This window comes from Gobio gobio (genome assembly GCF_949357685.1).
Source record: "Gobio gobio genome assembly, chromosome: 21".
NCBI lineage: Eukaryota > Metazoa > Chordata > Actinopteri > Cypriniformes > Gobionidae > Gobio > Gobio gobio.
In genome coordinates, this window is record NC_137117.1 from 2,946,598 (window position 1) to 3,018,686 (window position 72,089).

Here is a 72,089-nt window from a genome sequence, read left to right on the forward strand (position 1 = left end):
TAACTCTCCAAGGATCTACAAAGCACTTATGTTCAAAGCACTAAGGATCTAACTGGGAGGCCTTATGAGAGGGCTGCGGCCGTCTGATCAGACTCATGCTCACAAGCGACCCTCAGGGAAGGGAGCACCGAGCCTGACCTGGTAGGTAAACCAAGCTGTAGGCTAAATACTATAGGTTCCCTTTTGTTGGGAACTCGCCTTCAGGGCGGCCTGGTGAGGCCTACTACCTGATAGCAAGTATTCTATCTGGCTGAGCATCCAGACTCAGGAACTCGCCTTCAGGGAGGCCTGGTGAGGCCTATACTACCTGAAAGCAATTCATGCCGGCTGCCAGAGCATCCATACTCTGGAACTCGCCTTCAGGGAGGCCTGCACTGAAAAAAATGCTTTTCTTACTTAGTATTTTTGTCTTGTTTTCAGTCCAAATATCTAAAAAATCTTACATTAAGAAGCATTTACTAGACAAACAAAAAATTTTCTTATTTTGGGGGGAAAATAACTCAAAATTAAGGGAGTTTTTGCTTAAAACAAGCAAAATAATCTGCCAGTGGGGTAAGCAAAATAATCTTAACAAGAAACTCACTTAATTTTGAGTTATTTCCCCCCCAAAAAGGGGAAAACTTTTGCAAGTCTAGTAAATGCTTCTTAATGTAAGATTTTGTAGATATTTGGACTGAAAACAAGACAAAAATACTAAGTAAGAAAAGCATTTTTTGCAGTGTGGTGAGGCCTACCTGATAGCAAGCCTTCAGGGAGGCCTGGTGAAGCCTACTACCTGCCAGCAATACATGCTAACTGTCAAGTGACTGAGTTCACCCTTAGGGAGGCCTGGTGAGGCCTACTACCTGATAGCCAGTCAGGCTAGTTGTCCAGATGCCATACATCGGAACTCGCCTTCAGGGAGGCCTGGTGAGGCCTACTACCTGATAGCAAGTCATGCTAGCTACTAGAGTATCCAAACTCTGTAACTCGCCTTCAGGGAGGCCTGGTGAAGCCTACTACCTAATAGCAAGCCTCAAGGGAGGCCTAGTGAGGCCTTTTACCTGATAGCAAGCCTTCAGGGAGGCCTGGTGAGGCCTACTACCTGCTAGCAATACATGCTAACTGTCAAAGTGACTGAGACCTGGAACTCACCTCCTGAGAGGCCTGGTAAGGCCTGCTATCTGATAGCAGGTTAAAACTGGCTAGCCATCATCCCTAGTGTAGCCTAGGCCAGCTACCGAGGCTGGTGAGGACCAGCCTCTAATATTCCTTAAATCTATACTCTTAAACACATAATCCCCCTAACCCTATACAGGGAGCAGAGATCTGCAGAAACCTTTTCTGTTCTCCTTTTTAATGAAAAGGAGACCTACCAGCTCAACCTGCGGCGTGCAGAATGAAGACTCACCAATTCAGTTTTATAAACATGAGGTCTACCACACTTACAGACGTGAAGAAGATGCTCTCACTGATCAAGCCAAGACAGGCCGTAGGATATCTTTCCACTCATCATGGGCCTAGCCCCAGGCCTGATGTAAGAAGTGCCTGGGGAAACGATGAAGAAGAACGACGAGGGTCAGGTTTTCAGTTCACCCTCAGGGAGGAGATCCATCACCGACGCTAACTGCGCTTGTGATGGATCCCATCCCTCAAATCCTTCTTCTTCCGGGAGTCCCGCCTCTTTTGCAACCTACTCCTCCTCTGAGAGGGCGCACGAGAGGCGATACTGGCACTCTGGCCCTGTCTCCAGCCCTCGGATTGTGACGGGCCAGGCCCTCCCGCCCGCAGGTTTTATACGCTTCCGAGAGTGCCTTCACCTCCCCAAACTTTCCCACCACCGGCCCAACGGGGGTGGCGGAAAAGTTTGGAAGGCGAAACTCGTTATAAAAAGCTCAAATCTCAAAATTGACCAGTGAATAAACATTGTCTGTAGCATCTTGCCTTAACTCATTTACCTATTGTGATTTTAATTACTGCTTCTTTCTGTTTTGTATGATTTCTAAAGCACAGTAAAAATAGTCAGAACCTTTTTTTTACAATGGTTTGAAGGATTGACGAAGGACTAAAGAAACTTTATCAGCATGATGGTGTAAAGCCTATACTAGCTAGAGCGATAGAGAGAGTGGCTTTAGAAAAGAGAAAGAGCATGTCTATGAGCAGAGCCCCGGGCAGTAGTACAGTATATCTCTGGGACACTAGGTGGCTCTGTGTTCAAACTTTCAGGACATACTGACAATGAATCCTACCAAATTTTGTGATATGTCAAAGTGTTTAAAAAAGTCTGTAATGACGCATTCGGCATGACCCAATGAATCTGCAGACACAAAGCTTAATTTTCTGATAAACATTTCAAAAGTTATGAACAAAAATAGCAATTTTTTGGATCTCTTGGTCCACTACAGTAATTTTTTTTAGTTCTAAGAATTTTATTTCTATGACAAAGGGTTTAAAAGTTACAACCATTTGAAAAGTTAATTTTTGAGCTGGTTGTGGGGCTATAGAGTTGGTCCAAAAGACCCCAAAGTTGGTCAGATTATTATTCATTACCATCACTGCAAGTGTGCCCGTTTTCATAATTTTCCTACTTATGCTGCCATAGACTCCCAAAGGGGTAAAATAATAATAAAACTAACAATTTCTATAGGGGATATAGCACCTTCGGTGCACCTCTTTTGCTGTGGCTTGTTTGGAACTATTGTCATTGGAGAAATAGAGCAAAAGCAGAATATGATCAAAGTCCCCCACCTCTGGTTTGTCCTGTAATTTTGTACATGATGGCTGATGAGACAGATGTTGACAGACCTGTGTATCATGGAGATGATGGTCAGTGTGTGAGAGCTGCTCAGTGTTTCTCCTCTTCAGCTCAGTGATTTCCTGCTGCAGCTCTTTAATGAGATCTTCAGCCTGTTTCTCTGCTGCTTTCTGCTGTTCCTCCATCATCTTCAGCTGCTCAGACTGACATCTCTCAATGGAGCGGATCAGATCAGTGAAGAGCTCAACACTGGAGGATTTCTCTTTCTCTATGTTTATCTGATGAATGGCAACAGTTAAATATATAGATTAAAGGAATTAAAGGAATACTTCACCACAAAATGAATAATACGCATCTGGTGGCCGGAGAACGCAAACCATGAAATAGGTTTTGAAATAGTTTTGAAACAATACCAAACCCTAAACAAGGAGAATCTGTGAAAATGGTGACGGCATGTACGCAAATAGTCAAGCGTGTTTGACTACGTATGTGTGCATGTGTGTTTTTATCTGTCCTGAGGGGAAGGGAAGTGAAGGAGGCCTAGCTGACACAGTCTCTGCTGAGACTCCAGGGATACGTTGTGGTCATGTCTAGGTCATGTCGCAGGTCCATCATCTGATCTGGATCCGGCTTTCTACAGTAAACCTCGGGATAAACAGAGAGACTAACATTAGCGTAGATGCCATTCTTTTGATGATGTAACGAGTACATCAGGTGTTATGGGAAATGTTCCCGGTTCCGGCTAACCTAGATAATGCAGCCTAAAACAAAAATTTAACTGATTTTAATAATATAAATTAAAAATGTTTTATGTGTATGCCATAGTAAAGAGATGTGTTTTTAGTCTAGATTTAAATCGACAGAGTGTGTCTGCTTCCCGAACAATGATAGGAAGACTGTTCCAGAGTTTAGGTGCTAAATAGGAAAAGGATCGACCACCTGCAGTTGATTTTGAATGAATAAATGAATGAATGAGGCATTTATATAGCGCTTTCATATGTACTAGTGTACACCCCAAGCACTTTACACTCATGTCATCAACTGCTATCATCAGACCACTTCTTAAAAAACCCACTTTAGACCCAGATATTACTGACAACTACAGACCCATCTCCAACCTTCCATTCCTCTCTAAGGTGCTGGAAAAAGTTGTTGCTGCACAGCTTCAGGTCCATTTAAAACAAAACAATCTGTATGAGAAATTTCAGTCTGGTTTCCGCACAGGACACAGCACAGAAACAGCTTTGGTCAGGGTCACAAACAACCTTTTGATGGCGGCAGATGCTGGTTCCCCATCCCTTCTCATCCTCCTGGACTTATCTGCAGCTTTCGATACGGTTGATCATAACATCCTCCTTCACCGCTTACATTCCACCATCGGGCTCTCTGACTCTGTCCACAACTGGTTCTCATCGTATCTCACTGGGAGAACTGAATATGTTGCGTTGGATGAAGCTACATCCCTGCAGTGGCGGCGCCAGGGGGGGGCTAGGTGGTGCTGCAGCTCCCCCTATAATAGCCATAGCACCTGCCCAGCACCCCCAAGAAATGTCTGTAATTTTTTTATATTTATATTTTAATGTCATGTTTGAATATTCTTTTTCATGTTGTTAAAATAGGAATTAAATAATAATTTAAAATTATATATATTTTAGTCTAAAATAACATGAGGCCCAAACAGGTGATCTTCTTTGGCCAATGGGCTCGGCGCCCGCAAACCTCTGACCGTAACTCATTTCAGCTTGTTTTTGATAGCGAGTTTTAGCAAAGTAAAAATAACGTTACACCAAAATGGATCGTTTTTTGCTCCCTAAACGTCCACGTTCTGAGTCACATCCTGAAACGAGAAACGAGACTGTGAAGGTGCAGACACAACACTCGTCGTCACAGAGCCTCAGGAACAAGAAAATCCTGGGGATGAACTTGAAGACGGAGAATCGGCGGCGGCGGTTTCCATTGACGATGCTAACATTACGGTTTGTGCTGCAGGGTTGCCACCCGTCCCGTAAAATACGGAATCGTCCCGTATTTACAAGCAAAATGACGCATCCCGTATCAAACCAATACGGGATGCAAATTGTCCCATATTTTACACAGGTCCACACATAGTTCAATTAACATACAGATTTTGCAGTGTGGAGAAAACTGATGGCAAATAAAGAAATCAATTTCACAATAAGTAGTACAGGAACTCATTTGTGCGTGATTGCGTTTTAGCGGCTTTGTTGCCATAGCGGCAGAGTCTCGAGAACATGCGCTGTGCAGTGTGTCTGTAAACTTGCGCGTTTTTTAAAAACATGTCGAGCTCGCGTCGCGTCCACCGTTTGAATGCAAGATCTCCAGATATAGAGCTGAATATCAAAAAGGTATCAATGGGTCTGTCCAGTAACTCATGATGAACTTCAGGCCAACTGCACACTTTATGAGAAGCATTTCAGTGTCTCAGACTGACTGACTTAAAGCAGCAGCGCTGACACACACATCCGTGCTTCTAAAGGTATAACGTTAATAGGCCTATAGTTTTTTTTAATGGATAATATATAATATAATATTCCATACATTATCAGAGATTGGCAGACAGAATTATACATTTTTTAGACAGGGTAATTAATAGATTATAGCCTTATAAATGTTATTATTAATTTATAATTTAGCTAGGCTATATTAATCATACATAATAAATAATCCTGTCATATAAAGTTTATGACATTTAAAAAATATTTAGATAAAAATGGGACAAATAATTATATGATAATATAGTCATAATTTAAGCAAATTAATAAAAAATAAACATTTTTGAAATTCAAAAAAGTGATTAGTGGTTCAGAATGACTACTTAAAGGGACAGTTCACCCAAAAATGAAAATTCTGTCATCATTTACTCACCCTCAAGTTGTTCCAAACATGTATACATTTCTTTGTTATATTGAACACACAGGAAGATTACTATGGAAGTCAATGGTGCCCCCAAAGCAGCCTGGTTACAAACTTTCTTCTAAATATCTTCTTTTGTGTTCAGCAGAACAAAGAAACTCATACAGGTTTGGACATCATGAGGGCGAGTAAATGATTTTTCAATTTTTTAATTTTCCAGAATTGTTTGTGCACCAAATAGGCTCTAAAGAGTTCTTTAGAAATAAATGAATGGGTGTCCCTTATTTGGCCACACTAAAGGTGGCAACCCTAGGTCAGACTAGTGTGTTGGTAACTGGCTGTGTGATTTCGTGATCTGAGCATTTTAGGCCGAAGCGTGTGTCTGTTGCTGCTCCGTTGTATTCAGGGCTCGACTGTGACATAATTGTGTGAAATAATATTTTCAGAGGTTTACATTGGCAGGCTTATGTATGTTGTATCTATAGCCCTTGCGTTGAATACTTAGGCCTATTATAATTATATATATATATATATATATATATATATATATATATATATATATATATATATATATATATATATATATATATATATATATATGCCTACAGTTGCGGAACGAATATAGTTAATGCGGGCGTGTACGCATTAATTTATACCAGGGTGGTCCAATGCGACTCCATAATGCCATAATGACGCCGCAAAATTCAAAGCACCTTCTCTTAAGTGTTGAGCATCCCCATAGCACCTGCAACAGAAAATCTCTGGAGCCGCCACTGCATCCCTGTCTCACAGCGTCACCTGCGGTGTCCCTCAAGGCTCAGTGCTCGGCCCCATCCTGTTCATCCTCTACATGCTCCCCCTTGGCCGTGTCATCAGCCGGCATGGGATTTCTTTTCACTCCTATGCTGATGACACTCAACTTTACCTTAGGACAAATTCTTCCCCCTCTGCTGACCTCACTCCATCCACTTTGATCACTTGCCTTGATGAGATAAAGGCGTAGATGAAGCAAAACTTTTTGCAGCTAAACAGCTCCAAGACCAAAGCAATCCTAGTCGGCTTCAGGTCCGGAAATCCGTTATCACCAGCATTGCTTTCTCTGATCAGGACATTGCACTTTCTACATCAGTCACCAACCTGGGGGTCAGAATGGAATTCCAGCATACTTTTGAAGCTCACATCAAACATCTGTGTAAGACCTCCTTTTTCCACCTCAGAAACATTGCCAAACTTCGTCCCTTACTAACACTGGGAGATGCGGAGAAGCTTGTCCACGCCTTTGTCTCCTCCTGGCTGGACTACTGCAATGTGCTCCTTATCGGGATCCCTGGCAAAAATCTCCAGAAGCTGCAGTGTATTCAGAACAGCGTTGCTAGGATCCTGATGAGGGTGCACAAATACGACCATAATCACCCCCATTCTCAAATCACTCCACTGGCTTCCTGTCTCGCTCAGGATTGAGCATAAGATCTCCCTCCTCACTCATCAGTGCATCCATGGTGACGCACCCACCTATCTCAAGGAACTCCTCACCACACAAACATCCACACGTAACCTCAGATCTGTTTCAACATGTCTTCTTAAAACTCCCACGACCAAACTCTGTACTATGGGAGATCGGGCTTTCTGCTCAGCAGCCCCTCGTCTGTGGAATGCTCTCCCTGACCACTTGCGGATCCCACAGACTTTTGATGTTTTTAAATGTGGTCTTAAAACCCACCTTTTTAGCAGAGCTTTTGATTAATTTGTCACTTTATTTTTCAGTTTTATTTATTCTTATTTATTTAAATCTGTAGCACTTTGAGATTTTGTTTAATGTAAAGTGCGTTACAAATAAAATGTATTATTATTATGTCAGGATCTATCCTCATGATGCGACGGCAGCCACAGAACAATGGTGCCAGAGAGGAGAGAGGGTGATAGAGCCAATTCAAATGGATGGGTATTGTTAGGAGGCCATGATTGGTAAGGACCAATGAAGGGAAATTGGCCAGGACACCGGGGTTACACCCCTATTCTTTTACGAGAAGTGCCATGGGATTTTTAATGACCACAGAGAGTCAGGACCTTGGTCGAAGGACGCAAAGGACGATTTTGTTATTCTAAGTATTATCAATTATCAATTATGTTACAAATGATCAATAATGGCCGCAATACTCAAAGATTTACATCTGGATCAGATTCAGAAAGATGATCAAAACATAGCCGTTTCCCCATAGTTTCTCAGGGCGCAGTGTCTCGTTCCCGGTTCTCAGGAAGAACGTTCTTCTTCACCTGTGTTTTGATCAGGAGATTCAGTACTCTTTCAGAAGATGACACGGAAAGCCGGAAATTTCCATCAATGGCGGGGAAAGAGTTCAAATGTGTGATTTTCAGTGTAACACAAAGTAAATGTTCATGATGCTCTTGAGGACGAGCTGTCAAAGCACTCCAATAGAACTGCATACAACTCAAGTGCAATAAACCAAGATTACAAAAAGATGGCAGAACCCTCAATCCTAATTCAACACCTTTATTAATTAGATTAAAATATTATGATGCATACAATTTTTAGATGTATTTTTTTTTTGATAGGATAGTTAGAGAGTGATCAGAAAGTGAAATGGGAGAGGGGGATTGGAAACGACAATGATAGAGGATATGAACTGGCGTTGATCGAAGCACAAATCTTTCTCAGCTCTACTGAGTGTTTGATCTCTTGAATCTTCTTCATTCTGTCCTGGGTCATCTTATGAACGTCTGTCTATCTGAACCAGCTGATTCTACATACAGAGAAAAACACAGACGCATTTATCACTGAATATATCTTTCCATCTTCTGACAGTCTTATTTAATAAAAAAAAACAAAACATGTAAAGACCATATGAATTAAAAATTATAGTTTTTAATCACTTTTAGACATGACTGAGGGTAACAAAATCAGTTTTTATCAGATGTAATGAAAGACTATTGGATTTAGCTGTTTCGACAACAAGGGGCGAGTTTTTCGAGTTGCACAACCTTTCTGAATGTTGTATTAATCTTGAGATCAGGTCTTCTGCTGAATGTTTCTGTGCAGAGTGGACAGAAGCAGGTCTGTGTGTTCGTAAAAATATTTATCTTCCAAGTGTCATGTAAATCACACACATTTCACTGTATTTGCTGCTTTTGAAATCCATGGCATGCAGCAATAGTTAAGAAAAGTGTTTGGGACTGTGTGAACGCTTGTGTGCTTCTTTCCAATTTAGTTCCAATTATGTTTGGAGTAGTATTATTTCAACTCCAAACATAAAATGATCTTATTTTGTTGGTTTTATAGGTGTTTGTATGACATAAAACATGAACAAGAAAATTACCATAAACTTACTTAAATTTCAGGGTTTTGAAGGGGAAATACACAAGTTACCCCACAAGTTAGACAAGTTTACAAGAACGATAAGAATTTAGCTGCTGAAGTGCTGTCATACCTGTGGTTGCATAGCCTGGAGTTGTTAGTTGTTAAAGTGATGCATCAATCATGACCGATTTGTTTCAGTTTTAGTCATGTAAACTGGTCTAACTTATGGGGAAACTTGTGCATTTCTCCTTAAGAAAGCTTAAATTCAAGTAAATTCATGTTCATATCCTTGTACATGTCTTACGTCATATGAACACTAATAAAGCCAACAAAATAAGATCATTTTATGTTTGGAGTTTAAATAATAGTGAGCCTGCTAATAATAATTTACTACAAGTGAAACTAGTAACCACTGTTTATATCAAAATCAAAGTACTTGATATTAATTTCCAGAGGCGGACAGTACTTAAGTATTTTTACTTTCTACTCCAGTACATTTTTCAAGTATATATTTTATCAGTGTTTTTCTTTGGAAAACTTTTATTTCATTACATTCCAAAGCTTAATTTATAATGTCATACTTTTTACTGCACTACATTTCATAAATAAAAGTTGTTTTTTTACCTTGAATACTTAATTAAATTAAAAATATAGTACTTTCTTACTTGTACTCAAGTAAAATTTTAATTACTTTTACTTGAGTAAAATGTACAATAGTAAATTTTTTATGTAATTAAGTATTAAATGATATTCAATATGAAACATAGTGCAGTAAAAAGTACAATATTATGTTTTGGAAGTAAAAGCTTTCCAAAGAAGAACACTGATAAAGTACATATACTTGAAAAATGTAATTGTTTGGAAAGTAAAAATACTTAAGTACTGTCCACCTCTGTTAATTTCTGTCCTGTTGAGAGAAAAACAACTAAATGCTTAAAATAGCATCTTAATATAAAAACTGATCATACAGCAATATTCTTTATGTATTTGAAAGACAACATGCAAAGCCAACAATTCTCTCTGTTTCTGAAGTTGTGTGACATGACAGAAGATATCAAAATTTACAGCCAGTTAAATGACATGCTCATTAACAATCTGATAGTATTCCAGAGTTTAAAACTGCTGAACAAGCTCTTAAATTTCCATCACTTACCTTTGAGTGAATGTCAGATGTGATCACTAGTTTCCGTGTGTCTGACTAAAGTTGTTTGCAGAAGCTTCCAGTTCATCAGATTTACTTATTTTCCTTCACTGGATTATTACTCTCAGCAGCTGTGATGTCATAGCTCCGCCCACTTTCTAATTCATCCATCCTGAGTGTGAAAACACTTTAACATGCTTTTAAAATCCATCCAACGTCCATCACATTAGCAAACAAAAATCTTTTAGTTGTCATACCAATCAACCCCTGGATTTCAGTTTTTTCAGTTGCCAGGACAACCACTGTAGGAATGCACACGTCACCACCCTGTAGCGCGAATCTCTGCCTATTAAATTTCAATGTTTATTTTGTCGGTCCGCCTCAGTGGAATCTGTTGGTTCATCGAGCTAAAATAATGTGAGTATTGCTTTTGCTTAAAGGTGTCATGAACTGGCTTTTTTATATACAGTATATACTGTTGTCTGAGGTCAACGTATGACGTTCGTGTGGTTTTTACATTCAAAAACATCATAATGAATAAGTAATAGGCTATTTTCTGCCCTGGTTTTGAGCCTCTCTCTTGCGTGCTCAGATTTTATGGGCGTGCCGCACTGAAGACTTGGAAGTAAACGCCCACGGCTAGGATTGGATAAGATTTACATATTTAATGAGCTTCGGCTCCCTGCGAGTACGAGTGAGGGATTGTTTTAAAGCATGTGAGATAACGGCAACCGGAATTATTCGTCCCACAGGGCTTGCAAAACGTCTTTATCAAACAAACAATGATTTATCTCTCATCCACCCGCGATTGATTGGAATGTTATTTTTTTATTACTTGGCCCGCCCGATCGGTGGATATAAAGCACGAACCGCTCACACACACACGTGCGGGTGTGCGCAAGTACGTTGCAGACTGCGTGATCAAAACTTCTGCGATTGTATTTTTCCTTCAACATTCAAGTCAAGAGAGTGAACAACGCATATCCAGAACCACAAATAAATGTAAATGTATGTTTGAGTCGGTGGGCGGGGCTACAGAATCAGGCGTTATTCTTCTTCTTCTGAGGCGGTGCTTCACCACACTCTAACTTCATAGCCTGGCACATTCTGAGATTGATCGTTTTCAGCTCTGAAACTTACAAGATATTCTTATATTACCATGACCTACACTCTTAAAAATAAGGGTGCCAGGAAGAACCAAAAAGGGGTTTTCACGGCGATGCCATAGAAGAACCATTTTTGGTTCCCTGAAGAACCGATTTGGGAAAGGTTCTTTAAAGAACCATTTTTTTCTAACCCTTTTATAGTCTAAAGAACCTTTCTACGCTATAAAGAACCTTTTGTGCAAAGGAAGGGTTCTTTGGATGTTTATGGTTCTTCATGGAACCATACACCTCGCCAAAGAACCTTTATTTTTAAGAGTGTATTATATCAAAAGCTCAAGGGAAAGTTGTTTTCTCAATTCATCACCCCTTCAAAATTTAGTCAGAACAATGTAAATAATTACGTAAACCCTGCACTTTGGTACTTTTATAAGTAAAATACTTTTTATAAGTCTTCATTGAATTTATTAAATTCATTAAGTTCATTAGTATTTAGCCTCAATAAATCTAGTGATGATTCTCTCTAATCCATGTATCATTCGTTCAGTTGTTTTTTGATTTAATATTGAAAGTGGAAAAATGAGAAAACAGGTCGTTTTTGTTTTTTTTTTTTCTCAGAATTTTTTTTTTTTGATTTCGGCTTGATTTTTAGTTTTTTGTTCAGAGGTAGAAAAATGAATAAACAGTTTAAATATTTTATTTCTACACGTGGGCGTGAATTATACACCCCTTTCTGCTGATTGGTCAGCTGAATATCAAACTATTCCGTCATCAGTTCTTCCTCAGTTACGCACAGCAGAATAGTCCTGCGCTTCTACAGCTGTACGGGTTCTTAACGCGTTTATTGCAACTACATTTCATATTTTTCTCATCAAACCACCAGACTAACGAAAGGCTCGACACAACCCGTCCCGGGGCAGAGCCTAGACATTAGAGCTTAGACAGGGCTTAGACATTAGAGCTTAGACAGGGCTTTCTTCTGTGTAGACCAGCGGTTTTAGACCAGCAAAGTGCCAGGGGGCCTGCAAAATAATTTGCTATATCCTACTGTATTCTCCGGACTGTAAAGTTACGTTTTTTTATCATGAATCAATAAACGTAATGCATTTAACGTCAAATAATCGAAATGTTGACTTTTTAAAGTAGGCGCGTCAAGTATTCGCTGTATTTTAGTTAATGTTTCTGGTGTGCGCCAGAAAGATGTTCAAGGAGACCGAGACGTGCTAAAGCAGTGCATCCTGTTTTTTTTTCTTTCTCAAAGGCATGACCGTTTGTAGTCATTTTAAATGTACACAAATAAAATAAACATTTACTGTTTTGAATAATGAAAAAATTTATGTTGTCGCCGGCGCCATTTTCGAAAGACAAGTTGCGGTCTAATATAACACCCAGGTCTTTTACTGTAGTGGATAAAGTGACAGGACATCCTTCCAAGTCAAAGTTGTATTGTGAGAATGAACTTGACTGCAATATAATATTCTAATATAAATCTGTTTTTCCATGGCAGAACTATGACCAATACAATGATGGCCATAATGAGCCTCAGAGGAAGAAGAGGGAAGGTTGCCTTCGTGAAGACCCGTCTCTACAAGATAATCTGTGGTGAGTTTGCTTTAACATAATAGTTTTGTAACGATGTTTTAAATAATTGAATATAGTAAGCAGAATAATAATTCAAAATAAATTATTTTAGTTGGATGACTCTACGGAGCATGCTCTAATATCATATATAATACTCCATTCTGGGTTCTAGACTAACTTCTCTACCGGCAGCACTGGTTGCTACCAACTCCATTTTGTTGCTCGCCCCAGCACATGATTATAAATGACCTTGCATGTTGATAAATACTACTTTATATACTTGAAACATTGGCCACAAAAGTTGATATTTGCTAAATATTTTAATAATATTAGGGGGAAACAACAACAACAACAGATCAGTATTAGCAAACGCTAACCTAAATATTAAACAACAACAACAACAGATCAGTATTAGCAAACGCTAACCTAAATATTATTTAGGTTAGCGTTTGCTAATACTGATCTGTTGTTGTTGTTGTTTCCCCCTCATCAGACGCTGTCTTGAGCTCATTTGATACAACTACAACAAAAGTAGACGAATACATGGCCAAATACTTGAAATATGCACCAGAGAGGATGGGTGGCGGTGGCAGAAAGAAGTCACAAGAAGGGAAGATTTAACCAGCCGTGTTCAATGTTTGGGCCGTGTTTCTAAAGGTTAAAGTTTGACATGTGTAAAATTATGTTGTGTGAAACGTTGGCACACTTGCAGCCATGTAATAAAGCATGTTTCTTACGTCAGTGGAATGTCTTTATTAATCTTCCTGGTCCTGATTTGACCAATTGGGTTCTTCCTTGCCGACTGCGTATCTGCAAACTTAGTATTTATGTATCCATTTCAAGGTGTTTGGTGTTACTGTTGAACACCTCAATACAGTTAAAACAGTTTTACAAAATAAACAATGGTAAAAAGCAGGACTTTATAGTAGGGCTGTCAAAAGATTAATCGCGATTAATCTCATCCAAAATAAAAGTTTGTGCTTACATAATATATGTGTGTGTACTGTGTATAATTATTATTTATATACAAAAACACACACAAGCATGTATATATTTAATAAAAATGTATTATATTTATATATAATATATTTATATTTATATATAATATAAATTATATAAATGTATATACAGTATATACATGCAAATATTTCTTAAATATATACATGAATGTGGTTGTATTTATATATATATATATATATATATATATATATATATATATACATAATAATTATACAGAGTACACACAAATTTTATTTTGGATGAGATTAATCTTTTGACAGCCCTACTTTATAGTGACATTGAAATTTCAACGTTGATTGGATTTGCAAAATCTAAACTAAAATAAATATTGATTCAATGTTGGCAAATTCACCTATGTTGAGAAAGGTGACATTGGAATGACGTTGCTATTTCAACGTTGATTAGATTTGCAAAATCTAAACAAAATTCAACGGTTATCCAACACTGGCACCTGACGTTGATTCAACAGTGAATCGACGTTAAAATGCCAGCTGGGGACATTCAATATTAACAACTGGAGAGAAAAGAGAGAGAAAATTGCTTCAGAGATTTCCTTACAAAATAACAATAGAAACACTCTGGAAAGTTCGGAAATGTAGCATATTATGTAGAATTTCACCATATAATATTACATCAAATGATGTAAAATTTCATAGTAGATTTATATCAAAAAGTACATAAAATCAAAGTATAAATGAAAGAAAAGCAAACAAATATGTGTGTTGAATAAAAATATGGAAAGTTGTAACAAATTAGCCTTTCAAAATGTAGCTGTGACAAAATGTTTTTTTCAAACAACATAAAACTCACAAATATTTCATAATATTTGATGTTTTGTCAGTGATTTTTTTTTAAAGGCCCGAATAAACAATTCCTTTTTGCACTTTTTGTACACTTTTGGTCCATCACATATTCATTCCTGTACAGTTGTAGGTGAAATCTACAACCCCAAATCAGAAAAAGTTGGGACAGTATGGAAAACTCAAAAAAAATAAAATAAAAAAAAATAAGTGATTTCTAAATTTACTTTGACTTTTGTTTCATTTTAGACAATATGAACAAAATATTTCATGTTTTGTCTGGTCAACTACATGTCATTTGTAAATATGCATCCTTTCCTGTCATTCAGACCTGCAACACAGGGCCCTAAACGTCTTTAAATGTGTTGCAGGTCTGAATGACAGGAAAGGATGCATATTTACAAATGCCATGAAGTTGACCAGACAAAACATGAAATATTTTGTGTTCATATTGTCTGCAATGAAATACAAGTCAAAGTAAATTTAGAAATCACTTCTTTTTTTTTTTTTTTTGCGTTTTCCATACTGTCCCAACTTTTTCTGATTTGGGGTTGTACTTTATTTTGGTTTGTGCAAATTATTATTATTTTTTTGGGTTTTCATTCACATATTCTAATCCATTAAAGTTGAGATTATTAGTGGGTTTGAGTTTTTACCTTTATCATTAAGGTATGGGCTTAAAAATGGATAGAGTTTGTCAGTGAAAGTCTGACCAGTGAAAGAGTAGATATGAGATCTGGACTCCACGTCATAAAAAGAGACCAGACCCTCCTCATAATCCACAAACACACCCACCTTCGCAGGTTTCACTCTCAGAGATAAAGAGACAAGTGAATTATCACAAGCTAAATATGTATCCTTATTTATCAGAATCATAGTCCAGACTCCATTATCAGGTCTCAGTGTGATCATCCCCTTCCTGTTAATGGATTCTCTGGCCACTCCTAACCTCCACCCAGTCTTTCCCTTCACCTGCACCTCATAGTAAAATCTGCCTGAACTGAATCCCTGCTTTGCCAGAACACAAGAACTCTCATCAAATCTCTTTGGGTTTTCTGGGACGTCCTGTTTAATGTCTCCATGACTGACTTGTTTTCCATCATCAGACAGGATGAGATATGGATTCGCTGTATCAGGATCCAGAGTCACATCCACTGAGAGAGATCAGACATTATCAATCAACTTTAGAACAAACATTTTCATGTCAATAAAACACATTATAAACAAAAGTATTGTAAGTGTATTGAAGAAAATGGTGTCAATCACACTGTACCTGCATAATTCTGAGCCCACTTCAACCCTGTGAACACAGATGACAATATAATGAAGAAATATTTATAGGAATATTTTCAGGTTAACAGTGAGTTCCTTTTCAAGTTATAGACCGGAAACTATAAAGCACCCGTGAAAACAAACCACACTAGCTTCTGTGCCTTCAGCAAGTGCTCTGTGTGAATCATTGTCTGTCAGACTTGGTGTTTTTGTTCATCTTTAGTTGAGACTAGGCAGGATTTTTTCACCACACACATGTATATGTGTGTATATGTATGTATGTGTTTGTGTGTGTGTGGTGCTCAGGCAGCTCTTGAGGGAGCTGGTTGTGAGCCTTGTGAGTGTCTGGCCATGATAACGCTGCCCTCACGCCGAGTGTTCTTTGAGGAGAGCGCTTCAGCTCGCATTCCCGGCGGCTCCGGTCCCTGCAGGGCACCCGCATACTCATTTATATCAACGATTGGTTGATCTTTTGCTCAGTAACAAAGCATATGGAGGTTCAACATTCTCTCATCAGTAAAGGAACCAAAGCTGGCTTCTCACTGTCAAACAGTTTCAGAAATTGTTAGGTCTTATGGCATCTGCGTCCAACGGGATACCTTTTGGCCTGCTGAGCATAAGACAGTGGCAGTGGTGGCTCAGAACCAAGGGGTTTTCCATGAGGGGATACCCGCTCCGCATGATCAAAGTCACACGGCGATGCCTTCGTGCTTTAGACATGTGGAAAGACCCTTGGTGTATGTCCCAAAGGCCGGTGTTGGGGACTCCCATTCGTTGCGTTACGCTAATGACAGAGTCTTCCCTCGTGGGCTGAGGAGCGATCATGAGTGGCTCGACTCAGGTTTTGTGGCATCAGGTTTTGTGTCCATCAGCTCTCATGGCACATAATCACCTAGAAATGATGGTGGTGTTTCAGGCTCTGAAGCACTTCCTGCTAGACCTCAAGGGCCACCATGTGCTTGTTCGGTCAGACAACACATCGGTGGTCGCTTACATAAATCATCAGGGGGGGTCTGTGGTCGTGCCCCTTATACAAGTTGGCACACCAGATCCTCCTGTGGGCCCATGGGAAACTGCTGTACATCAGGGCAGTTTACATCCCAGGGGTCCTAAACCAGGAAGCGGACATCCTGTCGAGGCAGGGGCCCAAGGCCCGGGGAATGGAGACTCCACCCCGAGGTGGTGGAGCTCTTGTAGGAAAAGTTTGGCAAAGCAATAGTAGATCTGTCTGCTTCTTTAGAGAACTCTCACTGCCCTCTGTGGTTTTCTCTGACACATCCACCTCCTCCGAGGCCACCCCTGTACTCTTTCCCCCTGATTGCTCTGCTTCCGGGAGTTCTGGAGAGAGTTCGCCGGGACGGGAGCACTGTCTACTGTTAGCAGCCCCGTACTGGCTGGCCTGAGTTGGTTCTCGGACCTAGTGTCTCTTCTGGAAGGCTCTCCTCTGGAGATTCCGACCAGGAGAGACCTTCTCTCTCAGGCGAGCAGGTTGATCCTTCTCCCCCGCCCGGAGTTGTGGAAACTGTGGGCTTGGCCTGTGAGGAGACCCAGCTCATAGATAAAAATAAAGAGTTTAGGTCTCTCAGCTGAGGTTGTTGAGACCATCCTTCACTCCAGAGCTCCATCCATAAGGAAATTGTATGCATTGTTGTGGAGATTATTCACTTCATGGTGTGGAGATCGCCAGTTGGACCCAGTTAACTGCCCGGTTGGTACAGTGCTGGAGTTCCTGCAGGATAGATTCTCAGCAGGGTTATCCCCCTCCACAATAAAGGTGTACGTGGCGGCCTTAGCTGCTTTCCACACTCCTTTGAGTGGTATTTCACTGGGGAGACACCCACTAGTGACTTTTTTCCTTCGTGGTAATTTAAGACTTAGGCCTGTTGTTTGTACAAGGGTTCCTGCCTGGAATCTGGCCACTGTGTTGCAGGGCCTTTCTTTGGCTCCCTTTGAGCCTATTGAAGAAGTGTCTGAAATGTTTCTCACACTTAAAACTATTTTACTTATTGCCATTTAATCTCTCAAAGAATTCAGTCCCTCTCTGTGGTTCCCTCGTGCTTGGAATTTGCGCCCAGCATGGTGAAGGCTTTTCTTCATCCTAGGCCGGGTTATATTCCTAAGGTTCCTACTATTTCTGTACGACCTATTGTGCTTCAGGCCTAAGAGAAACTAAATCTGCTGTGCCCGGTTAGGGCACTGGATGCTTATGTCCACAGAGCTGCCCAATGGAGGAAAGCTGAACAGTTGTTTGTTTGTTTTGGGACTCCTAGGAAAGGGTACCCTGCATCTAAGCAGATAATGAGCAAGTGGGTGGTTGAGGCCATCTCACTTGCTTATGAGGCGGCTGGTCAGCCTTCAGTTTTGGCTGTACAGGCTCACTCTACCAGGGGTATGGCTGCTTCTAAAGCTTTATTTTCGGAAGTTTCCCTTCAAGATGTGTGTGATACGGCAGGCTGGTCCTCGCCACATACATTTGTCAGGCTCTATGAACTGGATGTTGGCTCCACTCCTGGGGCACAGGTGCTATCTTAATAGTGTGCATTTCGGTTTCACACATACGGTCACTTGTTCTTATGGCGATGTGGGTATTGCGTTCTCACAGCGTTTTGATGCAGTGCGAGTTCCCCTGAAAGGGAACATCTCGTTGCGTATGTAACCTTAGTTCCCTAAAGAGGGAACGAGACTCCTGCCATACTCCCTGTGTGCCTGTGATCGACTTACTTCAGGCTTTTCAGAAGCTAGCGCGGTTTGTTTTGATGGGTGCTTTATAGTTTCTGGTCTATGACGTCACCCGCCTATGACGTTCTGTCTTTCCATTGGATTGATTCCAAACATGCTTCACAACGCAATCACGCGGAAGCATTCTCACAGCATTTCGAAGCAACGTCTTGTTTCCTCTTCAGGGAACTAAGGTTACATACGTAACCGAGACGTTTCTCTCTATTGGCAGCATCAGGGGTGTGTAAATGTTGTTCGTCCCACCGTTTGTAAAACATAATGCAGAATGTGTTTAACATAAATGGACTTATAATGGAGGTCTATGGGACAATCATACCAGAGGATTTAAAAGCAGAAATTTAAAGCTTGTATTTTTATTAAAACTGTAATTATAATTATTCTATATAAAAAAAAAAGTATTTTTGCTATACAGGTGCTGGTCATATAATTAGAATATCATCAAAAAGTTTATTTATTTCACTAATTCCTTTCAAAAAGTGAAACTTGTATATTATATTCGTTCATTACACACAGACTGATATATTTCAAACGTTTATTTCTTTTAATTTTGATGATTATAACAGACAACTAAGGAAAATCCCAAATTCAGTATCTCGGAAAATTAGAATATTGTGAAAAGGTTCAATATTGAAGACACCTGGTGCCACATTCTAATCAGCCAATTAACTCAAAACACCTGCAAAGGCCTTTAAATGGTCTCTCAGTCTAGTTCTGTAGGCTACACAATCACAGGGAAGACTGCTGACTTGAGTTGTCCAAAAGACGACCATTGACACCTTGCAAGACACAAAAGGTAATTGCAAAAGAGTCTGACTGTTCACAGAGCTGTCCAAGCACATTAATAGAGATGCGAAGGGAAGGAAAAAATGTGGTAGAAAAAAAGTGTACAATTAATAGGGAAAACCGCACCCGGAGACGATTGTGAAACAAAACCCATTCAAAAATGTGGGGGAGATTCACAAAGAGTGGACTGCAGCTGGAGTCAGTGCTTCAAGAACCACTATGCACAGACGCATGCAAGACATTGGTTTCAGCTGTCGCACTCTTGAACAACAGACAGCGTCAGAAGCATCTCGCCTGTGCTAAAGACAAAAAGGAAAAAAAGTGGTCCAAAGTTATGTTCTCTGATGAAAGTAAATTTTGCATTTCCTTTGGAAATCAGGGTCCCAAAGTCTAGAGGAAGCGAGGAGAGGCACACAATCCATGTTGCTTGAGGTCCAGTGTAAAGTTTCCACAGTCAGTGATGGTTTGGGGTGCCATGTCATCTGCTGGTGTTGGTCCACTGTGTTTTTTGAGGTCCAAGGTCAACGCACCCGCATACCAGGAAGTTTTAAAGCACTTCATGCTTCCTGCTGCTGACCAACTTTATGGAGATGCAGATTTCATTTTCCAACAGGACTTGGCACCTGCACACAGTGCCAAAGCAACCAGTACCTGGTTTAAGGAGCATGGTATCCCTGTTCTTAATTGGCCAGCAAACTCGCCTGACCTTAACTCCATAGAAAATCTATGGGGTATTGTGAAGAGGAAGATGCGATATGCCAGACCCAACAATGCAGAAGAGCTGAAGGCCTCGATCAGAGCAACCTGGGCTCTCATAACACCTGAGCAGTGCCACAGACTGATCGACTCCATGCCACGTCACATTGCTGCAGTAATTCAGGCAAAAGGAGCTGCAACTAAGTATTCAAGTACTATTGAGTTCTGTACATGTCATGTGCGTCATGTGCCTTACATGTCACTAAAGTTCACATTATACTTATTTAACTGGTTATGAGTTAAAGATCAACTTTAAGTGATTTTATAATAATATGGTAATCACCAGTACATCACAGATGCTAAAAATGAACTTTTTTTGAAAGATGTATTTTATTAGTTACTGGCAAAAATCTTATATTGATGTTCACATACCAGTTTGACTGAGTTTTTCATTTAGTGTCTCATGAGTTTCCTTCAGTTGAGTCAGAGCTCTATACAGAGAGTTCACATTCACATCAGAGTCAATCCTGATCTCAGTCCAGTTGGCGGACATCGAGTTGTTGCACATCTACAGCAGGAGAGAGAAGACAGTTAAATATACTTGTTCTCCCTCTGCTGACACACTCAGTTCAGTTCATGGATCTCTCTTCTCTAAATCAAATCAAAGGCGGCAAGTTTTACTGTTTACGAAAGTGCGAAATTCAGCTCAAAATTCAGTTTTTAATGGTGAAAGAGTTGAGGTAAGATATAAGTATAGCTAAATATTTAATACTAGTATTTGATAACTGATTTACAATAGGAATATTAACTGACCAACAGTAATATCCAGTGATGCAACCTATACTTTTTTTGTCCATTTTCGTTGTTTTGAATTGAAACTGTCATTTAAGTGATTTATGTAATTAATTGACTGTGACAAGACTAGAAGCATTTTTCCATTTTGCATTTTCAACATATTAGGTATATGAATAAAACTGAATGAGTAAATATTTTGAAAATTAAATATATTTGCAAAAAGTGACAATTGATAATTTTACAAAAAAATCTTTTTACTGTATTTTCCACCCTAAACCCATTTAAATTCTGTATTTATTTATTTTAACCTCCACCTAAACATTGTTCAAGAAGCAGCTAAAGACACACCAACCCACCCCACACCCTTAAACCAATGCACTTACACACTCTCTCGCACTCATAGTATATTGTTTAGGCAAGATGATCAATGCTACCACCAGGATACCCAGACCAATAATCATCCTGTTTGAAATCTGGACGGTTCGAGATGAAGTAAGGAAACTGGGGGTTAGAGTCTGCAAAAAAGAGAAAGAGTCAGTTCAGGGAACACTTCTCGAAGAAAGATCACAAGTTGTAGCCTAAAGTGCAAGAAGATAAATTATTTTAATAATTTTTCCTCTCACCTTTCTCAGCTCTACTGACTGTTTGATCTCTTGAATCTTCTTCATTCTGCCCTGGATCATCTGCTGAACGTCTTTCTGTGTTTGAACCACCTGATGATACATACAGAGAAAAAGACAGACACATTTATACTTTGGTTGATGGCCAGGGTGATCCGATTATGGTGGATTACCCTGACGAATCTTCCTCTGCCTGCACCCCCTCTCTCACGCTGCAAGCCGTGGAGCTCCCGGCTGAGTCCGCTTAACCATGGTGGGTGGCAATGTCCCTGTCATGTGTGTGGAGATCACAGCCCTTCTGGTGAAGGGTGCGATTGAACCGGTCCCTCCAGCCGAGATGAAGTCCGGCTTCTACCGCCCCTACTTCATTGTACCCAAGAAGAATGGTGGGTTACAACCAATCCTGGAGCTGTGCATCTTGAACCAAACCCTTCATAGGCTTCCATTCAAGATGTTGACACCCAAACGCATCTTCGAATGCATTCGTCCATCAGACTGGTTTGCAGCGATTGACCTGAAGGGTACGTACTTTCATGTCAAGTCAAGTCACCTTTATTTATATAGCGCATTTAACAGTGCAGATGGTTTCAAAGCAGCTTCACAATGGTAACAGGAAAATAATGCAACATAATTTAATAGAAAGTAATATAGTTAAATATTTAATTTCTCATATCTCATTTCTTCCTCAACACAGACAGTTTGCTTTCGAGGGGCAGGCATACCGGTATACGGTTCTCCCATTCGGGTTGTCCCTGTCTCCTTGCGTCTTTACAAAGGTCCTTGTAGCTCTCAGGCAGCACAGGATTGGCTGGCTTATTCTAGCTCATTCTCGGGATCAGTTATGCGAACACAGGGACCTGGTGCTCACCATGTATGCACAGCTTACGAGCTAGCATGTGCGCGCGCAGTCACTGCTGAATTGAGTCAATTCGAGGGCAAGATAGTGGTTCCACTGAAACTATTTCAGAGGCTCCTGGGGCATATGGCATCCACAGTGGCCGTCACACCACTCGGGTTGCTTCATATGAGACTGCTTCAGCACTGGCTTCACGTCCAAGTCCAGGGATGGGCATGGCAGCAAGACGCGCTCCGGGTGTCAGTCACTCTGGCCACCAAACCTTCACTTCGTGGTCGAACCTCTCTTTTCTTCCGGCTGGAGTGCCCTTAGACCGAGTTTCCAGGCATGTTGTTGTGTCAACGGATGCCTCCACTACAGGCTGGGGCACCATGTGCTGCCGCAGGCTCCTGGATAGGACCCCAGCGCCTCAAGTTACTGGCCGTACGTCTTGCTCTGCACCGTTTTCGGACGTTGCTGAACGGCAAGCACGTACTGGTCCGATCAGACAAAATGGTGACATTAGTGAATTTCAACCATCAGGTTCATACAGGTTCTGTACAAGATCAGGGAGGACAAGGAGCAGGTCCTTTTGGTTGCGCCTTATTGTCCCAACTGGACCTGGTTCTCCGAACTGGTGCTCCTCGCGACAGCCCCTCCCTGGTCCATTTCTCTGAGGATGGACTTTCTTTCTCAGAGACGGGCACCCTTTGGTACCCGGAAGGGTTGAGTACCCTACCACCTCAGGTGGTGGCTATCATCACAATTTTGTCCACGAGACACGCCTATGCTTTGAAGTGGAACCTCTTCGTCACCTGGTGTGGGGAAGCACAACCTGGTCATCAGGTTAAATCCGCCTCGCCCTCAGCAGACTCCCTCTTGGGATCTCTCAGTGGTTTTATCTGCACTGTAGAGAGCACCCTTCAAGCCACTGCACTCGGTGGAGCTTAAATTACTCTTGTTGAAGGCACTACTGACGGCTTTGGCCTCGGTTAAGAGGGTCGGGACCTGCAGGCATTTTCGGTTGATGAAGCATGCCTGGAATTCGGGCCGGCTCGAAATTGTGATCCTGAGACCCGACCCAAGGTGCCCAAGGTTCCCACCACTCCCTTCAGGGATCAAGTGGTGAACTTGCAAGCGCTGCCCCTGGAGGAGGCAGACCCAGCCTTGGCATTGCTCTGTCCACTCTCCGCGCTTACATAGACAGAACTCAGTGCTTCAGGATCTTAAACCAGCTCTTTGTCGGTTGCAGAGGGCAGCAGAAGGGAAAGGCTCTCTCCAAGCAGAGCCTTGACTTATCAGGCTCAAGGCCTGCCATGTCCCCTAGGGGCAAAAGCACACTCTACCAGGAACTGTGCTTCCTTCTGGGCATTGATATGGCGCCTCACTGACAGACATCCGTAGAGCTGCAGGCTGGGCAACACCCAATACATTTGCAAGATTCTACAGTGTCCGTGTGGAGCCAGTGTCCTCTTATATACTCGCTCCAAATAGCCGGTAAGTAGGATTTGCTCTGTGTCATCGCTTGCTGCGCCATTCCACAGACTGAATACATGTGTTTTTCTACTCAGGTTAGGTTTTCAGTTAAGCCCTGAGTTCCTCCAGCACTGTTGACATCGACACCAGAGTGTTTGCCCGGTTGGTCAGCCCTCGTGTCAGGCTAGGTGCCTCCATGTGCTTGGTTCCCCGACTGGGCAACCAACTCATGTATGTCCACGATAAGTCTCCTCCGAGCACGTGTTTTTCCCTTGGCAAGACTTCTTGCCATCTCCAAGGTTGAAATATTCCACCCTGCAGGCTGGGTACCTCAGAGATCTTTAATATGTATCCTGCCACCCAGTGTACCATGGTTTTCTCGTGTTAGCCTAGCCCTTTGCTTGTGATAGCCTCACAACAGTGAGCTAAGGCTCACACAAGGCACCAGAAGACAGCCTTTGTGGCGAGACTAGATAGGGAACCCCGTTTCGTCAGTACGTTTCTAAGGGAACTGACTGAAGGGAACGTCCTTGTGCTACAACCACTGTACCGCTGAAACAGGCTCAGTTTCTCAGCTCCACAGCAAGTAACAGTGCGAGATTGCATGTGCGCCTTCTTATATACCCACACGGTGGGGCAGAGTTTGCGGTGCAAATTTGTTTTGTTACCACTCAAAGGTGATTGGGCTCTCAGGCAAGACTCCTATTTCGTCAGTACGTTCCTGGTGTAACGTCTGCATTCCCCAGGGAACAAGGTTTATATACTTAACCGAGACATTTCATTCTCAAAAATGGACAAAATTAACTTATAGGTGATTTATAAAAAAAAAAAAGGGACAAGCCCATCAATATGACCTGCACCAACGTCAACACACAGGAAGCATTTCATGGGGTGTTTAAAATGTTTTGCCTGTAACTCTTTACCTTCTTCTTTCGACTCTCCTCCTCTATAGGAACAGTGTTGTGAGTCCTGTGTTCTCCTTCAGTGCAGAACAGACACACACACGTCTGATCATCTCTGCAGAACAGCTCCAGAGGTCTCTCGTGTTTCTGGCATATATAATCCTCCAGATTTTCCACGGCAGTGATCAGTGTGTGTTTCTTTAGACGTTGGACTCTGCGATGAGGCTCCAGATGAGAGTCACAGTAAGAGCTTTGACACGTAAGGCAGGTCTTCACAGCTTTCTGCTTTCTTTCACCACAGATGTCACAGAACACCTCAGGTTCTCCTAGATTGAGCTTCTCCTTAAAGTGTTGCGCAACCTCTCTGAGTGTTGTATTAATCTTGAGATCAGGTCTTTTGCTGAATGTGTCTTTACAGAGTGGACAGAAGCAGGTCTTTGTGTTCGTCCAGCACTTGCTCAGGCAGGATCTGCAGAAGTTGTGTCCACATGGAGTGGTGACTGGATCAGTGAACACTTCCAGACAGATGGAGCACTGGAGCTCCTCATTTAGTGCTGGATCACTGGAGGACGCCATGACTGAAAAGATAAGTGATGACAATATATCATCTACAGTACTTAATTGAACAATGTGTGTGGATAATACTTAAGGTTGCACTATAAAATTGCTGGCTGATATGAGTTTGGCTGACTAACATGGGTATGTACAGTTAGAAAAGAACTGCACTTGCACATGTACTTCAACAACAACCACAGGTGGAAAGTAAATTCCTAGAAGGGTACAACAGGGTTGAAGACACACAGAGGTAAAAGGTGCATTTGACTTTATTCTCTTTTAAACTACTAGATGCCATAAAACTCTCAGCACTTTTCTTAACAACCACTTTTGATGATGAATGTGGAAATTTGGTCTTAAATCCTGGTCTTACCAGACTCACGTACATTTCATTTGTACAGAGAGTCTGGCCACTCTCCATTGGCAAGCGTTTACTTCCTTGAAGGCGGGTACTCTGTTGAAGTTTAAAACTATTGGATCTGGATCTGATTATTTCTGAGTTTTTTCTGGACCAAAACTTTGCTGAAAAACTATTGATTGATAGTTCAGCCATTTTTACATTTTTTGACGGCTTTTGGGGAACATTTATTTGTCCATCTCTCAGGTATCATTGATTTGCAATGAATTGCATATATGAGCCATAAAATATTTTTTTTCCTGATGTATAAATATTATACTCAACAGATTATGAAAAATAAAAAAAATTAGTTCATAAAATTTCAACATAAACGTACTAAGATAATGCTTAACAACATTTTTTTAAACATGCAAGTCCCCTCTAAATATTGTAAATATGTGAAATATATCTACTTTTATCTGAAGGTGAGTATTTTTGCTACTAAAGGTGGTCATGTTGTTTTTAAATGTTCCCCGTGAGCTAAACAAAGAATGTATGAACAAATTCACCAGATATAAATATTCGCAACGAACACTCTTTCAACATGAAACCAAGAAATGAGACCTACACTTTCCCTGCCTCTTCCCACTGCCTCTCAAATGTTTGTATCACCCAGGATACGTTGCCAGTTATAGGGTTAAGGTGTGCCTTTGCCCTGTTGTATCCTATTCAATCTTGTAAACTGGTTTAACTTGTGAATTAACTTCTATATTTTTCTTTTTAAAAAAACTGAATCATTTCATTTATATCTGTGCTCATGTTTAATCTCATAAACTGGTAAATTTAGCAAAAAAAAAAAAAGATAATGTTATGTTTGGAAATATTTCACTGAGCCTAGATATAAAAAGATAAATTAATAAACGCTGTTTTTAAGTCAAAGTACTTGATTGTCATATCTGTGCTAGAAGAAAAACTACATGTGAATGTGTCTCGGAGTATGTGTCTTTACAACAACATTATCATAACACAAAGTTCTTTCTAAATAAAGACAACACAAAAAAGGGTGAAATTATTTGGGGGTTTTTTAAGTGATTTCCCCAGAAAATATTTCTCACCACAGATAAATACATCTAAACACTACGTGTAATTTAATGTAGATTAGTGTATTTATAATTGTAACTGTAGTTTTGAAGATATCAAACTTTACTGATACTATTTTAGAGTTTAAAACCTCTGAAAGCTCTTACATTTCCATCACTTACCTGAGTGAATATCAGCGGTGATCACTAGTTTCAGTGCGTGTGAATAAAGACGTGTATGTCTGAAGAAGCTTCAGTTCATCTGTTATAGTTTCACCTTCACAAGTCTTTCACTGCAGTTCACTTTCACTTTCACTTCAGCTGCAGAGATGTCATAAAGTAGCTCCTCCACCCGTAATCATGAATATGGAGCAATTGCTAATTCATCCCTGCTGAGACGAATGTCACGGTTCATGAATTCACTGACTCATTCTCGCTCTGAAAGTGTGTGTGTGGGTGTGGCCACTGATTATCAGCGCCAGCTGTCACTCATTATCTGTGTGTATTTTTACTCATTGTCATGTGTTTGGTGTTCGTCAGATCGTTGGTTTTTGTTCCTGTGTTTGTCTGTCTCCTGGCCGTTCTCCTGAGTCTGCAGTGGATTCCCTATTAGAGTTTATGATAGCTCTGCCTGTTTTCCCTGAAAACATCTGGGATTGTTTTTCGTCTGCGTTCAGCGGTGACTGGACTCCTGATCGCTCCTTTCACTTCCACAGAGGATCTGGGTTGCCCATTGAGTCCCTGCCCTGCCAAGCGACTGACTTTCCAGGCATCAATTCTGCATCTGGCCCTGTTACACTACTCTCATGAGTGACTAACAAATAGTCATTGTTTCACTTGCAATTGAATCCTTTGTCTTATTTCATGTGACAGTAAACTTTTTTAAAGATTTTTTTAAAGGGGTCATATAATGGTACATGCACTTTTACAAGTTGATTATACGGAAATGTGTGTTGGCAGTGCCTGTACACAACCATCCTATAATGATAAAAATACATCCAGTGCTTTTTTTTTTAATCTCCTTATATATTTTCCCCTGTCTCAAATCGAGCCGTCTGATCGTGTGACGTTACACGGTGTACGCCCCTCCTACGATTGTTGATTGACAGCAGCGTTTCAACACAGACCCGCCCTGAGCGAGCTGTCATCAGTCCGCCATTGTTGATACTCTGGAGCAGAATGGCGTCTAAGCGATTGTGGTGTTGTGTTGTTGGGTGTAATAACGAACACAGCAGTCATTTTGATGTTCCTAAATCCGAACCGCTGAAGACCCAGTGGCTGCTGAGTTTCGTTTTAGAAGGGAATATTCCCCCCGATTAACGTCAATGTTTGCGCGAATCATTTCTCAGCAGACTCCTTTATAAACGAGCGTCAGTATAAAGCAGGTTTTGCTAATAAGCTGCTCTTGAAAAAGGATCGTGTTCCTGCTGCACCTCAGGAAGAAGTGAGTGTAACGTTTTATTAACCTTTATATTAATCTTTGCAAATCGCTTGCACCCTTCACGATGAATGAGACTAAAATTTACAGGGTAAGTTACATTATGGCATGCTTTCTGTGTATGACGTTCTCAATATAATTCATAATCACACGTTTATAATGAACAACGCGTTATGGTTGTTATTACAAACTGTGTACTCGGGTGATAAAGTTAACGTGGTAACACTTCACTAAGCTTACTTTTGTACATGCTTTATAACGGTGTCTGTTACTGATTAAGAAGTAATGTCAAAAAAAATCTTATAACATAACATCAATCTGTCAATGAACTAACACATCAGTAAACACATAGCAACTTCGCTACTCTGCCAGTACAAAGATAGATCAAAGTGACATGACGTTAACCAACCATTCAGAAACGTCCTGTTCGAACTTCGATGGGTTCGTCATCTGTTCCTGGTCCGACTCCGGTTCAAAATGATAAGGTTGCTCAGATGTTTCCTCAGAGACTCCCGTTGCCATTATTTCTCGAAAATATACCCTCAAGTGTTGTCAAGGCATCACTCCACGTGTGTTGTGGTGTTGTGTCGGGTCGAACCGAATGCCCCACAGAGCAGAGGGGGCGGGGTGAGCAGAGCTCATTATCATTTAAAGTCACATACACTGAAATTACTTGCTGAAAACAGAGCTGGTTTTGACCAGGTAAAATGAGTGTTTTCTTACAATACTAATGAGAATTTTTAATTAAAGTATATTACAAACTTTTCATTTAGACACTAAAGAATCATATTAACTTGTACAAAAATGGCATTCTATGACCCCTTTAAGACTATACTTTCTCCTTTTCGCTGAAGACCTCGTATGATCTTGGAGTACTGCTCTCCTTCAGCACCGTAACGGGTCCTCAGATCTATCGTGATTCATCATCCAGCTTTAACAAGACTGAATCCCCTGGTCTGAGAACAGGTAAGTCCTTCACGCCATGTCGCCTGTTAAAGTAGTTTGCTTGCTTTTCTTTCGCTGCTTTATCTTTCTCTTTTACGCTTGATTTGTTTGGGCACTTTGGTTTCAGGTTTTCCGGTAAGGTGGGTAGGGTAGTACGTATTTTCCTTCCCATTAGCAATTCCGCCGGACTGACCCCCGAAAACACATGAGTGCTACTAATGGCTCTAGTAACTATAGTTACTAATTACAAATAGTAACTGAGTTAGTAACTGAGTTACATCATTATAAAAGTAACTAATTACCAGGGAAAGTAACTACTGTTACTTCAAATATGTCAAATAACTTGGATGCCCCAATATTAAATATGTTAAATGAATGAATTGGGCACTAAATAGAATAAATTATTATTATAAAACATTGTACATTAATGTACACTATTATAATGTTGCTGTGGGACAATGTGAGAGACACCTATCAAATTCAATAAATTATTGTAAATATTATCAGTAGACCTGCTATAGTGTAAATATTGTGTAAATATTATCAGTAGACCTACTATAGTGTAAATATTTTGTAAATATTATCAGTAGACCTACTATAGTGGTGCAGTTTCTGGGACTCGCGATTCAGTTCGCGCAGGCTCCTCCCCGCTACAGGGGAGTCCGCTATACCATGATCGGGGCCAACGCCCCCGTCATGCGTGCGGAGATTGCCACCCTGCTGGCGAAGGGTGCGATCGAGCCTGTCCCTCCAGCCGAAATGAGGTCGGGGTTCTACAGCCCCTACTTCATTGTATCCAAGAAAACCGGTGGGTTACGACCAATCCTGGACCTTCGCATCTTGAACCGATCCCTCCACCAGCTTCCGTTCAAGATGTTGACTGCGAAACGCCTTTTCGAATGCGTTCGTCCTCACGATTGGTTTGCAGCGATCGACCTGAAGGACGTCTACTTTCATGTCTCCATCCTTCCTCGACACAGACCGTTCCTATGGTTTGCTTTCGAGGGGAGAGCATACCAGTACGCGGTCCTCCCATTCGGGCTATCACTGTCCCCTCGCGTCTTTACGAAGATTGCAGAGGCAGCCCTTGGCCCCTTCGGCAGCACGGGGTTCGCATCCTGAACTATATCGACGACTGGCTCATACTGAGCCACTCTAGGGAGCAGGTTTGCGGACACAGAGATCGGGTGCTCCAACACCTAGCCCGTCTGGGCCTTCGGGTCAACTGGGAGAAGAGCAAACTCTGCCCAGCGCAGAGGATCTCTTTTCTCGGTATGGACATCGACTCGGTCGCCATGTGCGCGCAGTTTTCGAGCCCGCGCACGCAGTCTCTGCTGACTTGCCTCCGTCAAATCGAGAGCAAGAGTGTGGTTCCACTGAAACTATTTCAGAGGCTCCTGGGGCATATGGCATCTGCAGCCGCGGTGACGCCGCTCGGATTAATACATATGAGACCGCTTCAGCACTGGCTTCGCGATCGAGTCCCGAGATGGGCATGGCAGTCTGGCACGCTCCGGGTTCAAGTGACTCGGCCCTGCCTACAGACGCTCACCCCGTGGTCGAACCTCACTTTTCTACGGGCAGGTGTTCCCTTAGAATGAGTTTCCAGGCATGTTGTCGTTTCGACGGATGCCTCTGCCACGGGCTGGGGTGCCATGTGCAATGGACAAGCAGCCGCGGGCTCCTGGACAGGACCCCAGCGCCTCCTGCATGTCATTTGCCTCGAGTTGCTGGCAGTACGGTTCGCCCTGCACCGCTTCCGAGCGTTGCTGAAGGGCCATTATGTGCTTGTCCGGACAGACAACACGGCCGTTGTAGCGTACATCAACCACCAGGGCGGTCTACGCTCCCGCCATATGTCTCAACTCGCCCGCCATCTCGTCCTACGGAGTCAGAAGCGCCTGAGGTCCCTTCGTGCTGTCCATATTCCGGGAGTCCTGAACCAAGCAGCCGACAAGCTCTCGCGGTTTCAGCCTCTCCCGGGAGAATGGAGACTCCATCCCCAGACGGTCCAGCATATTTGGGAAAAGTTCGGGGACGCACAGATAGATCTGTTTGCCTCCCACGACTCTTCTCACTGCAGCCTGTTTTATTCCCTGACCGAGGGCACGCTCGGCTCGGATGCACTGGCGCACAGCTGGCCGCGGGGCCTACGCAAATATGTGTTCCCCCCAGTGAGCCTACTCGCACAACTCCTGTGCAAGATCAGGGAGGACAAGGAGCAGGTCCTTTTGGTCGCCCCGTACTGGCACGGCCGGACCTGGTTCCCCGAACTCATTCTCCTTGCGACAGCCCCTCCCTGGCCTATTCCTCTGAGACCGGACCTCCTTACTCAGAGACGGGGCACCCTTTGGCACCCGCGTCCCGACCTGTGGAACCTCCACGTGTGGTTTTGGACGGGACGCGGCAGGTTTGAGTGGCCTGCCACCTACGGTGGTCGCCACCATCACTTCCGCTAGGGCAGAGTCCACTCGGCATGCCTATGCGTTGAAGTGGAAGCTCTTCGTCACCTGGTGCTCTTCCCGCCAAGAAGACCTCTGGAAATGCCCGATCGGGTCCGTGCTTTCGTTTCTCCAAGAGGGGTTGGAGCGAAGGCTGTCTCCCTCCACCCTCAAAGTTTATGTGGCCGCAATATCTGCCCACCACGATCTTGGAGAACAAAAAGGTAAGTCAGCATGACCTGATCATCAGGTTCCTGAGGGGGGCGAGGAGACTGAATCCTCCTCGCTCTCCTCTCGTACCCTCTTGGGACCTCTCAGTAGTCTTAAGTGCTCTGCAGAGGCCTCCCTTTGAGCCTTTGCGGTCGGTCGATATTAAGTTCCTGTCGATGAAGACGGCTCTACTGACCGCATTGGCCTCTCTTAAGAGGGTCGGGGACCTGCAGGCATTTTCGGTTGACGAAGCGTGCCTGGAATTCGGGCCGGCCAACTCTCACGTGATCCTGAGACCCCGGCCTGGATATGTGCCCAAGGTTCCTACCACTCCCTTCAGAGATCAGGTAGTGAACCTGCAAGCGCTGCCTTTGGAGGAGGCAGACCCAGCCTTGGCATTGCTCTGTCCAGTACGCGCTCTCCGCACTTACGTAGACATGACGCAGTGTTTCAGGACCTCAGACCAGCTCTTTGTCTGTTATGGTGGAGAGCGGAAGGGAAGTGCTCTCTCAAAGCAAAGGCTGTCTCACTGGATAGTGGACACCATTGTTTTGGCTTACCAGCAGCAAGGTCGACCATGTCCCACTCGGAGTGTGGCCTCCTCTTGGGCTCTAGCGCATGGCGCCTCGCTAACAGACATCTGCAGAGCTGCAGGCTGGGCGGCACCTAACACATTCGCCAGATTCTACAATCTCCGAGTGGAGCCAGTGTCCGACTATGTACTCGCCCCCCCCGAGGGGCCGGTAATGGGCCAGGCTCAGGTGTCTTCGCTTGCTCGCCATTCCACTCCTCGGACTGGATAAGTGCGATATTTTCCCTCAGGTGAGCTCCCCGAGAGCCCTGAGCTCCTCCAGCACCGCTTACGCCGATACTTGTGTGTCTGCTCTCTAGCGAGCCCAGACCCTCGTCTCCGGCCAGGTGCCCCGTGTGCATGGTTCCCCTCTGGCGACCCCCACACGTGTATTTCACCGTAAGTCTCCGCAGCGAGCGGGTTTCTTCCCTTGGCGTGTCCCCGCCACCCCTAGGGTTAAAAATCCACCTTCGGCTGGTTCCCTAGAGTTCTCCATATGCAGCCCTTAGCGGGTCATATGTGTTCTCTTAAGTCTTCCCCACGGGTAGGCATCTTGGCATTCCCTCACTGGGATATGCTTCCCAGTGTACCTTGGTATTCCTGTGATAAGTGGGAGTCCTTCGTCCGTACTAGTCTTACGACAGGGTACTCACACTTACGCAGGGCACTGGAAGACAGCTGAGTGGCGTGATTATATTGGGACCCCCATTCGTTAGTCACTAACGTTACGTCGTAGTGACTGAACGAAAGGGAACGTCTCGGTTACGGATGTAACCCTCGTTCCCTGAGGAGGGAAAAAGAAAGACGTAACGTCCCTTTGCCACATCAGCTGTGCTACCTGGAACACGGAGTTCAGTCTTGGCTCCTCAAGCAGGTAACATAATGCGATATTGCCACGTACTTCCTTATATACTCACGCAGTGAGGCGGAGTCACGTATGCAAATTCCGCATGCCCCATGGCATTGGCATGCCATTGGGCGTTTTCTCTAAGCTCGAAGATGATAGGCTTCTAAGCGAGACCCCCATTCGTTAGTCACTAACGTTACGTCTCCGTTCCCTCCTCAGGGAACGAGGGTTACATCCGTAACCGAGACGTTCTTTGTCGCTAACAATTTGTTCTGGTATGCCGAATCTCGCAAACAATGCTTTAAGCCTCTGAATGACATGCTCTGCTGTAGTGACATGTAGCAGAAGAATCTCCAAGTAGCGCGAATAGTAGTCAGATACTACAAGATATTGTTTTCCTTTATGCATACACAAGTCTGTGGCTATTCGCTGCCACAGTCTTTCTGGCAGTGGTGTTGACTGTAGAGGTTCCTTGCTCTGCGCACATTTATTTTCTATGCAAAATGTACATGTCTCTTTTTTCGGCCTATGATCCTCTGAAATTCCAGGCCACCACACAGTCTCTTGAGCCCGTACCCTGCATTTTGACAAACCTTGGTGACCGTCGTGAATTCTGCTAAGCATCTCATGTCTCATCACTTTTGGAATTACAATGCGATTCCCCAGCACAATCAGTCCATCACTCACTGACAAAGAGTCTTTCCATTTGTAAAAAGAAAAAGGAAAAAAATCAGTCTGTCCTGTCTATTGCTCTTCTGTCTGTCGTGTTGCTCCTTTTTTGTTGTTGCTGTGGCTGATCTAAAAAAGCTGTTAAGTTACATTCAAGCTACTCTTTTGAAAAAGTAGCACTACAAGTTACTATCAAAAAGTAGCAAGCTACATTGAAACAGCTTTTTTCTTTTTCTTTTTTTTACAATGAGATTGTTACAAATAACTGAATAAAGGCCTTAATTGTTAATGAAGAATGTTATAATATTTGGGGTTTCAAGCAACATAATGCAATGTAATTATGATTTCAAAGAGTAGGCCTATAGGGTGAATTCACGGTTCATGGGACACTTTTTTTCCCAGTCATTTCAATGGCAAAAACTGTCAGAATCATTGCATACAATACTCAAATATAGTCTACCGGTATACTATCTCAAACTGGCTGTCAAAGTGCAAAATTACTACAAATTTAACATCAGTGTAAGAACAAAATGTATGCAAATCAACTTTGCAATGCTGTTTGTGAACGTTCGTTGGAACTATGTTTTGGGAAACACCGACTCGTTTAACTATGCTTATAACGACGGAACTTGCGACCATAGCTGACGCTTTCGGGAAGCGCACCCCTGAGCGTCACAGCGCTCCGCTCCGCTTCGCTAACTACAGGCTCGTTCTTGTCAGAACGCAAAACGGAATGTAGCTTTCGGTCGCGCAACACCGTATTTATCTGCACATTTCATTTGAACCCCCTCACCGAAAGCATAACTAGTCGATCACGAGTGGCTCAACATGTAGATCTATAGATAAATTCATCTTTTCAGGCATTTGACCGACCAGGTTGACACTTCAGCGTGAGAAATCAGGGGTGTGGCATGTGAGCGTGTGAAACCAATCCAATGCGTGTGTCTCACGGCCAATGCGTGAGAGTTGGCAGCTCTGTGTTAGGAACGCTTTTAGCATATTCTGGCCATCCTCCTGTTACCAATTGACCTATCGGTAAGCCCCGCCCCCCTTAATTACTGTTGCTAACTCGGACAAACAAACGGAGTTGCTATATCTTACAATGACAGCTGTCAGCGTGAAACCCTTATCCCGAGATGTTTTTAGACACAGAATGTAGCGTATATCCCGTCTGAATGATGGCCAAACTTAACTGATGGTTTATCAAGTTTATTATGCCCTTTTTCACTCCAAAAAAATCATTGTAAGAGCTGAACAAACAAAGCATAAGAAGTGCGCATTAACGTCTCATTCACAAACTCTCTCTCCGTTGCATTACCATTAACATACACAGCAATTTACACGAAAACACTCATACAACTAACAGTAAACAAACATATACACCGTGTGCCTTTTCGGGGGTGCTGCAGTTAATAACTGGTAAACTTTGTATCTGCAAAACTCCGATAAACTGCGTGCGAGCTCTTCCTTTCACTACCCGGAGACTATAATACCCATCAAAATAGGAGTCCTCCTTAGTAGGACAGATAATGTAGACCTCAACATATCTAAAATTAAATTAATTTACATATAACCAGTTTAATATGGAGAGGCACTGAAATGTAGAACTTCGTGTTTTTGACCTAGTGTTACATGACGTGAGAACAGTTAGTTATTTCGGTTTGTATGTTAGCAGGGACTTTAATTGTAACTTAACGAGAGTATGACAAACAGAAAATCCTCTCAGGATCCCTGGAATCAGTGTTAAAGTACCTCAGGCACGACATTTTAGCATTTTTGTAGCATAAACACCATCAAATCGATGAAAGCTTCGGATTTTCCAATGTTTCTCTATGGCGCTGAAACCTAAAGATGTCCGAGTTCCGGTCCCAGCGCAACTGGAACTCAACTGCTATTGGCTCATCTGCATTCGATGGGAGGGGCTTACTGATAGGTCAATTGTAGCTGCTCATCCTTTTGTGTCTCTGTTTTTATTTCTGTCAACTTACTCTGTGACACTGGCAGATATCCGATGATTGCATTCACGTGACAACTCACATCTGCTGTCATGAAGTCCTCCGTAGTGTTCAATGGGCCATGTGACAATACGTCCCCAACAACCAAGCTTTTGCCAGGCGCATACTCCGCTTTTGCATTAAACCGCATGAGTCTCATCAGAAGTCTCTGACATATCACAGGCACAGTGTCCAAGTCTTTACTATTGATCAGCGGTATTAATGGCTTGTGATCAGTGATCAATTTAAATGTGTCCATACCCACCAAGTATTTCTGGAACCTTTCACACGCCCATTCGCCTGCAGGGCATTCCTTCTCTATCTGGGCGTATCTTGTTTTCAGAATCTCTTTCTAGAACAGTTTGCAACCGGTTTCCAGCTGTTGTCATGCTTTTGCAGTAAAAACGCCACAATACCGTAACTGCTTGCATCCGCTGATACCTCTGTTTCTTTTCCTGGATCATAGTGTGCCAGGAGCTTTAGTGAGCGCGCTTTTAAGTGTGCTGAATGCACTTTTCTGCAGTTGATCCCATTTCCATGCACGTCCTTTCCTGAGCATCTCATACAACGGACCTCCCGTCATTGCCAAGTCTGGGATATATTTTATCATGTAGTTTATGAGGCCTAACGCCCTCCTCAACTCGTTTACGTTGTTCGGTTCTTGAAAATCACTTATTGCATCCACGAAGAAACTCAACTCTGCTTTCCTGAACACGCACTTGTCTTTATTCAATTTGAGACCCACACTTTCCATCCTTTCTAGTACTCTTTTCAAGTGAATGTCGTGCTCTGCCCTGTCCTTCACGTACACAATCACGTCATCCATGTATAAAGCAACTCCTTCCATGTCCGCTAGAAGCTCGTTCATTTTTCTTTGGAAGATCTCTGGAGCTATGCTGATTCAAACAGGAGTCTCTTATAACAATAGCAAGCCCACCAGAGTGAGGAATGTCGTCAGCAAATTACTCTCTTCACATAACGGAATCAGTATGTACTGCTTATGGCACAGCGCCTTCTTTCAGGTGTATTTTTACCGGCTCTGTTTTCATTGTACCACATCCTTCAAAAACTGTGCTTATCTGCTCTTTTGACTAGCCCCATCTCCGCAGCTGTCTGTTGTCTTACAAGGTTACTGACAGTTTGTCCTGCTGCCACATACATGATGGCATGCTTTTTACCTTTATGCTCCACTTCTGCAGTTAACTGTCTAGTAGTGTGTTCGAATGAAGAAGCTGAGCTCTTGGGTGAAGCTTTTCATATGTCACAGTGTTCATTATGGTTACATCAGCTCCTGTATCGATCTTAAAACTAACTGGAGTATCCCCTATCTTAAGCAACACAGTCAATTTACTGTAGCTCCTTCTGACTCATTTTTGTTACTCACTGCGCCCAGATTAAAGCTCTCTTCACTCACTTATTTCGCTGTCACTTGTTTCACAGTTTTTGATTTGCACATTCTCGCCCAGTGTCCTTTTCTTTTGCATTTCTTGTATTCAGCATCTGCTGCTGGGCATTTTCTGATGTCTTTGTGTCCTGTTCTACCACACCTGCCACATTCGTTCTCTCTTCACATGTCCTCTCTTCTTTTCTCACCATCTCTTTTGTTTCTCTTTCATCCAGGGCCTTTCTGCTTCTTTTGAAGAACGTCTGGAGGCTACCTCTTGCACACTGCCCGTTGACTGACCCTCCAGCTGGCTGACCTGCTGTGTGACGTCCTCAGCCTGCCGTGTCATTTGCACCACAATTTCCAGGGTAAGTGCTGTCATCAGCTGCATTCTCCTATAAAGCTCTTTATCCCGAATTCCGACTACAAGTCTATCTCTTATATGTTTGTTTCGACTTGCACCGAATTCACAGTTCTCACTGAGTTTGTAAAGGGCTCTGATGTAGCACTCCGCCTTTTCTCCGTACCTTTGCGCTTTCTGGTGGAAACATGCCCGCTTGTGTATCACGTTCTTTTTCAGCAAAAAATACTCATAAAATTTTCCCAGAAACGTCTCGTAATCTTCGGCATCTTCATCTGGCGTAAAGGTGAACGATTTGAAGACGTTCTCCGCTTCGATAGCATATAATAAAGGGCTGATTTGTACCTCTTTATCTTCTTTACTCAGCTTTGTAGCAGTCCTGTATTGTGCAAATCTCTGCCTCCACGTTGGCCACTCTGTTGGAAAATCAAACTTTCTGGTGGAAAATTTCAACATCTTGCTCTTCTCTTTTCTTTATACTTCTGACACCATGTCTAGTATGCATTTGCAAGGAGGCATTCATCGTCTTTCTGATATTTATTGAAGAGCCATAGAACACCACTGTTTTCATCAGGAACACACTCTTACTGTGTGTGTGTAACTCACCCATACAGATCTCCCCGAGTCCCCCTAGTGGGCTGGATAGTGAAGCACGTCTTTCATGTAATACCCTGACAATTGTGTCCGACTTAAGGCAGCGCCAACGCCACGTGACTGTGACGTATGGCATCATAGTGCCGCAAGAGAGATTCGAGAGCAGCCAACTGGTTCATTTTGCGCAGCTTCTCCAGAGTGGCTGCACGAGCTCTGATGACGACACAGCTGTTCCACGATTGGCCGGATTCACCGCATGACAGCGATCACGTGTGTTTTGTTTATTCTAAAACCTTCAGTTCCACTAATGCTCACAAATCAGTTTTTTTTATAGCTGTAAAACCTCTTTTCATGTGGTTGCGATGTTATATTGACGGGCCGTTTCCCCCTGATTTCTCTCTTGAAAAGCAATTCAGCAGGACTCATCCCCGTAGTGTTATGTTCAATAGCTCTGTAGGTGGCCACATATCTGCAGAGATCCTTTTTCCAGTCTAGGCCTTCCACCTGAGCAATCCGTATGCGTTTCAGTATAGACGCATTCTGTCTCTCCACCTCGCCATTTGCCTGTGCCCACTTCGGCATAGTCTTTATATGCCGAATGCCATTTGTCTCACAGAATTGTTGAAATTGAGTAGACATAAACTGTGGACCACAATCTGATCTGAGGGTGCACGGCAGACTGTGACTGCTAAAAACCTCCTCCAAACAGTCAATGATTTTATCAGCTGTGGTAGACTTGAGTATAGCATACTCATAATAGCGGTTGTAATAATCCACTGTCACTAGTATGGACTCTCCTGTGGCAGAGGACCTAATATGTCTGTGGCTAGATCCTGCCAAGGGTCTTCAGGTAGGCAGGTAATTCTCAGAGGCTCTGGATTATCAAGTCTCATCACAAGTTGGCATGCATGGCATGACCTGACATGCCTTTCTGCGTCTTTATCCATGGCAGGCCACCATAATTTACTTTGAAGGTTCTGCTTGGTTCCTACTATACTCAAATGTCCTTCGTGAGCTAAATTTAATTTCTGAGTGACTCTGGTAGTACAATGCGTGTACCTTTTAAAACCAATTGTCCAATCACGCTTAACTCATTGGCAATGGGGCATACGACTTGCATTCGTCAAAACAACCAGTTTGTATGGCATGTCTGACCTTTCTTAACTCATCATCGACCCCTGATGTTTTTTCCATAGTTTGTGTTGTGAGTGCACTTGGAGTAGCATTTACAGCCACAAATCGCACATACTCCTCAGCTCCATGCTTATGTGTCTGTTTTCCCATCTTTCCACAAACCAGACGCTAAAGTGAATCTGCTATGTTTTGCTTGCCGGGGATGTGGACTACACGAAAGTCATATGGTTGTAGTCTTAACACCCACCTCTCGATTTGAGCACATGATTTTGACCGCAGCTCATAGATAGTTTCAAGTGGCTTATGGTCAGTGACCAGGTCAAACTTTTGTCCATATATGTATGGATGGAGTCTCTCACACGCCCATACTAAGGACAACGTTCTCTGACCTCGACCACGGCACAAACCCTTTCAGCTGTTGAGCCAATCCCTTTGTCTGAAAGAAGCTTTCCCATGAACACAAGCTTATTCATTATTGTACTGACACTTTTCCTCATTGAGTGTCAGTCCACAATTCACAAGCCTCTGCAAGACAGCATGTAGTCTCTGATCATGTGTCTGCTGGGTTGGAGCATGTATAATAATGTTGTCAGAGATATTTTCCACTCCCTCTATACCGGCAAGAGCTGATGCAATGCTGATGCATGCTGATATTGCTCACTGGCTGATGACTCCGAAGATAAGTCTCTTGTATCGATATATGTGCCATTGTGAATGGCAAACGTGGTAATACCTCTGGACTGTGGCGTAAGCTCTAGTTGGTGGTAACCTCAAGCTTACTGAAAATGGAGTAGCCATTCGCACTCTGAAGGAGCTCATCTACGGTTGGAATCGAGTATCGGCCCCGAATTATGGGTTTATTTGCCTGCCTCATATCCAAACATAGCCTAATATCTTTGTCGGGTTTAGGTATAGTCACCACAGGATTTACCGATGGGGTGGTGCCAGAAACTGGTTCAATAATGTCCATCTCTAAAAGCTACTGAATCTTACGTTCCACTGCTTCTCTCAAGTGAAATGGAGATCGCCGTAATGGTTGAGCTATTGGTGTCACGGTGTTATCAATGTGTAAGCTTATCTGTTTGGTGTTAAGTTTTCCAACTCCCCTAAACAGAATTGGATACTGTTCCCGAATTCTACTGATTGTAGCTACGTTGAAACTGACTTTCAGTACTCCTAGTTTAGTAGCAGTCTCTTTACCCAGTAGTGGCTCTCCTTTTCCTTCGATTACTGTGAATTCAGCCTGGGTGCTCCGTTTTCCGCATTTTATTTCACATGTGAAAGCTCCTTTTATGGGCAGGGGTTCTTTAGAAGTCAAATCAAGTCAAGTCAGCCTTATTTATATAGCGCTTTTAACAATGCAGATTGTTTCAAAGCAGCTTTACAGTGTTAAACAGGAAAATAATGCAACATAATTTTATTCAGCCGTATAGCCATTCTGGAGAAAACGGTGATGTCATCAGTTCATTTCAATTATCATAGTCAAGTCAAGTCAAGTCAACTTTATTTATATAGCGCTTTTAACAAAGTAGATTGTTTCAAAGCAGCTTTACAGTGTTAAACAGGAAAATAATGCAGCATAATTTTATTCAGCCGCATATCCACTCCGGAAAAAACGCTGATGTCATCAGCCCATCTCAACCATCACACAGCGACAGTGTGGGCTTTAGATCAATAATTCGATCAGTAATTTAGTTTAAATGGTTAATTTAGTTTAATAATTAGATTTATTTGGATATTTAGTAGAAAAATGTAGTGTCCCCAACTGAGCACGCCAAGCCAGAGGCAACAGTGGCAAGGAAACCAAAACCCCATCAGGTGACCCAATGGAGAAAAATAAACCTTGGGAGAAACCAGGCTCAGTCGGGGTGCCAGTTCTTCTCTGGCCAATTAACAAACAGCGTATGATTATTATTCTGGCAACTTTACAGGTCAGAGGTCATAATAGATCGGAATATTCGAAAGATCGGAGGCAACACGCTGGAGACGGGTTTATTGAGGATGACATATTGATTTAAGAATTATTAAATTGTAATATTCAAAGCATATTTAGAAGCATTAGCATATAGCTTTTTATCAGACTTGTATGAGTGGCACACAATTCTTCTGCTTTTCAATACTTCCCATGTAGCTTCATCTACGATATTGCTTGTGGCCCCGGATTCAATCAACATGTCCAACTCAACTCCACCAACAGCAAATGTATATCTGTTCGATTCACAGTCTTTCACTACAAATGCATATTGATTATCAGCAATTTTGTTCGTTTCTCCACTGACATATTTTGCTGTCTGTTTAGTTAAATTTTTGGTTTTGCACATTTTGGCAAAGTGATTGACGCCTTTGCATTTTCTGCATTCTTTGCCCCTTGCCGGACAGGTTGGGTCTTTGGCAAAATGATCCAGTCTCCCGCATCTATAACACTGTCTTTCTCTCTTTTCTGCCCCTTGTTTTGGGATTCTCTTTTGATATTACCCCCCTTTTTTCACAATCCGATGTACTGATTCTTTTTCACTTTCTGGCTAACTGACATGCATGGCAACTCCAGACGTTCACATGGCATGGCAATTTCGAGTGTAAGCGTCAATGTTAGTTCTGTCCCTTCTTCTAACAGTTTTCTCCGGATGTAATCCGAACTGCATTTGCTCAAAACTGCATCACGTAGCTGATTATCTCTGTCAACACCAAAATCACAGTCTTTTGCAGCTTGTCTGTTGTACAGTCTCACCTTGTTGCATGATTTGATAGAAGGACTGTCTCACCAATGCTGCCGATGTTTACTCTGGGAACAAAGTACGCATTTAAAGAGGCCACAGCAGCGTCTTAATCTGTTGCGGTTCGTGTGTCCTCCAATGTTGAAAATATATCTTGCAAATCTGTGCCCGCGTGATGAAGTAATAGTGCCCTTCTTCGTTGTTTCGTCGCGTCATTTGCGCCTTCTCCTAACAGCAATCCTTTTCCATCCGTAAACAGTTCAAATGCCGACAGCCATCTCGTCCAGCGTGGTCCCACTGCACTGATGCGGCAGAATCCATTTTCTGGTTTCAATTAACTCGCAATCACATTTAACTTGACACTCATCTACTTTCTGTTCCCATCGACATTGTTATATCATCGCTTAAACCAGCTGAAGACATCGGATTAAATCAGAATGGAGACAGACTGATGGTGTACTCAACTTGTTGAACTCAATGTGTCATCACACGCATTACACGTGAGACACGACAGTGTAAGTGTGTGTTTCCTCCTGGTGCTCCAGTTTCCCCCACACAGTCCAGACTATAAGAGGAACAGTCTTGGCTTATTTTCTCAATCTTAGATCTCAAATCTCATTCTCTATTTTGCACATTCAATCTGTCACAGTATGTTCAGTTACGTCACGTGTGAGAATCCATTGCGTTTAGTGTTGATGCTGAACCTGGTGAAACATCTAAAGGCGTCGTATTTGGATTCAGTTCATCATAAAGAAACTCTCCATCATTGATTGTGTTTGTGCTGTTTCAGCCTCTAGAGGACGCTGTGCTGGGGAAAGAGTTGACAGTCAAGATCCCGTTCCTGAACCCGCTGTCACAAGTGTTGAGGAACGTTTTGTTCCGTATAGAGGGATTGGGAATGTAGAGCGTCAGGAAGATCCCGTATGGGTAAGACTTTCAGTGTTTAACAGCAGTTTAATTTCAGCTGTGACGTGTTCATGCACTTTAGATTGGTTTAGAAACATAGATTGTACTGCATTAAAGGGTAACTAAACCCTAAACCAACTTTTTTTAGTTAATGATCTGTAATACTGGGGCTTTATTAATGCTGTTCATTGATTCGAGTAAATGTTTTGACATTTGAGTATAAAGTGTTTTAATTCTATAAAATATGGTGTAAAACCGCCAAAGTGCTGCCCTCTTAAGGTTGAACGGTGGCTACTGCAGTTGAATTTTCCTATTGGACGTTGTGGTACATCGTGACGTAGGATGGCACTGCCAACGCCCCTGGCACGAGCTCACCACGCCCTCAGAAAGTTTCCCCCAATCACATGATGAGAGCGGCTTCACTCCAGTATGAACTGTCATGTTACATGAAGTAGAAACATTATGAATGAAACTCACTTGACACTTGATTTAACATTGTAATGAAGAAAATACGGTTCAATAATGAAGTTGTCAGTACATGTCAGGCTTTTCTTGCGATATTATTGCCGCCCGTCATGTGTACAGATCATTTTCATACATGAGATGCACTTTCAAACCCTGACACGCAAGTGGTTGCCTCGGTAACGAACAACAATACCGTAACGTGCTGGCGTATATAGTCTAACTTATTTGAGGAAATCCGTTTATAATAGGCTTTTAGGTCTGAACTTATTGATTCAGTTAATTTGATTGAAAATACATCGTATGTATATCAGATATCTGATCTATTTTTAGTGGCATTCAGTGTAAGGATTTGACTGTTCATAGATTAGGTCAGTTCTCTTGCGCTGCTGCTTCATCGTCTGCATCGGGAGTTAACGCAGTTTGAGCAGCGGCTCGCATTGATAAGGCTCCGGGTTTGTGTCTACAGACCTCTCACCCTCCTCCACTTCAGGAGAAGGTAGGAGAATGACCGCTCTGTTGCAAAGCTGGCGTCACTCCAGTCATTCTCCATCTTTGCGACTCGCGAGTCTGACAGCTGTCAATCAACCCGTTACTGCGGGTCTCAGGTGCACGCCCTCCGCTCAGCCCCGCCCTCGGTTCATCCCCTCTGTCTCCGCTGGGCTCTGCCTACTTTTCCAGCATTTTTTAAAAATTGACAGTGGGTGGAGTTAAGCTCTGAGCAGGGGTTTAGTTACCCTTTAAATATGATATTTAAAGAGTGAACAGCTTCCAGAGAGTTGATATTGTCTTTCTGTGTGTCAGTGATGTGGAGAAGCTTGTGACGGTTACACTGATGGAGAAGTTTGTTCCCACCGTCTCCGGCTCTCAGAAGCTCCTGGTGTTACGCCTGAGAATAGACAGGGAGAATAAATCACGAGAGATTGAGTGATGTTTTCTCAGTGATGGCATTTACTCGTATATTTCATATTGAACACACATCTCATTCACATACAGATTGGTCACAGTAATATATATATATTATACATACTCCTTTTTGTTGTGAAATATAAACGTATTACCATACGCAAAGAGTTCTCAAACAACATCTCATTTGTCACCTTTAGAGACTAACACATGAATACAGCTGTGTATCTTCTTACAAAAGCTGGTAACAGTTACCAAGATAAACAATATGAAACATACTCCAAAATATATAAATGCCCTTGAACTATTCCAGGTGGTAAAACCCATATTAACGTTATTCGTTAGCCCCGGCTGCCATGTGCTCCACGTGTAAGTTATATGTAACGTACTAACATCATACAATAAAACTTCCATTCTCTATCAACTATATATCTCTATACATGTCTTCAACATTTAAACTCATTTTTTAAATGCACTATAATCACTTTAGTGATCCGTTACCTGAGAATAGACAGGGAGAATAAATCACGAGAGATTGAGTGATGTTTTCTCAGTGATGGCATTTACTCGTATGAGGCGCCTCTCGCGATGACGCGATCTCACCTGAGAACATTATAGCGCAAATCTCGCGATACAGCGAGACATGAGCAATAGAGCGTATAGCGCGACTCTCGCGATACAGCGAGACATGAGCAATGGAGCCAAGCCTAACGGATCTACTATGCTATAACATTTTAACCCTTAACATAAACATGACCAAATAAAAACAAGGAAACTCATTAATTAATTACCATTTCCATCTCCTTTAACCATAAACAATGTTAAACTAGAATTATATATATAACAAAACTCTGACTATTATATATTGAACAAAACTCTGACTGCTACTGTGTACTACCCATTACATACTCCCCTTCAAAAATAGATGTTGTCCCCAACATCCCACACGTTCGACTCTTATTGCCGCAATTAATGCTATTTATCATTAATGAAAATTTCAACTTTATAACACTTTTGACACTTATGCAATATTCGTCTTACAGTTACAATCTGGAACTCTTTTCATACATTCTTTTTTTTTTTTTTTTTTTACATGGAAAAATACACATTGTACTTCATTGTCCATATCAAAAGTTTTTTTTTTTCATGTTATCTCACACCTTTAACAATCAGTTTTTGTCTTGTTATCAGTCCCCTCTGGAGATGCATGTGCATTAGAATCTCAGATACGTATAGCTCATATTTAACAGTCTATTGAGATGCAAACTCTATGTTATGTTGAACAGTCCATTATGTGCTAAATGCACGTGCATTTGTTCAGGTCGGGGGAATGGGGTTGTAGGTAGCACAGTTATTTCAAATCTCTAAACTCTGAGTTCATAGGGCTGGAAAAAGGGGTACGGATACACTGTGGGTGTCCATAGCATTTCAAAGCTTGTATGATGTGGTTGTGCACTTATATTGTAACATGTTGGTAAGCCCAGTCTATCGTATGTAAAAACCTTTGGTCGCCTACATGGTCGTCGAGGTCGCTGACATTCTCCCTCACTGGAATTACTTGGAGCAGGTGAGTGGTTGATGTTTTCTACAGGTTGGTCCTCAGTCAAACTGTCCTCCCTTTCTAGAAAGGACTCCACCTGGTCTAGCTCTAGAGGTGTATCAGTGCACACAGGATTTTCTGTTTCAGGTGGGCAAGACTCAGATTGCTGCTGGACTGGCACTGGATAATACTCATCGTCGTCATCTTCCTCCTCTGATTGTCCCAATTCCTCATTTTTTGTCTCACTGCTTTTCTTTGTACGTGTCTGAACGGGCATTTCCACAGGTAAGTGGTCACATGGGAGGAGGAGATTGCGATGCAAGGTTCTTGATCTCTTTTTTCCTTTTTCAGGTCTGAGTTCATAGACAGGGATATCTTTACTTACTTGGCGCACCACTATGTGAATAGTGTCCTCCCAGTGGTTTCTCAGTTTTCCTGGGCCGCCACGAGGTGTCAAGTTTCTGATTAGGACGCGGTCCCCTGGCTGTAGTATTGAACTTTTTACCTTACTATCATAATGACGCTTGCTTTTCAATGCAGCTTTTTGAGTGTTTCCCCTCGTGATCTCATATGCTTCTTCCATACCTTGCTTCCACTTTTCCATGTAGGTTTGATGATAACCGTCTCCCTGCTCTGGAGTCAGACTGAACAACATATCGACAGGCAGTCGTGGGGAGCGTCCATACAACAGGTAAAAGGGTGAGAAACCAGTTACTTCACTTCGAGTGCAATTATATGCATAAATCAGTTTGTTTAATGAGTCTTTCCAGCTGGTCTTTTGTCTCTCTGTGAGGGTCCTTAACATCTGGATCAGTGTTCGGTTAAACCGCTCAACCTGTCCGTTCCCTTGAGGGTGGTAGGGAGTAGTTCTTGATCCTGCAACTCCACAGTATGCTTTCAGTTGTTTGAACAGTTGATTTTCAAATTCACCACCCTGATCATGATGTATTCTGGTTGGAAATCCAAATCTCAGTGCATAGTCATTGAAAATCTTTTCTGCAACGGTTTTGCCTGATTTGGATGTGGTGGCATAAGCTTGTGCAAAGCGTGTAAAATGGTCTATTATCACCAGAATATACTCGTAACCTCCGCTACATCTATCAAGATGCAGGAAATCGATCGACACCAGTTCAAACGGTTGAGTGGTCACAATGTTCGTTAGTGGTGCTCTGGTTTCATGGTGGGGTCTTTTATGTTTAAGGCATACACATCTCCTCAAGACATAATCCTCAATCCCTTTTAGCATATACGGCCAGTAAAAACGATCCCGTATCAGTGAGGTGGTCCTGTCCACACCTTGATGACCCATTTCATCATGGAGTTCTTTTAACACTGCACTTATATGCTTCACTGGGAGAACCAGCTGTTTCCTGCTCGCAGTTTTCCTGTACAAGATCCCGCTCTCATCAATTTCCAGCTTGTCCCACTCTCTGAGGAGACATGTCACCTGTGGACTGAGTTGTTTAAGTTGCGGACCTGAGGGTTTTTCTCCTGTCAGCTTGCACTGAATAACTGGTCCCACAGTAGGGTCATTTCTTTGATCATGCTTGATTTGATCTGTTGTCAATGGAAGGATAGATGTCTCTGGAGATATTGTTGCGGAGATGGCTGACACACCCATGGACCATGACACACTGGACTCGTTCTGATTTTCCACCGCTTGTGTAGCAGCCCCAATCACATCATATGCCATCTCCTCTGAACACTCTTTCATGAATGTGTCCATATCTAGAGGCATTCTGGACAGACTGTCCGCATCAATATTTTCCCTTCCAGGGCGGTATTTAACCGTAAACTGAAAATCTGCCAGCTCCGCTACCCATCGGCACCCTGTTGCGTTCAATTTGGCTGTGGAGAGTATATAGGTAAGTGGGTTATTGTCACTATATACTGTGAAAAATGGAGCATAGTACAAATAATCCCGAAATTGTTCTGTGATGGCCCATTTGAGGGCTAGGAACTCCAATTTGCCTGAATGCAAGTTGTAGTTTTTCTCTGCTACAGTCAGAGTACGGGAGCCATAGGCGATCACGCGGAGCTTTCCATCCTGCTTCTGGTATAATACGGCGCCTAGTCCCTGATTAGACGCATCAGTATGAAGAATAAATGGTTGTGAATACTCTGGGAAGCCAAGGACAGGAGGTTGAACAAGGCAGTCAATCAACTGTTCCAGAGTTGACTGGTGGGTGTCAGTCCAGTCAATGGGCGTGTTAGACGGAACTCCCCCATCCCTTTGTTTAGTTTGCCCTTTCCTCTTTTGGTTGGTCACTACTTCTGTTCTCCTGGGTATTTTAAGCAAATCATATAGAGAGCTGGCTATCCGTGAAAAATCCTTCACATACTGCCGATAATAGCTCAAAAGTCCCAAAATTGCTCTCAGCTCACCAACATTGCCTGGCTTTTTGTGTTTCAGTGCTCTTACTGCAGCTGTATCAGCAGGGTCCATCCTGTTTCCTTCCACCGACACTATCCGTCCAAGGTACCGAACCTCAGCTCTGAACAGGTCACATTTTTTTGGTTTCAGTTTTATCCCGTGCTCCCTTAGCCGCTGCAACACCTTTCTGACATGGTTGACATGGTCTTCAAACGTCCTACTAAACACAAGAACATCATCCAGGTATGGCACACATATCTCATCCCTTAAGCCCTCTAAACATTCTTCCATGCAGCGTTGAAATGCTGCTGGTCCATTCATGAGCCCGAATGGAATCCGTACCCATTCGTAGAGCCCCCAGGGGGTCACAAAAGCTGTTAGATGTCTGCTGTCTTTTGCCATGAACCCCTGGTGATAGGCCTTGCCATGGTCCAATAGTGAAAAGAGGGTGTTTCCCCCCAGGTTATCCATTACATCCTGGACCCTGGGGATTGGGTGGCGATCAGGATGAGTCTTCCTGTTGAGCTCTCTGTAGTCGATGCATAAACGTAGGGTACTGTCTTTTTTTCTCACACAGACGATTGGAGAGGAATAGGAAGACATAGACTTTTCAACCCACCCTTGTGCTATCAAGTCCTGCAAATAGTCTTTCATTTCTTTATACAAAGGCTTGGGCACAGAAAGGTATGTTTTTGTTACTGGTACATCATCTTTGAGTGAAATGTTCATTTGCAAACTTGGTACACAACCAATGTCATCATCAGTCCTTGAGAATGATCCTGATTCCTCTCTTAACATCTGAGTGACCATTTGTCTCTGTTGCTCGTTTAGGTGTGTTAGATCAATAGGGGGATCCCATTGTTCATGCGCAGGGGTGTTGCTGCTGGATGATTGAGCTTGGGGGTGATGGATCGATGGAGCAGGTAGGTGATGTGTGTTAAAGATGTTAACTGGATACTCTGACCTCACAGACTGTACAGATCCAAGAACAGTCCTTCCTGGAAGTATAATTTCGTGGTGTGTGGGGTTCTGCACACTGATACTGATTTTTGGGGCCATTCCAGCCTTCACTGACACCAGAGTATCGCAAAATTCCAGTCCTTCAGGCCACTGCGGATTCTCGTGGGGCTCAAAAATCAGAGTTGTGTTCTCTGTGAAGGGGGGGGCCTGTACTCGACACTCAATTTGAATGGAGCTACGTTTAGGTACACTGATTCGCTCATTAACTGTTCTCACTCTATGCTCAAGCGCTTGTTCTAGGCTCACTGCATTAATGAATGTTTTTGCTTTGTTTCTTCTAAGGTGAGGGAATGCGATCCTTACTGCCTTGACCAACTCCTCTTCCTTTCTGTGCTCTACCTGATCCCCTCGACTGTCTAGCACAAAGTGTTCAATACATTAAACCCAATAATAGGGCATTGTTGCTGTTTGCCTTTTAGCACTAGCACAGGTATTAGCCACTCACTATCGCTAGCAGTCAGTTGAAAGAGCACTTCTAGCCACCCAACATATGGCATTTCGGTTCCATTGGCTGCTTCAAGTTGTAAGGGGTCATGTGGGTCAATTAGCTCTGCTATATCCCGTAGCGGCACATCAGGTAAGTGGTTGTTTTTCCAGACCTCATCTATAGCACAAACTTGTGAACCGGTGTCCCAAAGTGCCTGTGTCTTTTGTCTGTGCAGGAAACATCGGATGAGACACTTCTTTCCAACTAACACTCTCACTGTATTTGTTTTTGCTGTAACAAAAACGTTCTTCCTCTCAGGTTTTCCACATGACTGGATACTTTGTTTCCTAACACCTGAACATGTATGTGGCTCACAATCTCTCTTGTGTACGGACCAATGGGATTCCTGGCATTCTTTTGAGCAGTATAATGTAGTTTTACACACTGAACAACATTTTAATTTCTGTCTTTCTGTTTTTTTTTCTGCAGTTTGCGCAAGACTGGGACTTATTTATGCACTTGGTTACCCCGTGTCCCTTGGGAGCAACCTTTCTTAGTTTAAATGGCCCCGGTCCCCTGTTTTTGCCCGTATCTCTGCTCTACAGCCCGCCCTGAAATGCTCAGTGCTCCCACACCTAAAACAATGCTGACAATACTCTTCACCCGCTTGAATACATGCAAAGCACCTAGGTTGAGGGCGGGGTGCTGGATAATATCGCTGTGGCGCAAATCTCTGTTGGAACTGGGTTGTCTCCCCCATCCGTCCTGGGCCATAGGGTGGTCGGTACTCCCGCATTGCTGTCGTTTGTTGGTGGTGGTAATATGGCATGGTACTTGGTCCGGCCCTATAAGGAGGGGACTGTGGGTTTGAAAACATTGGACATGGGGCAGGCAGTGTTTGTAACTCAGAGCTTGGTGGCGGATACTGTGGGGGGTGGTCTTTTGTATAGTTTCCATGATTTGGGAAACCTCAGCTTTCAAGTCTTTCAACAGCACCATGTCAGCACGCATTTCTTTAATTTCGCATAACAAATCAGGGGGGAGGGGGTTTGTGTTTTGCTGGATGGTGCGTTTCTTTTCCACCGCCATCTCACTTGATTGGACTGTACTCACGTTAGTGGCTCTTGATGAAGCATTGTGTTTCTTTTTGTCCTGTCTCTCCTTCTCATTGGCACAGGCGATATTAACTTTCTCCAGCAAGAGCTCATCTGAGGTGTTAGGCTGCTGTCCTACAGTCAATCTGTATAACGCTCCCTTAATTTCCAGCTGAAGCTGCTCCAATTCAGACTCCATTTCATCAGAAGCAGTGAAAACAGCAGTAGTGAAGATTTATCTGACTTGGCTGGCTTTTGATGCCCCTAGTGGTCACTTAGCTCACTTCAGGATGCAGATTACCAGCTACTGTCTGAAAACCACCATCGGCTGCTGAACTTCTGATGCCTGAGTACTTTTGGGGGATGATCGACACAAGGGTTCCACCTACAAGTGGGGGGTAGTCCTCAAATCAAACATCCCAGCGGTGCCTCCAAATGTTACGCCTGAGAATAGACAGGGAGAATAAATCACGAGAGATTGAGTGATGTTTTCTCAGTGATGGCATTTACTCGTATATTTCATATTGAACACACATCTCATTCACATACAGATTGGTCACAGTAATATATATTTCAGTCAGGACCACTTTGAGAATGAAATTTATTGACAATCTTTGATTTGGCGAAAGGCTTAGGCTCAAAGATGCTCGAGCTGCCATACTAAACAGCTTGAGATACATCCTTGAAACATAATCCCCCAGCCTTCTTAATAACCAAAAGTTTCTTAGCACATATTACAGAAAGAGATACAATGATAACAATAGAGTTCTACACAGAATCCGATACTCGATAATGAAGATACTAGGAGGTGAAGGGGTGGAGGTGGGTGTAAATGTCTGTACGACAGACTGAGGAACATGAGTTTGAATGAGCTTAAATACTATAGTTTATTAGAGTAGGTGGAGTAACAAATCAGCTGAGTGTCAGCTGATATCATTTAGCGATCAGTGGTCTGCCTGAACTACGCTTGAATTCCATTCGATCACTCAAGTTCCATATATTATACATACTCCTTTTTGTTGTGAAATATAAACGTATTACCATACGCAAAGAGTTCTCAAACAACATCTCATTTGTCACCTTTAGAGACTAACACATGAATACAGCTGTGTATCTTCTTACAAAAGCTGGTAACAGTTACCAAGATAAACAATATGAAACATACTCCAAAATATATAAATGCCCTTGAACTATTCCAGGTGGTAAAACCCATATTAACGTTATTCGTTAGCCCCGGCTGCCATGTGCTCCACGTGTAAGTTATATGTAACGTACTAACATCATACAATAAAACTTCCATTCTCTATCAACTATATATCTCTATACATGTCTTCAACATTTAAACTCATTTTTTAAATGCACTATAATCACTTTAGTGATCCGTTACCTGAGAATAGACAGGGAGAATAAATCACGAGAGATTGAGTGATGTTTTCTCAGTGATGGCATTTACTCGTATGAGGCGCCTCTCGCGATGACGCGATCTCACCTGAGAACATTATAGCGCAAATCTCGCGATACAGCGAGACATGAGCAATAGAGCGTATAGCGCGACTCTCGCGATACAGCGAGACATGAGCAATGGAGCCAAGCCTAACGGATCTACTATGCTATAACATTTTAACCCTTAACATAAACATGACCAAATAAAAACAAGGAAACTCATTAATTAATTACCATTTCCATCTCCTTTAACCATAAACAATGTTAAACTAGAATTATATATATAACAAAACTCTGACTATTATATATTGAACAAAACTCTGACTGCTACTGTGTACTACCCATTACACTGGCATCGATGGACTGCCGTCAGCTCACTCAAGTGCATGGATTCACTGTCACGATTCCTATTAGATTATATTAGAGTTTTTCTCCTAATTGTGCATTTTCATTCACAATCTTTGTGTCACAATCAATGAGATTCTGTTTTATTCTTATCCTGTCTGTCTGTTGTAATGTTTATGTGAGCAGATGCTCATGAACTTTCATTCTCTAATGTGTTTATATAATAATTATCTGTTTAGATTATAATCAATATCAGTTATAGAATTGAACACTTGTCTTTATTCAGATGCTGCACTTATTACAATATAAACCAAAAGCCTCAACATTTCAGAAGACATTCAATATTAACAGCTGGAGATGAGAGAAAGAGAAAATGACTTCAGAAATTTCCTTACAAAATAACAATATAAACACTCTGGAAAGTTTGGAAATGTAGCATATTATGTAGAATCTCATAGTAGATTTGAAAAGCAAAAGCAAAGGAGAAATTAAAGAGAAAAACAAACAAATATTTGTGTTTGTGCCATTCAAATGTAGTGATGAAATATATATATATATATATATATATATATATATATATATATATATATATATATATATATATATATATATATATATATATATATATATATATATATATATATATATATATATATATTATATATATATTCAAACAACATATAAATCACAAATATTTTATAGTTGATATTTTGTCAGTGGTTGATTTTTTTTTAAGGGCCTGAATATACAGTTCATTTTTGCACTTGTACACATTTTGCCCATCACATATTAATTTCTTTGTAATTGTTAGTAAAATCTTCTTGATTCCGGTTTGTGCAAATTATGTTTTTGTTTTTATTCACATATTCTAATTCATTAAAGGTGAGATGATCAGTGGGTTTGAGTTTTCACCTTCATCATTAAGGCCAGGGCTGAAATATGGATAGAGTTTCTCAGTGAAAGTCTGACCAGTGAAAGAGTAGAGATGAGATCTGGACTCCACATCATAAAAAGAGACCAGACCCTCCTCATAATCCACAAACACACCCACCTTCTCAGGTTTCACTCTCAGAGATAAAGAGACAGGTGGATATTCACAAGCTTCATATTCATTCTCATTCCTCAGAATCACAGTCCAGAATCCATCATCAGGACTCCGTGTGATCACCTCCCCCTTCCTGTTAATGGATTCTCTGATCACTCCTAATCTCCACCCAGTCTTTCCCTTCACCTGCACCTCATAGTAAAATCTCTCTGAACTGAATCCCTGCTTTGCCAGAACACAATAACCCTTATCAAATCTCTTTGGGTTTTCTGGGACGTTCCGCCTAATGTCTCCATGACTGACTTGTTTTCCATCCTCAGACAGGATGAGATATGGACTCGCTGTATCAGGATCCAGAGTCACATCCACTGAGAGAGATCAGACATTATCAATCAACTTCAGAACACACATGTTCAGATGTACAGTATATAATACAGATTATAAACAGAAGTATTGTGAGTGTATTGTGTCAGTCACACTGTACCTGCAAACTTCTGCACAAACTTCAACCCTGTGAACACAGATGACAATATAATGATGAATTATTAATATGAATAATTTCAGGTTAACAGTGAGTTTCTCTCTATTGGCAGCATCAGTGGTGTGTAGTGAGTTCTGCTGATGTGTTAGTGTTTGTACACGGATAGTTACATCATGTTGCTTACATGTCTCTAAAGTAAGTTAAAGTCATAGTGTTTTAGCTGATTATGGCGTGAGTTAAATTTAAACTTTACCGAGACTGGGTTTAGTAAGTGATTTTATCACACCAGTCTAGTGCTAACATGGCAGGTTGAAGTTATGTTGCAGTTATATTTATGAACAGTGTGATCTTTTGCAGACAGAGAAAAAATAATTCACAGGTCACAGATGCAAAAATATTATATATTTTCCTTGAATTTTTTTTCCCGTAGATATTTACTAACAAAAAAAATCTGTACACTGTATGATATTCTCATACCAGTTTGACTGAGCTTTTCATTTAGTGTCTCATGAGTTTTCTTCAGTTCAGTCAGAGCTCTAATCAGAGAGTTCACATTCAGATTCACATCAGAGTCAATCCTGATCTCAGTCCAGTTTTTGGTGTGTGGACGACTGTACAGAGATGAGCTCATCTACAGGAGAGAGAGAGAGAGAGAGAGAGAGAGAGAGAGAGAGCATCAAATATTTTGTTGACATATTAGAGTTAAAGTCCCATTGAACCGTATGTTGCAACTGATTTTATTTCAGTGCTGTGGTGTATTTCGTGAACTGGAAGTTACTTTTCAGATTTTGATTAAAGATTACCACGCAAACCATTTTTTTCTGTGTATTAACTTGCACGGATTAATTGTTCACCCTAAGACCTGTAATCGATTTTGATTTCATGAGGACTTTTTTCTACGTACACAAATGGCCTATTTCTCTCAAATATTATTCACAAATCTGTCTAAATTTGTGTTAGTGAGCACTTCTCCTTTGCTGAGATAATCCATCCACCTCTTAATTTCTGATAAACATTTCAAAAGTTATGAGCAAAAAAAAAAAATTGGATCTCTTGACCATAGGTGTAGGTACAGTACATTTTATAATGTCAACTACTGAAATGGGCTTAATGTGAGATATTGAATGTGATCAGCATGAGAAGCGGAATCAGGTGTAAAGGTCTAAGAATTGTAATCCTATGACAAAGGGTTTAAAAGTTATAATCATTTGAAAAGTTAATGTTTGAGCTGGTTGTGGGGTTATAGAGTTGGTCCAAAAGATAGTTTACTCATACGATGTGACGGCTGTTAGTAAGAGCCTCAGCATTTAATAAAAACTGGCTTTGATCGGTTAACTATTTTATATGTTCTTCAATATGTTTCATGCGGTTTCATGCGTGAGGGACGCCGGACAAATGGATGTCTATCTGAGTCTAAAAATATACGGGCAGCATGTGACCTGAAGCTGGTCTCTAATTGGTTCTTAAAGATCCTCCTCCGGACGCAGGTCGCTGCGTCCCTTGCGAATCAGAATTGGATGTGTGTTATTTTGTCCAATCTGATTGGTTCTCGTCACCTGTCATTCAACTTTACACTCTTGGCAACTAAAGCGAAAGTGACACATTCACTCCGACTCGCCAAAACCTTGCTATGATGATCACTTTCGTAGAGATGGCAGCAGTTAAACCAAATTCTTTCATAAGGCGTTCGCTGGAAGAAAACAAAAGGATCTCGAACCGGACCAACGCAATTTACAAATCCAGCAGCAGGCCAGTGAAAGAGGATGAAGCTGCACACGGAGATTCACGCGCTTGTTATGAGAAACGTAGATGGCTGGCTGGATGTGTTGTTAGCAATGCCCTTTATTGCTTTCCCTGTCTTTTATTTCAAAGTGTCGGTACTGAAGTTTTTTATGGACAACAACGGGTGTAAGAGACCTCAAATATCTAACTGAACAATGCAAACGTCATGATACTACTGAGATGACTGACTTTAATCAGAGTCATTGAGAAATTTGCTGGCCAGAAAGAAAGGAGAGCAAAATGTATGTTCAAGTAGTCAACATGCTAGTCGGTTGTTGCTGTTTTTGTTTTGTTTTTCCTTTCCTCATTCAATTATATGTGGGAAATGAATGTGTAAAAAGATAAAAGTGAAGACGTGAAGACGCCCCTTCCCCCCCCGAAAAAAAATAATTATCACCAGCCGCCACTGCATAGGGGATATAGCACCTTCAGTGCACCTCTTTTGCTGTGGCTTGTTTGGAACTATTATGATTGGAGTGATACAGCAAAAACAGAATATGATCAAAGTCCCCCACCTCTGGTTTGTCCTGTAATATTGTACATGATGGCTGATGAGACAGATGTTGACTGACCTGTAGGAGTTTGAGATGATCGTCTGTGTGTGAGAGCTGCTCCAGCTCAGTGTTTCTCCTCTTCAGCTCAGTGATTTCCTGCTCCAGCTCTTTAATGAGATCTTCAGCCTGTTTCTCTGCTGCTTTCTGCTGTTCCTCCATCATCTTCAGCTGCTCAGACTGACATCTCTCAATGGAGCGGATCAGATCAGTGAAGAGCTCAACATTGGAGGATTTCTCTTCCTCTGTGTTTCTCTGATGAATGACAACAGTTTAGAGATGTTCTATTTGTTAATATTTTACGTATTATTTAAAGGAATACTTCACCACAAAATGAAAATTCTCTCATCATCAATTAACCTCATGTCTAGGGATGCACCGAATCCAGGATTCGGGTTCGGATTCGGCCGAATATTTGGCTTTGTGACTTGGTTTGGTTTCTGCCAAACCTTAGAATTTTTTTCCACCTATGCGCGCTCCGCTGGTCGAACGTAATAACGCTGCTGTTGATTATGGGAAGGTGTTTACTAGCTGGACCGTTCGACTGCAGTCAGCTGTGAGAAAGCGAAAATGGAACTTGTGCACAGAAAACGTGATTTCTGGCAGTACTTTCAGTCAAAAGAAGGCGATTCAAGTCGAGCTACATGTTCAATTTGCAATGCCGATTTGTCTCGTGGTGGCAAGGACCCTAAACAATAGCCGCTGTTAAAACATTTGCGTAAACATCCGAAAGAATACGAGTTGTGCATGAACTACAGACAGCAGACAAAATGCAGCAACTTCAGGTAGGAAGGACAGTCATCCTGACATAATGATGCCTATTCTTCATTTAAATTAAATAAAAAATGCACTGCTGTTGGGATGCTCATTTTGGTTAATTTTTCCAACCGACAACCGCTGCTCATTATCCGATTATTAACCATTAGTTGATAAGATTATAATATTGAATTGGCATTAAATAAAAATATGATTGATGAGTGTCTATGACCCATTAAAAATATACTTTTTTCACAGGTTTATTTTACCGTGCAAACAGCAGCATACAGATCAAATAAAATATAAATAAAAAGAATAAAATAAATAGGCCTACACTAAATATTTTTCACTTAAATAATTACCAAATTAAGATTACAAAACGAAAATACACTGAATCCGTTTGAAGCTTTGAAGAACCGGAATAGTTTTTTTGTCAAATAAAAACAGCAGGCCTACCTCAACCCTTACCTTGTTGTTTTTTTTGTTTTTTTTTAAAGTAACATGTCTACGTGATGTGGGTTAGTCTGGAGCGCAGCCTGTTGACAGCCTTGTCTTGTTTATACTTTCGTCTGTCTCTGCAGTGCGAGCCTCCAACGACTTCTGCACTCTCCGTTGTGCTGTTCTTTGAAACGACAAAGGGCGACTCAGGGTAATTGTTCTATAAACCATCAGGAAACAGCGGCGAGAAGAACTTGCGTGACAATGTTTTCTTTAGTAAACTTGACCAAAACCACACTACGAAAAGCCTTAAACAAGGCATCAGATGGCACTGATGCCCCGGGAATACAGAGAGAATGCCTCGCTAGAGTGGCCAGCCTCGGGGAGAGCCTTTCATTTGCTTTCCACCAGTCAGGAGCTTGTGCTACTGCTGTATTTTAATACCGCATTGCATATTTTGCAGTATGAGCATTCCTACACTGCTGTGGACTTTGTTTACTTCATTAATGTGTTTACTGTGTTAATGGACTGAGGATGGGAGTAGGATTCGGTATTCGGTTTGGCTTCGGCAAAATCTTAACGAGTGGATTCGGTATTCGGCCGAACCCCAAAAATCTGGATTCGGTGCATCCCTACTCATGTCACTTAACTCTTTCCCCACCAGAGAGAAACGCATTTTTGTTAAAGACTACATCTGAATCGGATTCAGAAAGATGATCAAAACATAGATGGAGTAGATCGAGTCCATCAACACCCTAAAGCTTCATAGTCCTTTAGCTCTTCCTGGGTCGACATTTCATTAGGGTAACATGGGCAGTTTTGATTTATATGCTTTTTAATGTTGATTGCATTATTTTACGTATGCATATTCTTACATATGCAATCACTTGTTTCTGTTTTTTATTCACCTGTGTTTTAATCAGGAGATTCAGTTCTCAGCTCTTTCAGAAGATGTATAATAGTGCCCCCTACTGTATAACAGTGAAAACACAGAAAGCCGTAAATTTCCGGCAATGGCGGGGAAAGAGTTAAAATGTGTGATTTTCAGTGTAACACTAAATAAATGTTCATGCTGCTTTTGAGGACAAGCTGACAAAGCACTCCAATAAAACTGCATACAACTCGTGCAATAAACCAAGATTACTAAAAGATGGCAGAACTCTCAATGTATTCAACACCTTTATTAATTAGATTGAAATATTATGATGCATTAAATTTTTTGAGATGTATTTTTTGATAGGATAGTTGAAGAGTGATCAGAAAGTGAAATGGGAGAGGGGGATCGGAAATGACCATGAGAGAGGATATGAACTGGGGTTGATCGAAGCACAAACCTTTCTCAGCTCTACAGAGTGTTTGATCTCTTGAATCTTCTTAATTCTGTCCTGGATCATCTGATGAACGTCTGTCTGTGTCTGAACCAGCTGATTCTACAAACAGAGAAAAACACATTCATCACTGAATATAGCTTGTTTAATAGAATAAAACAAAACATTCAAAGATCATGTGAATTCAAATGTACAGTTTTGAATCTTTTAGTCCATGTCTGACAATTTTGGGGGTAACAGCTTTTATTACAAAGTAAAGCTTTTATTAGATGTAATGAAAGACTATTGGATTTAGCTGGGTTTTTTTGTTAAGGGTCAGGTTCTTCAACATGTCAAGACTAAGGAAAGAAAACATTTAGGTTACTAATGTCACCCCTATTGCCGGAAGGAGGGAATGGAGACGTTACGTCGGACTGAACTGACATAATGGGATCTCACCTGAGTGACTTTTACCAATCAACTTCAAGTGGTAATAGAACAAGCACATTGGCAAATGAGATTTGCACCGCAAGCCATTCCCCGCTTCCGGTATATAAGGCAAACTCTCACATTAAGTTTTCTGCTGAGGAGACGAGACGGAGTCCCTGCCGTTTCAGTGGAGTTGTGGCTATGGAACGTTATGTCTCTGTTACCTCTTTCAGGGAACAAGGGTTACATTAGTAATCTAGACCTTCCCTATCAGTCATTGATGGAAAGTGTTACAACAACTGCCCTGAGTAAGTGCCCTATGTCGATCACTTGTGTTCCTTCTGACCCTATACAGTGAGACTACATCCTGCCCGTAGGGAGGTAACATGTGGACTTACACATATAGACTGACGATTTGGGGAGTGCTACATATGAAAGATTTCTATGGGCAGAACCCGCCTTGTTCAGGGGTGGAGTCAATACCATTACAGAGTTGGTAGAGGATCACCTAGGAGGCATCTAGTCTAGTACAGGGGCCGACCAACCGGGCATACACACAAGTACTATACCTGGCATCAGCATCTGACTGCCGAGAATGCTGGAGGAACTCCAGGGTTCAACAGTTGGAGAACTCACCTGAGGAGCAGAATAGGCACTCGTATCCCGTCCTCAGAGGGGAATGGTGCAGCAAGAGAGACACTGAGCCAGCCTACCCGGCATATTACCTGTTTGTACCAAGGTAATATGCCGGGTAATATGCCACATAGGAAGAAACTAGCCCCCGTAAGCATGCCTCATCGAGGGGGCTTCAGCTGAAGTGATAGTGTCCCGGTGTGGGGGCCATGATTGTGGTGGCAAACTTACCTGGCTCCACAGTTCCCGTGAGGGAGAGGCTTGAGATGCATGAGAAGGCATTGTGTCATCGAACCACAGACAGCAGCAGCATTCTGCCGGGGCAGAATGTGTTTTATCGTCTCTGTCTGCATTTGTACTGCTGAGAACTGCTGGGCAAAGTTCTCAACAGAGTCGCTTTAAGTATTATTATCAGAGCCTGCTGAGCTCCCAGCTGAGCTCACTCAAGCAGTGAATAGTTTCTATTTAACGAGCGTTCCATGGCTGGCGCGGAAGCTGCGCATTTTCAGCCTCCGCGTGTGAAGACCGACGTAGGTAAAGACATCTGTATTCGACTCTTCCTCTGCTCGACTCCTCCGATGCAAGGACTCCGGTAAGGCACAGAGTTATCTCCGTTTCTTGTCCTCTTTCACCTCCCTTTCCTCTCTCTAACCATGTGTGTCCAGGCCATTCCCGTTATCTCTCAACCATGCCCCACTATTACACGTAGGCCTTCACGGCACCGTAACACTGCTAATCTACGTCCTGTTTCCTCCTCCTCTAATGTCCCTCCCTCTTTTTCTGTGGGGCTATGTAATTGTCGGTCAGCTGTCAATAAAGCTGACTTCATTCCAGGCTTTGCCACTCAATCCGCTCTCAAAATCTTGGCCTTGACTGAGACTTGGGTCCGCCCAGAAGACTCAGCAACACCTGCTGCTCCTTCTAATAACTTCTCTTTCTCCCACACCCCTCGCCAGACTGGGAGGGGTGGAGGAACGGGTCTTCTCATTTCTAACAACTGGAAATACTCAACTCATACATCTCTTTGCAATAACAACACATTTGAATACCACGCTATTACGCTTACAACCCCCTTTAAAATCCATATTGTAGTAGTTTACCGCTCCCCAGGTCCATTGACCACCTTTGTTGTCCTCATTCCCAGAGGATGGCAGCCCACTCATAGTCCTTGGCGACTTCAACATTCACCTGGACAAATCTTATACTTCAGATTTCCACTCCCTCCTAGCATCATTCGATCTCAAACGCCTCATCACTTCACATACCCACAAATCTGGTAATCATCTGGACCTCATTTACACATGCAACTGCTCTACAGGCAACATTTTGGTCAAACCTCTACACATCTCAGATCATTTCTTCATCACACCACCAGTTCCTCCACCAGTTACATTCAGGCGAAACCTGCGCTCACTTTCTCCTTCTAATCTCTCCTCTACTCTGTCATCCTCCCTTCCCTCATCCACAAAATTCTCCTCTATGGATGTTAACACTGCAAGTGACACTTTATGCTCCACTTTAACTTCTTGTCTAGACAGTATTTGCCCTCTTTCTTTTAGGCCAGCACGAGCTACTCCCTCTAACCCTTGGTTATCTGATGTTATTCGTGAACACCGGAGGATATTCAGGGCAGCAGAGAGAAAATGGCGTAAATCTAACCACCCATCTGATCTAGGTAAGTATCAGTCCTTGCTCTCATCCTTCTCGGATGAAGTACATGCAGCTAAATCTTCTTATTTCCAAAACAAGATCAACAGCACCTCAAACTCAAGCACACTTTTCAGAACATTTAACTGTCCTCCCCCACCACCTTCCTATCTTCAGACGATTTTTCCCAATTCTTCACAAACAAAACAACAACTATCAGCAGTCAGTTCTCACCCACACGCACTGTGGATTTTAGATCAGCCACATCCACAACCAAACATCCTCTCCCTTAATTTTCTACACTCATATCTCAGTCTTTATCTCAGCATTGCAATGGTCATCTTCCTGCAGTGGGTGCATGACTCATGAACAAATGCTACCTCAGCATGCTCGGGCTGTCAGACGAGGCCAGGAAATAAACACATCCAGAAATAAACGGGTGGAATGACATCTTAAAAAAGATGCAGCATCAGCATGTTTACTCTTTTACATAAATTGCTCTTTAGATGTTGAAGCGCCCTGGGGTACAGCCACTGAACTTAACCGTGCAAGCACTCAGCAACCGCAATCTCCGCTGGAATGTGCCTTCACACCAACACAGGAACAGCTTCCCTCTTGTTCAGTAGACTCACTGAATTATGATCGAAAAGCAGAGTGAAACAATGTCCGCTCTGCTCTGAAGCTCTCATGGTTCATGGGTTCATTGATTCATTCTCTCTCTGTTTGTGTGGTTGTGTTGGAGGCGTGGTTACTGATTGCTACTCTGATCATCACATCCAGCTGCACCTGATTACCTCTCCCTATATATTCACCTCACTCACTCTTACGTGTTGTCAGTTAGTTACAGGCTTCGCTGTGTCGTGTGTGTGTGTTTCTCCTGGGAGTTCTGCCCGTCTCGGTTCTGGAATTCTCCGCTGTGGATCTGCCCATTGCATCCCTGCGTCCCAGCCCTGCGTTTCATCCGCCTGTTCCTCTGCCTGCCTGGAAATCCTGGTCCTCCTCTGTAACTACGGACTTCCTGAGTGATCTTCCTCTGTGTGTTCTGAGAGCTAAATAAAGCACCATTTTACTTGCAATTGGATCCTATGTATCTTTCCCTGACAGAAGCAACAGCTTAATGTGCGAGTTTGCATGCTGCCTTATATACCCGGAAGCGGGGAGTGGCTTGCGATGCAAATCTGACTTGTTGGCTTGTTCTGTTGCCACTCGAAGGTGATTGGGCTCTCAGGCGAGATCCCTATAAGTCAGTTCAGTCCGACGTAACATTGAACGTGACTGACTGATAGGGAACTGCATTTCATGGGATGTTTAAAGTGCTTTGTTTGTATCTCTTTACCTTCTTCTCTCGGCTCTCCTCCTCTATAGGAACAGTGTTGTGAGTCCTGTGTTCTCCTTCAGTGCAGAACAGACACACACACGTCTGATCATCTCTGCAGAACAGCTCCAGAGGTCTCTCGTGTTTCTGGCATATGTAATCCTCCAGATTTTCCACAGCATTGATGAGTTTGTGTTTCTTTAGACGTGGGACTCTGCGATGAGACTCCAGATGAGTCTCACAGTAAGAGCTTTGACACATCAGGCAGGTCTTCACAGCTTTCTGCTTTCTTTCATCACAGACGTCACAGAACACCTCAGATTCTCCTAGATTGAGCTTCTCCTTAAAGTGTTGCGCAACCTCTCTGAGTGTTGTATTAATCTTGAGATCAAGTCTTTTGCTGAATTTATCTTTACAGAGTGGACAGAAGCAGGTCTGTGTGTCCGTCCAGCACTTGCTCAGGCAGGATCTGCAGAAGTTGTGTCCACATGGAGTGGTGACTGGATCAGTGAACACTTCCAGACAGATGGAGCACTGGAGCTCCTCATTTAGTGCTGGACCACTGGAGGACGCCATGACTGAAAAGATAAGTAATGACAATATATCATCTACACGGCTGAAGAGAGGGATTTTGATAATTATATGCACTGAATAAATTAGGCTATGGATTTTGCATGTTAAATACTCAGTTTTGGGGAATAACTTGTGACATATAATGGAGTTATGTAATTTAATTACAAAAAAAATTTAACTGTTATCAGTTACTGAGGAAAAAATGTGTAATTAAATTACAGTTAGTTATGAAAATGTTAATGATTACAAAAGAATATATCTGAATATCTTCTGTAAAAAGCTAGGATATGTTGAATAATATTAGTTTGTTGCTTTGTCTGTTTTTGATGTGTGTGAGGTCTCCTGCCATTTAAAGGCTGTTTAGTAAAGCGATGCTATTCTGATGCTTTTGATTGGTTCTCTTGTTTGAATTTGCAGCGCACGTCTGCCAATCACATCAATCCACATTGCCGCTGAAAGCTTTAGGCTACAATCTGTCTGAGAGTTGCCACCATGGCAAATTATGAAAATACATTCCAGTGCTGGAAATTTAAAAATAATTTCATGCAGAAATCATAAAAGGGCGCAAATATAACAGTTCAGTGCAAAATATGTTGGCCAGCTATTAAAATGCTATCAACATCAAAGGTTTCAATGTCGAACCTGAGGAAGCATCTCCTATAATGAATGTTAACCTGAAGCGCCACCTAGTGGACAAATCTCTCGATTAGTTTGTCCCATTTTGACTTCTTTAACTACACAACGATTGGTCATTGAGTCTAAACAATATTTTAGGTGGAATATAACTTTTATTTAAAAAAAATTATGACAGCTAAACAGTCTGTTTGGGTTGAATCTATTCTTGCTTATGTTAGTGAGAAATCAATATTAGCTCTTTATATATGGTATAATGCTTTCCCTTCATACACACAAAGTGGTAAAAAGGCTAGTATGCAGATTTTTATTCATTTTTTTGTATCAGTTAGAAGAAAAACATGAAATTAAGGTTGAACCACTGTAGTCACATGGATTATTTTAACAATTTCTTTCTGGACCTTGAAATTGGTCATTAAATTGCTGTCTATGGAGGATCGGATTTCATCAAAAAAATATCTTAATTTGTGTTCTGAAGATGAACGAAGGTATTTTTGGGTGAACTAACAATTTAACTTCTAAATACAGAAACCAAACAGAAACTAAATATGCGTCTCTGGGAGCCACAGAACAGCAAATGTAACAGATTTTTACAACAACATTTTAAAACCATCATAAGATCTTTTATAAAAGACAACAGAAAATTTGTGGAACTGTAATTTTTCAAACAAATAACTTACTAAATAAACACCAAGTGTCATTTCTGTTTAAAGGAGTTATGATTTTCTCTGAACTTTGTTTATTCTGTCTGCAGTTCACACACTTCCTGTTTCTGATATGTGACATGAACACAGACTTTGATTTGACAAACATTCTTATATTGCATCATGACATTAAACTAGTGAACTTACATTCCCATCGCTTACCTGTGAGTGAATATCAGATCTGATCGTTGATTTCAGAGTTTCTGAATGTTGTTGTGAAGAAGCTTCAGGTTCATCTGTTCAGTTTCACTTTCACTGAAGTCTTCACACACATGCAGTGATGTCATAGAGCTCCGCCCATAATCATGAATATGAAACAGTTCCTGATTCATCCCTGATGAAAACAGTGTAAGAAACTGTTAGAATATGTGTGTAGTTGTGATTAGTTCCTCAATGTTGTGTTTGCTCTGGACGGTGTGTGAGTCTCAGTGTGGACTGACTTGAGGAGAAAGCGAGACCTGAGCCCTGATCCTCCAGAGATGAAGGTGTTGTGTTTCTCCACTGCCAGTGGCGGCGCTAATGCACTATTGAGTAGTTTAAGATCGTCAGAGATCCAGAGACACACAGGACTCACTTTACTCTGTGACACTGACGCTCAGGAGAGTGTGTGTGACAGTCATGGATCCACCGATCAAACCTGCACAGAGTCTCTGGGTTCAGACTGGAGAACAGCAGATGATGAAGATGAAGAGAGAAACCACAGCTGAGGAACAACACAGCCATGAGGATTTAATCCTTCAGCTGTGTTTCTTCCTTTAATGTTTTTACCTTTTCATGACATTTGTCTGCTATGTCAGTAACTGATGGTTTCAAATCACTTGAGTTGCTTTTAAAGTCACTTTTCCCCTCATCTCTGTAAAAACTGGCGTTTAGGTTCATTATTAAGGGCTGTAATTGAGGCTATTTAGATTATCTGCCAATTATTTCTTGTTTTATTAAGACAAACACGTTATTAATCTCTCAACAGACTGAGTTCAGTAACTGTGAATTCATTAGTGAATCTGGATTAGTCTCTTTTGTGGGCAGTGACACTAATAATGATGATTCTTGCTCTTGACAAGCCGTTTTCTACTATATTTGATCGTATAAACATGACATAATTGACCTTAAGCGTGTAAAAACAAATACTTCAGTTTCTGGTTTCCTTCCATTTCTCTTTGCTTTACATTTGTCACAATATAATTGTTTTTTGACAATTTACTGTGGTCATTTTTAGACTCGATGGATGTGAAAAACTGAGCGAAGTGGAGGAGAAACATCAGCGTCAGAAACCTCATGATCTCAGAACTGAAGAAAAGTCTTTCAAAGGCCATCAACTTGGAAAGAGTTTAATTCAGAAAGGTTTTAACATCACAAACCGTACTAATGCCCTCAGTGTGGGAGGAGTTTCTCACAAAGAGGAAACCTTGAAATGCATATAAATATTCCCACTGGAGAGAAACCGTATTCATGCCACGAGTGTGGAAAGAGTTTCACTCGGGCAGAGACTGTCAAAGATCATCATCTCTGAATTCACTCTGGAGTAAAGTCATTTAAACTGAGCAGTAAAACACTGAGAATCTGTGCAAATGAGAAGACTGTAGACTATTTAATTTTGATGTGTATTTAATCTCTGTTGATATTAAATGACAGTATTCGCTCAAGTCAGGGTTGTGAACTGCATTTAATACTGTCCTAAAATGGCCGGTCGCTTCGGCTCCAAGCCGACTCTGTATCCGTCGTCCAGCGACAGCGACGGGAGCGTTGAGATTGTCATGGACGGGGCAGGACCTCGTATCGGTGGAGACCGAGTGCGCATGCGCAGGTTGTGAGCGCGTTGTTTGTGTTTGAGCTCCGTCAAATTGATTCATAATCCTTGATTTCCTTCTTAACACTCGCTTACAAACGAATACTTTCTATTATTTACAGCGTGTGAGCATATCTCCGATACGATTCTCTATAAAAAACGGATTGCTTTGATATCGCTACTTATATCCGAACTTCCGCTACTAGCCATAGCCCGCTAACATTGCACGCGTGGTAACTTGTTTAATGTTACACCCGGTAACCAAACTACAATTCGCCATCGTAGCACATCTGCTACAATGGCGAATAACTTGGATGTGTGTCTAATGTTACCTTTGAGTGCAGGTGAGGACACGTTCGAGCTGCATTCGGTGCAGTTGGAGTTGGAGTCGTTGGAAAAGCAGATTCGCGGCCTTCTAGACAGACAAGCTGTGCTGAGAGAGCGACGCTCAGCGCTTGAAGCATCGCGAGCCGATGCTCTCAAGTCAGTGGATAGTAACCTTTTGACTCCGACCTCGTCTACTCTGTGTGTTTCTCTGCACAGGACCCAAGCACCCAGGACGCGATCATCATCCCTGGTTTCGTTCACTCCGGCACCGACACAGCACCATGGACCCTGGGTGTTTCCACAGCGGAAGACGCGAGCCAGGACCAGAGCTAGGACCTCTCCGCCCCTCCCGGTCTTCGAGATCTCCACCCGGAACCGCTTCTCCCCTCTTCGCGAGACGGAACGCGGCGCTGTGGTCATTGGTACTTCCATCGTCCGGCATGTCCACGCTACCTCAGGTAAAGGCAAGGTTATCACTCACTGCTTTCCTGGTGCTCGTGTTCTCGATGTCGCTGCGCAGGTTCCCGAGATCCTGAACGGTGACGAGCGCATCGGAGCTGTCGTGCTGCACGCGGGGACGAACGACACCAGGCTGCGGCAGACGGAGGTTCTGAAGGACTACAGGAGCCTGATCGAGACGGTGCGCAGAACATCGCCTGAAGCAACGATCATCATTTCTGGACCGCTTCCCACGTACCGACTAGGGCATGAAAAGTTCAGTAGATTATTTGCTCTAAATGAATGGTTAATGTCTTGGTGTAATGAACAGAAGCTGCTCTTTGTAAATAATTGGAATCCGTTTTGGGAGCGACCTAGGCTCTTCCGTCCTGATGGCCTTCACCCCAGCAGAATCGGAGCGGCTCTTCTGTCGGACAACATCTCCAGAGCGCTGCACACCATCATATGACTAGTAAGTCAAAGTCCAAATCACAGTATTTGCTGTCCTAACTTAACTGACATAAGTACCAATGTAGAACATTATATACAGGGAGTGCAGAATTATTAGGCACGTTGATTTTCTGATCATATTTTTTTAAAACCACCTGTTTTTGTCTGACCCTGCTGACCCAACGAGCATTTCACTGTCCAATGGTCATGCCTTAACTGCAATGTCTAGTATTGCATTAGTATTGCATCCTTCTCATGGGCATTTAATACTTTTTGACTTTTCAGTCTGAGTTAAATCTCTTTTTTGGCTCAATTTATCTGTAAAAGAAAACATGCCTAATAATTCTGCACACCTGAATATAAGGTGATTTTCATTTCCAGCCTTCATGAACAATTATATATCACTTATACATTATTAAATACTAAATCAATAGTAGTTATTAGGATTACTGTGGTTTGGAATTGGTCAAATGTGCCTGGAAAAAAAATATGATCAGAAAATCAACGTGCCTAATAATTCTGCACTCCCTGTAGAAACTGTGTCTATTCCTCGTTTAGTGAGGTCAAACATTAAATCTACTGTAGGATCTAGGAAAAATCTAATTGTGATTAAACCAGAAAATCTCAATATTAGTGAACAAAAACAATTTTGTCCAAACTTAATTGATATAAGTACCAATGTAGAACATTATATAGAAACTGTGTCTATTCCTCGTTTAGTGAGGTCAAACATTAAAAATCTAGGAAATCTAGGATCTAGGAAAAATCTAATTGTGATTAAACCAGAAAATCGCAATATTAGTGAACAAAAACAATTTCTAAAACTAGGTCTTCTAAACATTAGATTGCTCACACCTAAGGCGGTTATTGTAAATGAAATGGTCACAGATAATAGTTTCGATGTACTTTGCCTTACTGAAACCTGGCTTAAGCCAAATGATTATTTCGGTCTTAATGAGTCTACTCCGCCAGGATACTGTTATAAGCATGAGCCCCGTCTGATTGGCCGTGGCGGGGGTGTTGCAACAATCTATAGAGATATTCTTAATGTTACTCAGAAAACAGGTCACAGGTTTAATTCGTTTGAAGTACTAGTGCTAAATGTTACGCTCTGAGATGTAAGAAAGAAATCCGTATTATCTCTAGCCTTGGCTACTGTATATAGACCTCCAGGGCCCTATGCTGATTTCCTAAAAGAGTTTGCAGACTTTCTCTCAGATCTATTGGTCAACGTCGATAAAGCATTAATTGTTGGAGATTTTAACATACACGTAGATAACACAAATGATGCGTTAGGGGCTGCGTTTACAGATCTTTTAAATTCCTTTGGGGTCAAGCAAAACGTCACTGGTCCCACTCATCGTCTTAATCACACACTAGATTTAATTATATCACATGGAACCAACCCAACCGACATAGATATTATACCGCAAAGTGATGATGTCACTGACCATTATATGGTAACTTGCATACTGCGTACTGCTGAAATCTGTCATGTTGCGCCACGTTATCGACCAGGCAGAACAATCCTTCCAACCACTATAGATAGATTCTCAAATACCTTACCTGATCTGTCTCAGCTGCTCAGTGAACCCAAACAAACAGATGAACTAGAGGAAATGACTAGCAGTATGAGCACCATTTTCTCTAGTACATTAGAAATTGTGGCACCAATTAGATTAAAAAAGGTTAAAGAGAAAACTAAAGCACCATGGTACAACAGTGCTACACATGTTATCAAGAGAGTAAAAAAACTCGTAACTTGGAAACGTAAATGGAAACAAACTAATTTAGAGGTCTTTAGAATCGCGTGGAAAGATAGTATGTCACGTTATAAAAAGGCCCTAAAAGCAGCCAGGGCTGAGCATCTCCGCAAACTAATAGAAAATAACCAAAATAACCCAAGGTTTTTATTTAACACTGTGGCTAGACTAACAAATAAACAAGCATCGCCTGAACAAAATATTCCGTTACAGTTTAGTAGTAACGATTTTATGAATTTCTTCACTGAGAAAATCGAAAGCATCAGAAACAAAATTGTAAATGTACAATCTTTAATGATGTCTTATGATTCAACTGCAATTATCGCCCCTCAAGAACTACTACACCGCTTTACAGCTATAGGACAGGAAGAGCTAAATAAACTTTTCATTGCATCTAAACCAACAACATGTTTATTAGATCCAATACCCACTAAACTACTGAAAGAGTTGTTACCTGTAGTGGAAGAGCATCTTCTCAATATTATTAACTTGTCTTTATCTTTAGGTCATGTTCCGAGAGTATTCAAGTTGGCAGTCATAAAACCTCTCATTAAGAAGCCACAATTAGATCATAATAACCTAGCAAATTACAGACCAATTTCAAATCTTCCATTCATGTCTAAAATACTAGAAAAAGTTGTGTCCGCTCAATTGTGCTCTTTCTTGCAAGAAAAATTTCAATCAGGATTCAGGCCGCATCACAGCACAGAAACTGCGCTCGTTAAAATCACAAATGATATACTTCTAGCTTCTGACCAAGGCTTGTATCTCAATACTAGTTCTACTCGATCTTAGTGCTGCATTCGATACTATAGATCATAAACTACTCTTAGATCGACTTCAAAATTATACTGGTGTTCAGGGACAGGCATTAAACTGGTTTAGATCGTATTTATCAGACCACTACCATTTTGTCTGTCTAAATGGGGAAAAATCAAAGATAACGTCAGTAGACTATGGGGTGCCGCAAGGATCCGTGTTAGGCCCTCTGCTATTCTCAATATATATGCTGCCACTTGGTAATATTATAAGAAAACATGGAATTAATTTCCACTGTTATGCTGATGACACTCAATTATATATTTCATCACGACCAGATGAAAACGCTAAATTATCTAAACTGACAGCGTGTGTTGATGATATTAAACACTGGATGACGTGTAATTTTCTGCTATTAAATTCAGATAAAACGGAGGTATTACTTATTGGTCCAAAAAACTGCCCACAAAACCTCTCACAATACAACTTTAACTTAGAAGGATGTCCTGTCACTTTATCCACTACAGTAAAAGACCTGGGTGTTATATTAGACCGCAACTTGTCTTTCGAAAATCATATTTCATATGTTACAAGAACGCCATTTTTCCACCTTAGAAACATTGCTAAGCTACGTAACATGCTATCTATTTCTGATGCAGAAAAGTTAGTTCATGCATTCATGACCTCGAGACTAGATTACTGTAATGCTTTATTAGCTGGTTGTCCTGCATCATCAATAAACAAGCTACAGTTAGTCCAAAACGCAGCTGCTAGAGTTCTTACTAGGTCAAGAAAATATGATCATTTAACACCAATTTGATCATCTCTACACTGGTTACCTATTAAGTTCCGTATCAATTACAAAGTATTGCTACTGACCTATAAAGCCCTAAATGGTTTAGCTCCAGTGTATTTAACGGATCTTCTATCGCCCTACAATCCATCGCGCTCTTTAAGATCACTAAACTCGAGGCTTCTGGTCATTCCTAGGATATCTAAGTCCACTAAAGGAGGGAGGGCATTTTCACATTTAGCTCCTAAACTCTGGAATAGTCTTCCTGATATTGTTCGAGGTTCAGACTCGCTGTCCCAGTTTAAAACTAGATTAAAGACGCATCTCTTTAGCCAAGCATTCACATTATAAATACGTTTTAAACTACAGTTAAATCGGATCAAAAGCATTAATATTCTGAACAGCAGCTATGCTAATTATTTCCCATCTGCTTTTCTGTTGTTATCTCAGGACACTAGTCCCGAGGTAACTAGTTCGTCAGCTCCAGTTTGTATCAGCCTCTCATGGAGACTTCAGATGCCCCAACACCTGTGATGAGACGACTTGATGCCTGTGAAGAGACGACTCAACGCCAGCGTTGTTATGGCCTAAAATAATACATGATTGATTAATTTATTCTAAAATTTCTCTTTAACATTCTCTTTCTAACATTTTTCAATGTACATTTATGAAATGCACTTTCTGTAAAGCTGCTTTGAGGCAATGTGTATTGTGAAAAGCGCTATACAAATAAATTTGAATTGAATTGAATTGAATTGAATTGAATTGAATTGAATTGAGACGCCAAACTCTCCATCGTCCTGAAGAACAAGAGCTCAAAGCAGCGCAGGGCCAGTCTGCTGTATGAGGAGCTGGTCATGAACTACACCGGAGCGATGAAAGACACCGTGAAGAAGGACCGGATTCCTGTCCACCTCAAACCACAAGAGATTGAGTGAGTTTGACTATTAAACTGACTTTGAATGTGCTTCTCTGATAATTGTGGCCCAGAATGTCTGAGAT

At 41.9% G+C, this 72,089-nt stretch overlaps 2 protein-coding genes across 2 annotated transcripts; both read right to left on the bottom strand.

Moving 5' to 3' along the window:
* Window positions 1–15,162: 15,162 nt before the first annotated feature.
* On the bottom strand, window positions 15,163–26,960 carry LOC307117653 (zinc-binding protein A33-like). Its single transcript, XM_079802634.1, has 7 exons — window positions 26,842–26,960; window positions 24,709–25,265; window positions 21,478–21,567; window positions 21,238–21,369; window positions 20,492–20,627; window positions 15,843–15,869; window positions 15,163–15,723 (listed from the first exon to the last, which is right to left on the bottom strand). The coding sequence occupies exons 2-7, from the start codon at window positions 25,261–25,263 to the stop codon at window positions 15,182–15,184; spliced, it is 1,482 nt and encodes a 493-aa protein (XP_079658760.1). The 5' UTR covers window positions 25,264–25,265; window positions 26,842–26,960; the 3' UTR covers window positions 15,163–15,181.
* Window positions 26,961–53,225: 26,265 nt separating this feature from the next.
* LOC307117644 (E3 ubiquitin-protein ligase TRIM39-like) lies at window positions 53,226–65,050 on the bottom strand. Its single transcript, XM_079802619.1, has 7 exons — window positions 64,934–65,050; window positions 62,883–63,439; window positions 58,865–58,960; window positions 56,358–56,591; window positions 54,481–54,634; window positions 54,007–54,033; window positions 53,226–53,890 (listed from the first exon to the last, which is right to left on the bottom strand). Exons 2-7 carry the CDS (start codon window positions 63,435–63,437, stop codon window positions 53,346–53,348), a joined length of 1,611 nt encoding a protein of 536 aa, XP_079658745.1. The 5' UTR covers window positions 63,438–63,439; window positions 64,934–65,050; the 3' UTR covers window positions 53,226–53,345.
* Between the last annotated feature and the right edge of the window lie 7,039 nt (window positions 65,051–72,089).

Excerpts from the sequence above, each read along its gene's own strand:
- LOC307117653 (XM_079802634.1), bottom strand. The coding sequence starts at position 25,263 with ATGGCGTCCTCCAGTGATCCAGCACTAAATGAGGAGCTCCAGTGCTCC. Across the intron at positions 21,370-21,477 it reads AGTCAGTAGAGCTGAGAAAG|ACTCTAACCCCCAGTTTCCT; the intron begins GTGAGAGGAAAA and ends TCTTTTTTGCAG. Across the intron at positions 15,724-15,842 it reads GTGGGCTCAGAATTATGCAG|TGGATGTGACTCTGGATCCT; the intron begins GTACAGTGTGAT and ends GATCTCTCTCAG.
- LOC307117644 (XM_079802619.1), bottom strand. The coding sequence starts at position 63,437 with ATGGCGTCCTCCAGTGGTCCAGCACTAAATGAGGAGCTCCAGTGCTCC. Across the intron at positions 58,961-62,882 it reads AGGAGAGCCGAGAGAAGAAG|AATCAGCTGGTTCAGACACA; the intron begins GTAAAGAGATAC and ends CTCTGTTTGTAG. Across the intron at positions 53,891-54,006 it reads GTTTGTGCAGAAGTTTGCAG|TGGATGTGACTCTGGATCCT; the intron begins GTACAGTGTGAC and ends GATCTCTCTCAG.